Source organism: Mesoplodon mirus (assembly GCF_964341445.2).
Source record: "Mesoplodon mirus genome assembly, chromosome: 5".
Classification (NCBI taxonomy): domain Eukaryota; kingdom Metazoa; phylum Chordata; class Mammalia; order Artiodactyla; family Ziphiidae; genus Mesoplodon; species Mesoplodon mirus.
The window spans coordinates 66,034,862-66,106,950 of NC_138980.1; the positions used below are offsets into that span (position 1 = coordinate 66,034,862).

The following is a 72,089-nucleotide window of genomic DNA, read 5'->3' on the forward strand; positions in this document are numbered from 1 at the left end:
TTAAGATTACCTAAAAAAGGTAATGGTTGATAGGATTATGAAAGTTAGAATTATGTAAAGAAGTGTGGGGCTTCCTTGGTGGCGCAGTGGTGAAGAATCAGCCTGCCAATGCAGGGGACACGGGTTCAAGCCCTGGTCAGGGAAGATCCCACATGCCGCGGAGCAACTAAGCCTGTGTGCCACAACTACTGAGCCTGCGCTCTGGAGTCCGCGATCCACAAGTACTGAAGCCTGTGAGCCCAGAGCCCATGCTTCTCAACGAGAAGCCACCGCAATGAGAAACCCGTGCACCGCAACGAAGAGTAGCCACCGCTCACCACAACTAGAGAAAGCCCGTGTGCAGCAACGAAGGCCCAATGCAGCCAAAAATAAAATAAAAATAAATAAATTAAAAAAAGAAGTGTGTCAACTTTTCCTGAATGTTTTATGGGAATGCATATTATGAAGAGCGAGGGAACACTTCGCCTACCTAGTATTGTAAAATCAAAACCTGTGGATGCTGTACACTACCGAATGTAAAATAGTTGTCTGGTGGGAAGCAGCAGCATAGCACAGGGAGATCGGCTTGGTGCTTTGCAATGACCTAGAGGGGTGGGATAGGGAGGATGGGAGGGAGGCTCAAGAGGGAGGGGATATGGGGACATGTGTATGCATATGGCTGATTCACTTTGTTGTGCAACAGAAACTAACACGGTATTGTGAAGCAATTATACTCCAATAAAGTTCTATTAAAAAAAAACAAGGGTTTCCCTGGTGGCGCAGTGGTTGAGAGTCCGCCTGCTGATGCAGGGGACGCGGGTTCGTGCCCCGGTCTAGGAAGATCCCACGTTCCACGGAGCGGCTGGGCCCGTGAGCCATGGCCGCTGGGCCTGCGTGTCTGGAGCTTGTGCTCCGCAACGGGAGAGGCCACAACAGTGAGAAGCCCGTGACAGCAAAAAAAAAACAAAAAACAAAAAACATTCCTGTGGATGAAGTACTAAGAGAGGCTACAGTTAGGAACAAATGAGTTGTTAGAATTACAGTAAAAGTTTGTAGGAGAATCAGTATGTTTGAACTTACTAGAGAATGGACTTGAGGATATGGGGAGGGGGAAGGGTAAGTTGTGACAAAGTGAGAGAGTGTCATGGACATATATACACTACCAAATGTAAAACATATAGCTAGTGGGAAGCAGCCGCATAGCACAGGGAGATCAGCTCAGTCGTTTGTGACCACCTGGAGGAGTGGGATAGGGAGGGTGGGAGGGAGGGAGACGCAAGAGGGAAGAGATATGGGAATATATGTATATTTATAACTGATTCACTTTGTTATAAAGCAGAAACTAACACACCATTGTGAAGCAATTATTCTCCAATAAAGATGTTTAAAAAAAAAAGAACAGGCTTTATGTGAAGTGTTTGTGTCCTTTTTACCAGATTGTATTTGGGAGATGGACACTGAATCTGACTGCGAACACTTCCCCTACCTAGTATTGTCAAATAGGAGGTAAGTAAATCCACCTTTCAAGCAATATTAACTGGACATGCTAAATGGGAACAGTAAGATTACCTGAGCCATACAGTGTAGAATGGAAGTGGAGTGCTGGTGGGGACAAATTCTCTGTACAATAGCCCTATCTGGGGCATATACTAGGGCTTACAGCTAGAGCCTGTGAATGCTTCCCAGAGATGACTACTGGGACTTTGGACAAGAGAATTTCCACTTGAGGGGTGTTTACTCCCTTCGAGTAAAAAAAGACACAAGCACCTCCCATAAAGCCCCATAAAGAGCCCTTGCCTGGCTGACAGAGCTGCTTGGTTTGTACATTCCAAGGTGAACGGAGAACATCCTGTTTGGAAGGCCATCACTCTGATGCAAGAAGGTAAAAACAAATCAGCTTGGTGGGCTGAATTGCATGCTGTTTACTCACCAGTGATGGAAGAATTGAACAGTGGAAAAAAGCCACTATGTTTGGCTTTTTACTGACTCATGCACAGTGGCCAAAATGATTGGAATCGACAAGAAGATACACCTGTGTGTTTGCTTGAGGTGGCCAACTGGGTCCATGAGGTTGAGGGTTTGAAGCAATACAGAGATGGGCTGAATCTAAACATATTCCTCTTGTACCCTCTGAGGCATAAAATGCCAGTAAGAACTGTTTTATCTGCCAACAAAATACACAGAGAATGCAGATAGCTGTGTGACTAACTTCCTGGCGGGAAAGCCCTTGAACACAGCTGGCTGTTACTGGTAGCCTTATGGGGCTACAAATGGGTCATGATAGGAGTAGACACTGATTCTGGTCTGGACTTTGCTTACCTGGTGGTAAAGGCAAATGCTCAGAATATTGTGAGAGAATTGGAAGAGAAGATATTGCACCAATTTGTATAGCGGACTATCATTTCTTCAGACCAATGACCTCACTTTACAGCCCATAATGTCCAACAATGGGCAGAGAGATATCCTCCTCAGAGTAATATTCTGATAGAGAATTGGAACAGGCAATTAAAACACTGATTGTCTAAAACAGGGGGAGATAAAAGCACGAAAGGCTGGTTTACACACATTCATGAGAATGTGCTTACACTCAACATGAGCAGGGCTAAAGGAGTGTCCTCACTGAACAGATTTCTCTTGTTTTCCTGGTGGATCTGGGGCAGAAGGGTTGGGGAAGGTGCTGGTGTACTTTCTTCTTCATATAACCTCATCTTTTTTTTTTCTCCTACTTGTTGTGTTGGTCATAGGACCAGGCCTGCAATTACAAGGACAGGAAACATAAATGGATTCCTAAGCAAGGAACTATAACTATGTTTTTAACCTTATGTCAGAATTCCCAAGGGCCTAATGTGGCAGGATGTACCTTCACAACATCTGGCAAAATTGGGATTAACAGTGAATGCCACTATATTGCCTGGTGGTAAAGATAGCCCACTAGTTCTGCAACTATGTACCTTACTCTATGGGAACAGAGTGAACAGAGGAAGAGGCACTTGCTAGAGTGTATTGCAGTCTGCAATCTACACCAGCATAGTGGCTGAACCTAATGTCCCTTCCAAAGGTAGAAAAGTTTGGGATAAAATGGAAAGAAGAAAAAATAGTAGCTGTTGGTAAAGGAATGATAAATGGGTTATGTAATGAGGGAAATTCAATATTACATTAACACCTCGGAAGAGGCTCAGAGCAAGAGATGATACCCAGACTTTCTTGTTACCAATCCTCTAATCTTATTCCCTTTTATCCCATGGCATATAGGCTAAACCATTAGCCACCACTCATGAATAAATGCTGTTATGGACTGAATTGTGTCCTTGCTGAAAAAGATATATCGGCATCCTAAACCCCAGTACGTCAGAATGTAACTTCATTTGGAGATAGGGTCTTAACAGAGGTAATCAAGTTAAAACAAGGTCATTAGGATGGGTCTTAATCCAGGATGGTTGATGTCCTTATAAAAAGGGGAAATTTAAACAAAGAGACAGACACACATAGAGGGAAGTCCATGTGAAGAGAAGGAGAAGATAGGGAGAAGATGGCATCCAAGGAAACAGAAATGGAGCAGATTCTCCCTCTCAGCCTTCACAAAGAACCCACCCTACTAACACCTTGATTTCAGACCTCTAGCCTCAAAAACTGTGAGACAATGAATTTCTATTATTTAAGCCACCCAGTTTGTGGTACTCTGTTATGGCAGCCCTAGAAAACTAATACAAATGCAAATACATACCTCGGGCCATCTTTCTTTCCAAGAGAAGTGAACAGTCAGATGTACCACTCAAGGTTCTTTCCTATCAAGGGGAGAGGGGCAAGATAGATGAAGGGGACTAAATAGTACAAACTACTAAATATAAGATAAATAAGATACAAAGATATAATGTACAGTAGAGGGAATTTAGCCAACACTTTATAATAACTTTATATGGAGTATAATCTATAAAAATATTGAATCACTATGTTGTACTTCTGAAAGTAAAATGATATTGTAAGTTAACTATACTTCAATTAAAAAACAAAAAACAAACCCATAATGGTCTTTTCTAGCATGAAGAGTTCCTTTCTCTTCTGCCTTTCCGAGCCAGTCCTGTGGGATGTAATACATTACTAGTCTCCTTATGGTTTGTGTCAGATGTCTGTGAGGAAATATTTTAATATTAGGCTCAAATTTTCCCTCTTTAGTGATCTGATCACAGGGAATGAGCTGATCATTCCCTTCTCTACTATCTATTCTAGGTTTCTTTTCACCTTCACTAGCATGTCTGCTGGTTTTGGTGGCTTATCTGGTGGTATAATACAGACGTTCATCCCCAATAGATATGAGCCCTTGTCATCAAGCCCTTTCAATATGGGGTTGTTGCATATATCCAATTACCAATAAGGCCATAGATGTAGGTTGAAAGAGAGGTGGTAATGCAGGAGCAGTAGGTGTATTGCCAGTATAAACCATCCACTTATGAAACATATTTATGCTCTCCAGACCTGCTCACGTATGATCTTGTATTACTACTTCCACTTGAAGGTGGAGTGCTGCTACACATGCTACAATTTTATGGTTTGATGAATTGGGTAAATTATAGACACCTCAGATCACATGTTCACTTTATGTCCCACAGTCAGGGGTTCAGTCTCTACCGTGGTCCAATAGCAAGCCAGGAGCTGTGTTACTGAGCTGGGATCTCTAAGAAGCAGACTCTGAGATTGAGTTAAAGTAGGATATTTGCTAGGGAGTTCTTTGAGATTAACATCCATGGGGTAGAGGTGACAGAGGCAGGATTCAGCAAAGAGAGAAGTGGGGAACTCTGAAGCTAAAATGTCCCTTTAGAGTTGTGCTGAGCTAGCTGAAATGGCTAGGTCTTTATATTTCCACATTGATCAGTCATTGGATGTGGGCTGCCCTGAAAAGGGTGTGACAGCTGAAGGCTGCCTACTGATAACACTCCTGGCATTCCCAGAATCAAGACTTCCATGGAAAGGGAATTTCAGTGGTGCATGTCCATGTCCTTATAGTCCACCTTCTGTGCCTCTCAGATCCTTTTCTTCACACATATTCAGGGAGCAGCTCCTTCATCGTTCTGCTGGTCTTCTCTTCCTGGGGGAAACTTAGAAGAGAAAGTTTAATGGGATGACCTATAGTCTCTACCACTGAAACTAGTATCAGGGTTAAAACTGATAATCATTGTCTCCCTTCTCTACTATCCATTCTAGGTTTCTTTTCACCTTCACTAGCATGTCTGCTGGTCTTGGTGGTTTATTTGGTGGTATAATCCATACGTTCATCCCCAAGAGATATGAGTCCTTGTCATCACTGCTTGATGCGGTGAGCGGGGGCTACTCTTCGTTGCGGTGCACGGGTTTCTCATTGCGGTGGCTTCTCGTTGAGGAGCACGGACTCTGGGCGCACGGGCTTCAATCCCAATCTCAATGTGGGATTGTTGCATATATCCAATTAGTGTGTACCAGGAGGCACTCAAGTGGGTCAACTATGTGCCAAACATATTTTTCCTTGAACCCTGTGTGTCATAGCAGCCCTACTTCCTCCTGATGATCAGGGTCAGTTTCCCCTGTCAAGTTGGTGGCTCCTCTCTTGTCTGCTGGACCCTGGTCATATGGAACCGAAAGGATTGAGGATATAGCTTTAGCTTACAGTATAGCGGGAATCATGCTATATCCCCTGGTGGAAATGTTTCCCTTTAAGGACAAGGACTTCTAACTCTGCAGAGCCCAGAGTTTCAAAAAAGGGAAGCACAAGTTCCCCAAACAGGTCATTGAGAGCAATGTTAACTGAAGCCATTCCTGCCATATAAACTAAAGGGCTTAGTGTTTGTCTCTATTGCTGGCATATTGGAAATTTGGATATGGAAGCACCTAAATCAACCTTGGTAAGTGAGGTACTTGAATAGCTTTTATCTTTGCCACTGTGGCCTCTTTGTTCATCTGCTCATCATTCCAGCAGTGGCATGACAGGCCATGAGAGGCCAGGAGATCCGACAGGTGCAACAATCAAAATGTCTCCAGACATCACCAAATGTCTCCTTCTCTCCACCATTTTGAAAATCACAGGCTTAGGGTATTCCGCTGTTGACTATAACTGAGCCTGGGATAGGTATATAGTCTAAGTTGGTCCAATCAAATTGAAAGACAGATTTTGTTTGGGAAGAGCCACGCTCTGAACTCACCATGGACAAAGAAGGAAGTTCCCCAGTTACTGCTGGCAGGTTTCTTATGACGACAGACTTTGGAAATTTACAAGGAGGTGAGGGTAAAGCTGAAAGAATAATAAAGTATAAATAAATGTTCATTATCCAAAATTAGCAAGAGTTAAACAATTTATGCCAGACCATAATTTGATCCTGCCTAAAGGCAGCCATACTTCTAGAACTGCACTGTCCGATAGAGTAATCACCTGCCACATGTGGCCACTGGGCACTTGAAATGTGGCTAGTCCAAACTGAGATGTGCTGTAAGTGTACAATAAACACTTGATTTTGAAGATTCAGTACAAAATGAGAATGTAAAATATTGTTAATATTTTATACTATGATTATATGTTGAGCAATATTTTGGTAATTAGGTATAGCAATATTTAGGTAATTAGGTTTAATAAAATGTCATTGAAATTAATTTCACGTGTTTCCTTTTGGCATGTTAATGTGGCTACTAGATAATTTTACATACATATGTGACTTTCACCCGTGGCTCACATTATATTTCTATTGGACAGAGCTGCTCTAGACTACCTGGTTTTCGAGATAACACATTTTCTTATTGTCTAAACCAGTGTATATTAGGTTGGTCTTTTTTTCTATCGAAAGCATCCTATTTGATACAAGAGACTGCTACAATTTAGTTAACCTGCTTTTTACTGATTATATACTGCTGGAACAGTATATAAGTGTATTTTGGGGGCTATCTGCTATTTCCTCACTCTTATAATTTTCAATCTCCAAAATATAAACAAGCCTTCTCCCATCACTAACATTTTTTTTAACCTCCACAGTATAAGGAACTTGAAAGTTTATTAAAGGGAATTTTCAATCATACAGCATTAGCCCACTTGTGATACTCCTTTATCATAAGTAGGAAGCCCTTTGAGGCTTATTACCACACTGGGGAATTTATTGCTCCCCCTCAAATCTTTGGTTCACCAGTATCACAGATATTCTATGGAAAAACCACAGGAGTGTAATTCTTTTATCAACTCAGAGTGTTTCTACATGTCAAGTGGATTTCATTTAAAAAACAACATTTGACAAAATTCAACACACATTTATGATAAAAACCCTCCAGAAAGTAGGTATAGAGGGAACTTACCTCAACGTAATAAAGGCCATATATGACAAACCCACAGCCAAAATCATTCTCAATGGTGAAAAACTGAAACAATTTCCACTAAGATCAGGAACAAGACAAGGTTGTCCACCCTCACCACTATTATTCAACATAGTTTTGGAAGCTTTAGCCACAGCAATCAGAGAAAAAAAAGAAATAAAAGGAATCCAAATCGGAAAAGAAGAAGTAGAGCTGTCACTGTTTGCAGATTACATGATACTATGCATAGAGAATCCTAAAGATGCTACCAGAAAACTACTAGAGCTAATCAATGAACTTGGTAAAGTAGCAGGATACAAAATTAATGCACAGAAATCTCTTGCATTCCTATAAACTAGAGATGAAAAATCTGAAAGAGAAATTAAGGAAACACTCCCATTTACCACTGCAACAAAAAGAATAAAATACCTAGGAATAAACCTACCTAAGGAGACAAAAGACCTATATGCAGAAAACTATAAGGCACTGATGAAAGAAATTAAAGATGATACAAACAGATGGAGAGAGATACCAGGCTCTTGGATAGGAAGAATCAACATTGTGAAAATGACTATACTACCCAAAGCAATCTACAGATTCAGTGCAATCCCTATCAAGCTACCAATGGTAGTTTTCACAGAACTAGAACAAAACATTTCACAATATGTATGGAAACACAAAAGACCCCGAATAGCCAAAGCAATCTTGAGAAAGAAAAATGGAGCTGGAGGAATCAGGCTCCCAGACTCCAGACTATACTACAAAGCTACAGTTATCAAGACAGTATGGTACTGGCACAAAAACAGAAATATAGATCAATGGAACAGGATAGAAAGCCCAGAGATAAACCCACGCACATATGGTCACCTTATTTTTTATAAAGGAGGCAAGAATATACAATGGAGAAAAGACAGCCTCTTCAATAAGTGGTGCCGGGAAAACTGAACAGCCGCATGTAAAAGAATGAAATTAGAACACTCCCTAACACCATACACAAAAATAAACTCAAAATGGATTAAAGACCTAAATGTAAGGCCAGACACTATCAAACTCTTAGAGGAAAACATAGGCAGAACACTCTATGACATAAATCACAGCAAGATCCTTTTTGACACACCTCCTAGAGAAATGGAAATAAAAACAAAAATAAACAAATGGGACCTAATGAAACTTAAAAGCTTTTGCACAACAAAGGAAACCATAAACAAGATGAAAAGACAACCCTCAGAATGGGAGAAAATATTTGCAAATGAAGCAATTGACCAAGGATTAATCTCCAAAATTTACAAGCAGCTCATGCAGCTCAATATCAAGAAAAAAAACAACCCAATCCAAAAATGGGCAGAAGACCTAAACAGACATTTCTCCAAAGAAGATATACAGATTGCCAACAAACACATGAAAGCATGCTCAACATCACTAATCATTAGAGAAATGCAAATCAAAACTACAATGAGGTGTCACCTCACACCAGTCAGATTGGCCATCATCAAAATATCAACAAACAATAAATGCTGGAGAGGGTGTGGAGAAAAGGCAACACTCTTGCACTGTTGGTGGGAATGTAAATTGATACAGCCACTATGGAGAACAGTGTGGAGGTTCCTTAAAAGCTAAAAATAGAAATACCATACAACCCAGCAATCTCACTACTGGGCATATACCCTGAGAAAACCATAATTCAAAGAGTCATGTACCACAATGTTCATTGCAGCTCTATTTATAATAGCCAGGACATGGAAGCAACCTAAGTGTCCATCGACAGATGAACAGATAAAGAAGATGTGGCACATATATACAATGGAATATTACTCAGCCATAAAAAGAAACGAAATTGAGTTATTTGTAGTGAGTTGGATGGACCTAGAGTCTGTCATACAGAGTGAAGTAAGTCAGAAAGAGAAAAATAAACACTGTATGCTAACACATATATATGGAATCTAAAAAAAAAATAAATAAATAAGGTTCTAAAGAACCTGGGGGAAGGACAGGAATAAAGTAGAGAATGGACTTGAGGACACGGGGAGGGGGAAGGGTAAGCTGGGACGAGGTGAGAGAGTGGCATGGACATATATACACTACCAAATGTAAAACAGATAGCTAGTGGGAAGCAGACGCATAGCACAGGGAGATCAGCTTGGTGCTTTGTGACCACCTAGAGGGGTGGGATAGGGAGGGTGGGAGGGAGAAGCGAGAGGGAGGAGATATGGGGATATATGTATATGTATAGCTGATTCACTTTGTTATAAAGCAGAAACTAACACACCACTGTAAAGTAATTATACTCCAATAAAGGTGTTAAAAAAATTAAACAAAATTAAAAATTCAGTTCCCCGGGACTTGCCTGGCAGTGTAGTGGTTAAGAATCGGCCTGCCAATGCAGGGGACACGGGTTTGAGCCCTGGTCTGGGAAGATGCCACATGCCGTGGAGCAACTAAGCCCGTGAGCCACAACTACTGAGCCTGCGTGCTGCAATTACTGAAGCCCGCGCACCTAGAGCCTGTGCTCTGCAACAAGAGAAGCCACGACAATGAGAAGCCCACGCAATGCAATGAAGAGAAGCCCCTGCTCGCTCCAACTAGATAAGGCCCGTGCGCAGCAACAGAGATCCAATGCAGCCAAAAATAAATGAATAAATAAAATTCAGTTCCCCAGTCAAAACAACAACAACAACAACTGGATTTATCAACAGACATTAAGGTAATGGTGATGTGGCAGTGCCCTTAGCTTCAAGATCAATGTAACTACCCCTCAAAAAATAGCATTCAGAAAATGTATTAAACTCAACAACAGAAAATATGTTTCAGGATTGAAGGAGGTAGATACTTTAGGGGAAACTTCAGTTGATCCTTTTCATTATCCCTGACAACCATCCATTTCAAGGTTTAATAACCAAAACACACCATAATTTTGGCAAATCTGAATTGCCTAGAATTTATCTCAAGTTATTTTCTGTGACAAAGATATTTGAGCATCATAAAACTCATAGGAAATTAAAACGCAAAGCAATATTTGGATTATTTTCATGTATAAGCACGGCCTCACATTTTATAGGGTTAAATAAAGCATTATGCAAAGGCTAGCATGCTAAACCCATATCTATTAAGTAAGTAAAATCAGGTACAATTAAGGGACAAGCACATTGGAAAAATTTCTTCAAAAAGAGGAAATAGATCATCCTGGAAATTATATATACATCAGCTAACATTCTTGAACACATTAGAGAACAAAGAACTAAAGTACAGTTATGGAGAAGAGCATAATTTTCCTTCAAACTTAACATAGAAAACCTAACTGGTGCCACACCATTTAAGTTCCACCCCATGACACACAGTAGCACAGTCTACGAAACCAAAGGGGTCACATTCACACACGCTATTTGCAAACTTCTGGCCTCATAACAATTGGCACGGTCCGTGACTGGAGAGGAAATGTATATATAAAGTGGCTCTTTCTCATTTTAAGGCGACATAGAATGTATTTTCTCTGACAAATCATTATAGGATTTAGATTGTATTTATGTTCTTCCTGGATGGATCAATTGTTTCATTCAATTAGCAAATATTTTTTATCTCCCACGTTTTGATACTAGGCACTGGGACCGGATGAACATGATATTAGACTCCTGGTTATCATGGAGCTTCCAATCCTAGGTGAGGGAGACAATAAGTACATAAAGAAATAAAGTGAATTTTTTAAATGTTAATCACATTTTAAGTGAATTCTCTAAAACTTAGATGCAGGTGTTGATATTTTAGAGAATAGAAATTGAAATTTTAATGACCTTGATAGTCTACCAAATTGATCCTATTAATAAATGGAAATGAATAGGAATAAGTGGAAACTGTTACTCAGTTAGACTGAAGTACGATAAGTACATGTTGAAGAATACTTGACCACCTAAAGAGAGGCAAGCAGAAAAGTTATCCAAACAGTAGTGGTGGATTTTTTAAAATTCCAAACTAATTTAAAAATTACTGGCAAATGAGTAGAAAGAAGTAATACTTCAATTATATTCTACTTTAATCAGACTACTCGTCTTTCAGCCAACTGTCCTAAATGAACATGGGCCTCCAGAAGAACACTCCCTTCTGTTTACATTTATATCTACGTCAAACACATTAAAAAGAGGAATCACTACTCAGCCATAAAAAGGAACGAAACTGGGTCATCTGTAGAGACGTGGATAGATCTAGAGACTCACACAGAATGAAGTCAGAAAGAGAAAAACAAATATCGTATATTAACGCATATATGTGGAACCTAGAAAAATGGTACAGATGAACCGGTTTGCAGGGCAGAAATTGAGACACAGATGCAGAGAACAAACGTATGGACACCAAGGCGGGTAAGGGGCGGGGATGAACTGGGAAATTGGGATTGACATGTATACACTAATATGTATAAAATGGATGACTAATAAGAACCTGCTGTATAAAAAAAAATAATATTAAATTAAAAAAGAGGAGTCACCCTTGTTTCCTCAGGGGGTCTTCAAAACAGAAACAGACCGAGTCATGGGCCCCCTACGGCCATCTTCATAATCAACAAACACAGACTTAGCATTATAGTGGTCTACACTTCCTCACTCCACTGATTTGGGTACTTTAAAATCCACGGTATGGTTAGTTATACATTCTTTTATCGGCTCCAGATTGAATATAGGCTGTGGAGATGCCGAGATATTTTCAGAAACAAACACCATTTCCGCACAGACTCCCTATCTCCCGCAATCACCCGGAAGCCTAGCAGGTATCCGGCCCCACAGAGATGCGGTAAAAGCCCTGGCTTAGCGGAGGCGCGCGGGAGGATCTATGTCCTTCTTAGAACCGTTTCCTCTTTTTTTTTTTTTTGGCGGTAAGCGGGCCTCTCGCTGTCGTGGCCTCTCCCATTGCAGAGCATAGGCTCCGGATGCGCAGGCTCAGAGGCCATGGCTCACGGGCCCGCCGCTCCGCGGCATGTGGGATTTTTCCGGACCGGGGCACGAACCCGTGTCCCCTGCATCGGCAGGCGGACTCGCAACCACTGCGCCACCAGGGAAGCCCCCGTTTTCTCCAAATACTTTTAAACCAACAGCTCTTTGCGAAACAGTCTTCATCCCTTTAAGGCCAAGTTCTCGCGAGACGACAAGACGCCGGAAAGCGTAATCGCGCGTTGCGCCTGCGCGCGCTGGGGCAGATCGCACTTCCGCCCGAGGCGTGTTGCGACTCACAGCAGCTGCCGGTCTCGCGTGGTGACGCAGCTGTTTTTTGTCGGCTAGGTCTGCTGTAACGGACGGAGGCCGCCTCAGCTGCGGAGTTGCAGAATCTGGCGTTCGGAGCTGCGGTTCTTGGCGAGATTTCGCGTTGCCCGTCCTCAGCCGTTTCACCGATAATCAGCGGATCGCTTTGCCAAGTGCCGGGAAGAACAAAGGAATTCGGAAGGAGACTCTCGGCTCCCGGCCGCCTTTCTCTGAGTGGCTTCGTTTCCCGCTCGCGCCTGTCCGGAGAAACTGAACTTATAACCGTCACTGGATAGTAAGTACCCGAGGCGAAGAGAGCTCACTACGCCCCGCTTTTTGCGTATCTTTGTTCCGGGAGAGTTTGTGGATTGGGAGTATCTGTTGAGCCTTACTTCCTGTGCCGAAAATCATTCCGTAGGAGCCGCCATTTGCTTTCCCTGCGTTGTCCTGCAGCGGCAGGACAACCTCTATCTAGAGGTTGGAACTTGGCATTGCAGCTAACAGATTTAAATGGACCTGAGTAAGGCAATGCGTCATTAACGACTGGTATTGTCACAGCATATTTAGAAAGACTTGGGACTTAATTCCGAATAGACGCTTAGTTGCTGTTCTACCTAGAACTCTTTGTAATTAAAGACGTCAATTTATAAAGAACTGGTCTTTCTGTTGAAATAGCTGAAATTTTTTAGTGCAACAAGTGGTTATTAGAGAAAAAGTGAGTCACAAAGAAATAAAGATGAGTAAGAGCAAAGATGATGCTCCTCACGAACTAGAGAGCCAGTTTATCTTACGCCTACCTCCGGAGTATGCCTCTACTGTGAGGCGGGCGATACAGTCTGGTCATGTCAACCTGAAGGACAGACTGACAATTGAGTTACACCCTGATGGGCGTCATGGAATTGTCAGAGTGGACCAGGTCCCATTGGCGTCAAAATTGGTAGATCTGCCATGTGTTATGGAAAGTTTGAAAACCATTGATAAAAAAACCTTTTACAAGACAGCTGATATCTCTCAGATGCTTGTCTGTACAGCTGATGGTGATCTCTATCCTCCTGTTGAGGAACCAGTTGCCACTGCTGATCCCAAAGCAAGCAAGAAAAAGGATAAGGACAAAGAGAAAAAGTTTATATGGAACCATGGAATTACTCTGCCTCTAAAAAATGTCAGAAAGAGAAGGTTCCGTAAGACAGCAAAGAAGAAGTATATTGAGTCTCCAGATGTGGAAAAAGAAGTAAAGCGGTTGCTGAGCACAGATGCTGAAGCTGTCAGTACCCGTTGGGAAATAATTGCTGAAGATGAAACAAAAGAAGCAGAAAGTCAAGGCCTTGATATCTCTTCCCCAGGAATGTCTGGCCACAGGCAGGGCCATGACTCATTAGAACATGATGAGCTTCGGGAGATATTCAATGACCTCAGCAGCAGCAGTGAAGATGAAGATGAGACACAGCATCAAGATGAAGAAGATATAAACATCATTGACACTGAGGAAGATCTGGAAAGGCAGCTACAGCACAAGCTAAATGAGTCAGATGAACACCACCAAGAAAACGAGGGAACTAATCAGCTGGTTATGGGAATTCAGAAACAGATTGATAACATGAAAGGCAAGCTCCAAGAGACCCAGGACAGGGCAAAGCGACAGGAGGATCTCATCATGAAAGTGGAGAACCTGGCTCTCAAGAACAGATTTCAGGCTGTGCTGGATGAACTGAAACAAAAGGAAGACCGAGAAAAGGAGCAGCTCAGCTCTTTGCAAGAAGAGCTAGAATCACTCCTAGAGAAGTGAGGAGAGTTTTGATACTTAATTTCATTCCTGACAGTGGTCAGCCTTGAAAGAAAAACTTTGTTTTCATCACCTGGACTAGATAGTAAAACTTTGCAGTAGTTCCCAGTTTCCTCCACTGCCTTCTATTGGATTTGTTTTATAATTGTGAATTTCTGTCTCATTTGTTTTTTGGAACCACTTTGGTGGGTGTTTGTCCTGTAGTAAGTAGGAATGTATAGACAGATAAATGTAGGGAAGTTGTAGGATTAGTGGAGTGAACAGTTCAGTTTGGTAATTAATCACAGCTTCACTGCAGGACTTTGCTGCTGTTTCTCCGTTTACCAGAAGCTGCCATTGCTACTCTGTGATGCCATCTGAGATAAATTAGTAGATTCTAGTTTGGTGGCAGTGAAGTTTGTTTACATATGTTTTCCCATGCTGTAGCTATTTTCCCAGTTATTCAAAGCAGTTTTCCACATTTTGCATTGCAAATCATTTCATAAAGTTGTTTTAACAATAAATAAAAGCAAGTAATTTTCACCTTATGATGTGTCTTGCTCTTTTAGGGGTAGTGGGTATCAGATCCTCTTCTGAAGTGGTTTCTTTATGGGGTTTAATGACTGACCAATTGGATTCTGTTTTGTAGGAAAAGAAGCAGCTATGTTAGAATTTAAGAAAAAGAGGAAGAGCAGAGGCAAAGAAGTGGGGAAATGTCATCTTTGCATTATGTTTCCAATCCACCTGCTCCATTTGGAGGTCAGGAGATACAGAACGTTCCTAAACTATCCTAAATTCTTTTTTTTCAGCCTGATCTCACCACATTCTCTCACTGTTTTTAATCCTGAGCTTATTTACATTTTTTTCAAGGAGTTTAATTACTACTCTTTCTCTATAATAGTCTATTGGGATAAATACTACCATGCATCTATCATACCAAAGTCTAAGTTACGTGTTGCTCATGTCCTCCCTAGGCTGTAAATTCACTGAGATTAGGTACTTTGCCTTGTTAGTCACTGTAAACTTACTAAAGAAGAGTAAAGAGATTAAAATCACAAGGTCAGGAGATGTGGTGCCTGGGTTTGTATCCTAGTTCAGTGACCTAGTTGAGATTGATCTTGGGCAAGTAAATTAATCTGTTGGCTTCAGTTTCCTCATCTCTAAAATGGAGGTGATAATATTACCTACCTCAGGGCCCTTGAGTTGTTGGCTATTGAGTTGATACATATAAGGACTTAGAACAATTCCTAGAATAAAAGCAAACTATTATTGCCTATTTACTAGGGTCTGAACATACAGGGATTAAAAATTTGAATTAAAGACTGATTGAAATGGTAGAAAAGTATATAAAGAAACAGCTGCTTTAAATGGGGTTGACTGATTTCAAATTAAAGAATCATTCTAAGTTTATAAATTACAGCAGAAACAAAGTTTGCTTCAAATACATCTGCAGCATAAGCAAACTGAGTCAGTTTACTACTGTAGCTTTTTTATTTGATTCATTTACAGCGTAGTTTTCCATAAATATTAAAATCTCCATAATGAAGAGTAATTATCTGTTACGTAAACTTCAAAAGAGAAAAACTTAAGAAGATTGGGATCCATTTCTCTTCATGTAAATCCAGAGTTACCAAAAAAGACTCACTTTTCTCACAGCTCCCTTGCCTGATGAGTGGGATGTATAGTTGGGCTACGGTTTTCAATATTTCTGAGTTCATGAATGGAAGTTGAATTTTTTAAATTAGTGTTTTAAAATATTATAAGAGGGCTTCCCTGGTGGCACGGTGGTTGACAGTCCACCTGCCGATGCAGGGGACGCGGGTTCGTGCCCCGGTCTGGGAGGATCCCACATGCCACAGAGCGGCTGGGCCCGTGAGCCATGGCCGCTGAGCCTGCGCATCCGGAGCCTGTGCTCTGCAATGGGAGAGGCCACAACAGTGAGAGGCCTGCGTACCGCAAAAAAAAAAAAAAAAAAAAAAAAAACTCACTGAAAATCTTAAGCAATGCAGAAATTTTACAAATTCTTAATTCACTCCCCTATTGCCGGTCACTTACGTTCCATTTTAAATTTGCTATTACACAGAATGCTGCAATAAGCATGTCAGTGTGGTCTCTGTTTTGCATTATTTCTATAGGTAAATGGGATCTTTATGTTCACATCTAAATGTCATAAAGCCTGACATTTTGAATTTGTAGATCAAATGTTTGAGACAAAAAATGTGGACAAATTGTGACCAATCATGTCTCTGAAGGACTGTCTTGAACCTCTGCTTAAACTTTTATTACCTGGTAAGAATTGTGTGAAAACACAGACTAGGAAGACTGCTCACCACACAGCAGGTATATTGGCCGCCTTTCTGTATTTCAAATGCCCAGCTCTTTCACACTACAGAGCTTTACTTATATTACACTTACATTTCCCTTTTCCTGGAACAGTCTCCAGATATTCTCATGGCTAGCTTTTTGTTCCTCAGCCCTCAGCTCAAACCTTACTTTCTCTGGTAATCCTATCTGGCTACTCAATCTGAGTGCTAGGGAACATGTGATGTGCATCTTGTTAAGGGTGGTGGTCTTCACTGAAAATTTGGAAGTTCCTTTGCCATTATTTTCCATGTATGCATGGGAGTACATGTGCTCCAAGTCCAGCTGTTTAAATATATTTCATGGAACTTGAGATCTGTGTATTATTGCACAACTATGTCTGATAATTCAATGAAATTACAGACCATTTCCCTATTAATGCCCTCATGATCCCTGGCACTGATTACTAACTTGGTTTCTCCAAAACATATACATATATGAATTTAATGCAAAAGCAGTTGATGATTTATTGTAGTATCCTGCATCTCTTGTGTTTGTAAAAACTCGGTATGTGCTTTTAAAAAATAAACAATGAACCATAGGTAATTAATTGACAGTTTTAAAAAACCAAAACATTTTTTAAAAACCCTCAAATGTGAGGGACTTCCCTGGTGGTGCAGTGGTTAATGCACTTGCCAGTGCAGGGGACACAGGTTTGAGCCCTGGTCCGGGAAGATCCCACATGCTGTGGAGCAACTAAGCCCATGTGCCACAACTACTGAGCCTGTTCTCTAGAGCCCGTGAGCCACAACTACTGAGCCTGCGTGCCAGAACTACTGAAGCCCGTGCATCTAGAGCCCATGCTCTGCAACAACAGAAGCCAGCGCAATGAGAAGCCCGTGCACTGCAACGAAGAGTAGCCCCCGCTTGCCGCAACTAGAGAAAGCCCGAGCGCAGCAACAAAGACCCCATGCAGCCAAAAATAAATATATAAATAAAATTTATTTTGAAAAAACATCAAATGTGATATGAAATTTTAAAAATTTAAATTAAAAAAATTTTTTTTTCTAGTTTAAAATGGCACATTGTTCTCATGAATCTTCTCTGTCAAATAGCCTGCTAATATAACATAGTAACCCCCAAGGACAAGGAAAATAGGAGATGAGACAACAGTGGATGAGAGATGTCAGTGTTTTCAGAAGGCCAAAGCAGATGAAGAAACGATAAATTAATTCAGAGATCACAGAAAGTTACATGCTAAATGTCTGCAAGGAGGTATACCAAGGAGAAACAAACACACTTGAAGTAGACACTGAGGCTCAGTTTTTGCAGGCAGTTTCCAAAGAAGAGGGAAGGTGTGAGGCTAGAAACAGGATTCGTTAATGTCTGTGTTCAGGGACTTCCCTGGCAGTCCAGTGGTTAGGACTCTGGGCTTCCACTGCAGGGGGCACAGATTCCACCCTTGGTCTGGGAACTAAGATCCTGCATGCCATGTGGCACAGACAAAAAAAAAAAAAAAAGATAAAATCTGTGCTCAGAGCTGTTGGATGTCCAGGAGCCCTATCTCACTCAAGCCAGATGACTTTTCCTTACCCATCCCACAGACAGAAAGTTTATTTTCTGGGTAAATTGAACCAAAGAAGACACAGATGGAGCCTGGGGGTCCATAGCATTGAACAAGGGAATTGTGTGAAAGTCTGTTTTCTGACTGCAGGCTGTCAACCCTCTTCCCCCACTTGGTGTCATTAAATCAGTACCCAAGGTAAACACCACCCGCAGCCCCCCTCCCCCGCAAACACACACAGACACACACACAGTCAAGACTGGAAGATTATTCTCTGAAGAAACCATACGGTACCAGAGAAAGGAAATCCAGATACATTTGGGCACTCTCCAAAGAAAAGGCCAAGTCACTGTTTACTACAATGAAGTCTACCTGTTGACAAACAGTATCCATGCACAATCTGCTTTTAGGTGCCTCACTTTTAAATATTAACTGATATCCAAAGAATCAGACAAGGAAAGCTTTCTAAATGAAAGAATCATTTTAGCATACTTTCTGCCCCCTCCACCATTTTGTTTTTACCCCCAAAGTAAAATACCGCCTAGGGCTTAAAATGTAAACTTTAAGAGAATTCGTTCCAACGCTGGGATTATAAACATATGGGAGGATAAGTGTGTCCTGACAGCGGTACCCTCACTGATGCCCCAAACTGCATCTTGCCTACTAGGCCTGTAGTCAGTTATATCCAGAACTCCTGCTGCATAAAGCTGCATGGCTCCTCAGCAAGAACCCCGAGGCTTAGCACGCACGGAGCGCTGGAACCACACAGGTCTTTTATGTCAAGTTTTTTAGCTGTATATAAATGTTTTCCAATGCGATTGTACAAGGCCTTGACTTACCTCTAGAAATAACGAGGGCCCTGCGTCCCACCAGCTCGCAGGGCTTCAGGCCAGGATCGTCGGCGATGTTACCACGAAATAGGGGATGTGCCCGCCTCAGGCCTCCCCCGGCGAGCAAAGAGCTACACCTGGAGAGGCGCGGCGGCCGGCACCTTTGTGGAGCCGCCATTCTTCTCCGGAGACGATTAAGGGTTTTCTGATCCGAAGGAGCCACCGATTGTCAGGTAAACCCCCCAAAGTGTTTGTTCGTTTTCCCTATTTTAAACCTTGGTCTCTGTAGATTGACCCTTTGACCCTTTGACCCCAGGCGCGATCAAGCACCTCCCATTTTGTTTTGCCGGGAGGTGGGGGTCTCTGGCCGAACAGGAAGGCAAGTCTGACTCCGCCGCAGCAGCGCGTGGAGTTTCTGGCCGTAATCGCAGGAATTTATGGGACAGCTTTCTACTGCTGTATTGAGATTCATTAGAAGTGTTTCTCTAGTCTGCCCCGGGGCCCGCGGGCGCTGGGACTGCCGGGCGGCGCGGATCGAGCGGGCGGGCGGCTGGCGGGTTTAGGGCCCAGACGCGGCGGCCGCAGGGCGCCAGGAGAGGCGCGCGCGGGCCCGCGGGCCGGGGGTTATTTCAGTGCGTGGGGAGGGCGGCCCGCGGCCTAGTCTGGCGTTAAGCGGCTTCTCCCGCCCCGGAGAGAGCGCCAAGAGCAGGCGGCTGGACACGGGACGCCCTCCTAAGCTCCAGAGAGTTCCCTTCCTCGGAGACCTGCAGAAGAGTGGGCGAACATGAAATCCAATCCTGCCATCCAAGCCGCCATCGACCTCACCGCGGGGGCCCTTGGGGGCACAGCATGCGTCCTGACCGGGCAGCCCTTCGACACAATGAAAGTGAAGATGCAGACGTTCCCTGGCCTGTACAAGGGCCTCGCCGACTGTGGCCTGAAGACGTACTCCCAGGTGGGCTTGCGGGGCTTCTACAAAGGGACCGGCCCCGCGCTGATGGCCTACGTCGCCGAGAACTCAGTCCTCTTCATGTGCTACGGCTTCTGCCAACAGTTCGTGAGGAAAGTGGTTGGATTGGACAAGCAGGCGAAGCTGAATGATCTGCAGACTGCGGCCGCTGGTTCCGTCGCCTCTGCGTTTGCCGCGCTGGCCCTGTGCCCCACTGAGCTCGTGAAGTGCCGGCTGCAGACCATGCACGAACTGGAGATGTCAGGGAGGATAGCAAAAAGCCAAAATACAGTTTGGTCCGTCGTGAAGAGTATCCTTAGAAAGGATGGCCCCTTGGGCTTCTACCACGGACTCACGAGCACTCTATTTCAAGTAGTACCAGGCTATTTCTTCTTCTTCGGTGGCTATGAACTGAGCCGATCGTTTTTTGCCTCGGATGGATCAAAAGATGAACTAGGCCCTGTCCCCTTGATGTTAAGCGGTGGCATTTCTGGAATTTGCCTTTGGCTTGTCATATACCCAGTGGATTGTATCAAATCCAGAATTCAGGTTCTTTCCATGTCTGGAAAACAGGCAGGATTTATCAGAACTCTTTTAAGTGTTGTGAAAAACGAAGGAGCAGCGGCTTTATATTCTGGTCTGCAAGCTACTTTGATTCGAGCGTTCCCTGCCAATGCAGCACTATTTTTGACTTATGAATACAGCAGGAAGATGATGATGAGCCAGTTTGAAGCATGCTGAAGTGTCTTGGTGAATCTGGATCCAAGTACATGCCTTTGAGGACTATAATTTAACTCAGAGTTTGATGGAGCACTGGACCAGTGTGGTATTATTTTTGACTTCATGGGAACTTTGCTTTTGTCTTCCCTGCTTATATGCTAAATCTTAAGCTTTATGGAAGAACCTCTATTTTACATCATATAATTTCTGCCCATACTTGTATTGAAATGGAAAAGTTGCTGCTCTTGTGTTTGGTGAGATAATACAGGGCGAGTGGGTGGCCGTATGTACCTAATCTGAAAAGCTAAATGTAGTTGTATCAGCGGGCTTTTGCATAAATCTACCCATGTACATGCAGCTTGTTTGCTTATATGTTGTGAGTGAAACACAGTTTGGTTTCCATGTTTAACCTCATGTCACCAGAAAAACAGAGTTAAACATGTTTCAAGATGGTTATAAATGATTACTTAACCCACTCAAGATGTAGGGTCTCTTTAAAAGTCTGCTTAACATGTGCACTATATTAGCCAATTAAAGTTTTTTAAAAGTTCTTGGGGCTTGAAAAACGAAAATATCCATCTACATTTTTTTCATCTACAATGATTTATTTTATTTTTTATTGAGGTAATCTTGATTTATGGCATTGTATTTCTATGTCTGTATACCCTACAATGTGCTCACCACCAAAAATTTATTTTTCATCTATCACCATACAGTGGATCCCCTTTATCCACTTTGTTTCCCTCCTTTACCTACCCCCTCTGATAACCACTACTCTGTTCTCTGTAATGACATGTTTGTTTTATTTGGTTTTGGTTTGTTCATTTATTAGGGGTTTTGTTTGTTATAGTTTTTCATATTCCAGATATGAGTGAAATCCTATAGTATTTATCTTTCTCTGTCTGACTTACTTCACTTAGCATAATACCCTCAAGGTCCCTCCATGTTGTCGCAAATGGCAAGATTTCATATTTTTTCTCATCTAGATTTAAAAAAAATATTTATTTATTCATTTGGCTGCACCGGGTCTTAGTTGCGGCATGCAGGATCTTTAGTTGCAGCATGCAGAATCTTTTTTTAGTCGTGGCATGCGGGATCTAGTTCCCTGGCCAGGGTTCCAACCTGGGCTCCCTGCACTGGGAGCGTGGAGCCTTAGTCACTGGACCACCAGGGTGGTCTCTCTCATCTAGATTTTTAAGAGGAGAATATACCTGCATACTGATGTGTCTTCCACAGTCTCGAGTTAAAGTTTCAGAGTAGGCATCCTGGATTTTCCCAAGATGTTCTACTCTTAAAATAGTGCTATTCATCTTCAAAGTGGGATCATATTCCACACTCTTAGTTAGGTGTGGCCTAGAGCATTAGGCCTCTGGGAAGTAGCCTGGCCTTTGTACCAAATTTCCTTCCTCTCCTCTCCCCAAGAGCTTCCCCTCTGCTCTACTTTAGACTGAGGAAGGGGTGAGGGATGGGGCTGTGCTTCTGTGCTTGGATGAAGACCCATGTAGTTGACAACAGTTCTTAGCTTCCAGTCTCAGGGTCCTGGCCTGGGTAGGATTCCAGGATGTACTATTGGCCCATTTAGGGGTTGTTGATCCCCTCTGGATCGTTCACTGTCCTCTCTGCCTCCACCAGTCAGAAACCCTTCCAGGGAACAGAGAGTGCCAAAGCCATGAGAACTTTTTGTTCCCTGATGGTGATCAGGTGACGTTACCAGTGGATGAAGTCCTCTGCTCTCAAACAGAACTAGACAGAACTTAGTGCTTGCAGTCCACAGTGATTAATGTTAGGGCTGACCCATCCTGAAGTTTACCTGAGGGCTGATAACTCCTTGTCATTTTTTTACAGTGTTGGAAACTTGTAAATTTTGTACTGGCCATCTGTGAGTTTTATTGATGACTGTATATATGATGTGACTTTACAAAGCAATGAAACATAAGAAAAGCAACTTTATTAAACTATACCATATGTATGTATATAGGCACTGACAAAAACCAAAAACAAAAAAACAGTTCATCTGATCCCTACACACTTGTGCATCTGTTCTTTGGCCCTATAATGTAAGAGGGTCATTCTTACTAAAGTAAGCCTCATCATTCCATGATGATCCAAGACCAGCAGAGTCTCTCTCAATAAGTGTTCTTAAGCAGCCTGAAAAGCTGAAAACAGGCAGGCTCCCAGTGTTAATGATCGTCCATAGCATGTGTGTCAATCACTGCTGGCGGGATGTACACCTGGTATGGAGTCACCAGTTTCCTTCAGCTTTTTTCTATATATGAAGCCTCTGAGGTAAGTCTAGCCATATTGCCAGAGGCAAGAGGGTCAGGGTGATGGATGTTGACAAATGGGGGTTGGGGCAGACATTTGGGGAGGGGATGCTCAGTGTCATCCCTGGTGTGCTCCAGAGCGATGGCTGGTCTTCCATTTGCTTTTTCTTTAAAAGAAAACCATTTTTTCTACTTTACTTCTAAGTTATTTATACATTTAAGTTATATATTACGTACGTAAGTGGTCAGTAGCTACTTAGTGGGGCTTCATTCAAGCAGGTCTGGATTAAAGCAGAAAAGAGAACAAGAATGGCTTCTGCAGGAAGTGGACCTTTCAAAGTCTGAAGGCCCCCTGCTCAGTACCCATGAGCTCGTCTCAATTAGCCCTATAGTCAACGGACCTTTTCACATGTTGTCCATTAAAGGTTTACCTAAATATCTTCAATAGGAATCATTTGAGGCAAGCAAGAGTGGGAGTAAGGAATTGAAACCTAAGTCAGAAGAATTGTTTTCCACTCTTTTTGCTTAATTCATGGTTCAATATTTAGATACAATTTGTACCACTTCAGATCTGTACTCAGACAAAAATATAGTAACTGGAAATATTGTGTTTAAAGAAATTTGAGTGGTCTATCATTAAATTATTTACCTAAATAAAAATATTTATTGAATTCACACCATTTACAGTATACTATATTGAGCTCTGGGTATTCAGATATTAATGGTCTGGTTTCTGTTCTCAGGGATCTGATGGTCTAGATGTTTGTTTTCAGTCAGAAGAGCAATATTCTAGAATACAATTTAGAACAAAAAAATAGAATCCAAATTATGTGTGTATATGTGTGTGTGTGTATGTAAAATCAGTGATGTGTGTGTGTAAAATCTTTTCCTTAACTGTGTTTTTGTTTTTATATCGTGGTTTCTTTGTAGTCTTTAAATTCGTTTCATGGTATTTCTTTCTTTTTTCTTCCCCAGCTTTATTGAGATATAACTGACAAATAATATTGTGCATGTTTAAGGTGTACAATGTTATTTTATATATGTGTTTATTATGAAATGATTATTATAATAAGGTTAGTTAATGTCCATCACCTCACAGGTTACTATTTATTTATTTATTTATTTAATTAATTTGAGATGAGATGGTATTTATTTCTAAGATTTAAGTTGGTCAAATCCATATTTCTGATGCCTAGCCTTATTTTAAACTTTACTTCCACATAGTATAATTTATCCCTCAACTTTTTAAAAATTATTTTTTCTTGAACTATAGTTAATTTACAATATTCTGTTAGTTTCCAGTGTACAGCAAAGTGATTGTTATACATATGTGTGTGTGTGTGTGTGTGTGTGTGTTTGTGTGTGTGTGTGTATATGTATATATACTCTTTCAGTTTCTTTTCCATTATAGGTAATTACAAGATATTGAGTATAGTTACCTGTGCTAAACAGTAGGTCCTTGTTGTTTACCAATTTTATATATAGTAGTGTGTATATGTTAATCCCAAACTCTTAAGTTATCCCTCCCTCCCCCATTCCCCTTTGGTAGCCATAAGTCTTTGACTCTATTTCTGTTTTGTAAATAAGTTCATTTGTATCATCTTTTTACATTCCACAAATAAATGATATCATATATTTGTCTTTTTCTGTCTGACTTACTTCGCTTAATATGATAAACTCTAAGTCCATCCATGTTGCTGCAAAAGGCATTATTTCATTCTTTTTTATGGCTGCATAATATTCCAGTGTGTGTGTGTGTGTGTGTGTGTACGCTACATCTTCTTATCCATTCATCTGTTGATGGACATTTAGGTTGCTTCCATGTCTTGGCTATTATAAATAGTGCTACTGGGCTTCCCTGGTGGCGCAGTGGTTGAGAGTCCGCCTGCCGGTGCGGGGGACACGGGTTCGTGCCCCTGTCCCGGAGGATCCCACGTGCCGCGCAGCGGCTGGGCCCGCGAGCCATGGCCGCAGAGCCTGTGTGTCCGGAGCCTGTGCTCCGCAACGGGAGAGGCCACAGCAGTGAGAGGCCCGCGTACAGAAAAAAAAAAAAAAAAAAAAAAAAATAGTGCTACTATGAACTTGCATGTATCTTTTAAAATTAGAGTTTTCTCCGCTATCCCTCAATTTTTTTTTTTTTTTTTTTTTGGCCATGGTGCAAAACTTGCAGGATCTTAGTTCCCGACCAGAGATTGAACCCAGGCCATGGCAGTGAAAGCACCAAGTCCTAACCCCTGGACTGCCAGGGAACTCCCTGGTATCCCTCAACTTTGAAAAATCTTATTATACCCCTTGGTCTACTGTCAGGGCCAGATGGTATGCATCTTGCAATGCTATAGTGATACTGTAGCTAGAAATTCATTCTCTGTTCCAGCTTTCATGGGATACCAATACCAAGCTACAGCAGTTAAGTATATGTAATATCTCAGAAGGACCATATCTGGCAGTGGAGTATCAAACCTGATCATTTTCTTGAATTAAACAAGAAAATGTCCCCAAGTTGTTGAACTTGGAAGAAAAGTAGGTTCTTTTCTTCTGGCCCATATCTCTAAGAAGGGGTGATAATTATTATCAGGAAGTTGTTGCGTGCATAAAACAGTCACAGGAGATTTTTTGCTCAAGCCATAAAGTACCCTCTGTTTGGAGCCTGCGTTTCCAACGTAAGCACCCTTTGAGCTTTGAAATTCCTGTTTTCAAAGTCTATGACTTTCTGGTCTCTCTGATCTCTCCAAATTCACGTGGAATGGCCCAGGAATCTCTGAGAGCCTTTTTAGAAAGTAAATTATTTCAGTGTTGGAACTATCATCTAAGTCTGTGGTCCACCCTTTGAGCTCCATGGTCCACCATGTTTTCAGCGCCCTCCTAATGCCAGCACTTTTAAATACAGGCTCCTTTTGAATGGTGTAAACAATGTTTAAAAGGAGGACTAGGATCTTCCTGTGTCCCTATCTCTTGAAGGTTGGTGGAGTATCATCTGTTCTGATGGTCTGTTCATTGCCACAGATATAATGGCTTTTTCAAAACCACTTCAGAAAATTTAGTATTACTGGCTTTAGTCTGCACCTTGAGACAAAAAATTTCACAGGTGGGTAAGTACTTTTGTAGAAAATTGATGTCTGTTAACAATTCTACACATTCTGTGGGGGGAACAATTGTACTCAGAAAGAGTATTATTTCTGTTACAGGGAAGCCAGATAACTGTCTATATAGTGAGAATTTCTACTCCAGCCTAAAGTAGTTTCACTGGGTCCTCCTCAATAACCAGCAGACTTTCATCGGGGCATCCTTCCACTTAATTTCTTTGCTCATTGATTTACAAATGGTTCTTTTGTCCATTCGCAGCAAAGACTCCTTTCTGCCTTTAGATGAATGGCAGAACCTTCAACCCGTGCTCTGAGTTCCCGATCTAGGTTGTTGGAGGTTTTGTCCACAAAAAGCCTTCTCTGTCTCCTTAGCACCAGACGTGGGAATCTACTTGGACTCAGGTGCCCACTTGGTCATGAAGAGGCCGTGCAGCAGGGTAAGTCTTCGGTTCTGAGTCCGGAGGCTGCCGCGGCACCATTACTGTCTTTTGTAATGCATTAAGGATTTTAGGACACACTGCTTTTTATTTTTAATTCTCTGCTTCTATTTTTATGCTTGCCTCTCCACTTCTCTTTGCCATCTGGAGTCAAAGCTGAACCACGTCGATAAGAGCTTTGCACTATATCCAAGAGTTTTTCCTCCAGGTTGATTCTGGTCTGTTACTCCGAAGAACTAGGCAGGAGGTCTCCTGGGTTTCAGGACTTTCACTCCTTGAGAGAAGGTCTAAAGGCTTGGTTGAGCTTAAACATTTTTGGCAAGAATACTTCATTGGTGATTCTGTGTGCTTTATATTCTCTCACATGTGCTATTTTGTTTTATTTTTATACTGTTGGACCTCAAGTTCACAGAATTGGATTATGATAAACTGTCATCATTAGTCCATACCTGACCTGCATTGTGTATTTACTTACCTATCCAATATCATTTAGCTGTATATCTATATATGTAGTTATCTATCGAAATAGTAATAAGAATTTGTGAACACAGTACCTCCCCACAAATGCCAGGACCTTGGTAGTAATATACATCTAATCGTACAAGTGGTTCCTCCTACCAGTCCCTGGCCCCCAGCAAATGAAGGTAATTATCATCCTGAATTCTATGTGCATCATTCTTTGCTCCTTTGAATTTTTTTTTTTGTATTATATGTGACTCCTATATATATTTTTTTCTACTTGTTTTAAATTTCATAGTAAGGGTAAAATACTGTATGTGATACTTTGGTACTTTCTTTCTGCAATATTTATTTTTAAAATCCAATAATCTTGTGTTCCTGTAATTCATTTATTTAGACTACTGTAAAGCATTCCATTTTGTGAGTATGCCGTAGCTTATTCATTCAGTTGATAGGCATATGGTTTGTTTCCTGATTTTTGCTCCTGTTGCCCACTGTCAATATAAACATTCTTACATATACCTCCTGATGCAAATGTGCAAGAATTTCTTTTGGGTATATAACTAGGAATAGAAATTCTGGAACTCGCAAGTATTTATCTAGGAGTAATCGTTATATTTAATAGTTAATATTCAACTATTTTGCAAAGTAGTTGTACGGATTTTTACACGCACTTGCAATATATAGGCCAGAATCTCCTGTATCCACATGCTTTCCAACACTTGGCATTGTCAGGCTTTTAAATTTTTGTCAAACAAAAAAATCTACCTTATCTTGGTTTTGATCTATATTTTTCTAATTACAGCAAAAGAACATCTCTTTGTGCATCTATTGGTTATATGTTTATTCTGTGAAATGTTTGTTCATGTCTTTTACCATTTTTCTATTGTTATTTTTATTTATATTGGTTTGTAGGAGTTCTTTATATATCCTTGATATTAATTCTTTGTCAGAGTGTATATGTGTGTATCCTCTCCTGGTTTGTACCTTTTCCCATCTTTAAGATGTCTCTTGATGAATGAAGTGTCTTGATTTTATTACAAATGTATTAATCTTTTATTCTATGGTCAGTGTCTTTTTTTTTTTTTGGTAAGATGTTGGGGGTAGAAGTTTATTAATTAATTTATTTATTTTTGCTGTGTTGGGTCTTCGTTTCTGTGCGAGGGCTTTCTCTAGTTGTGGCAAGCGGGGGCCACTCTTCATCAAGGTGCACGGGCCTCTCAATATCGCGGCCTCTCTTGTTGTGGAGCATAGGCTCCAGACGCACAGGTTCAGTAGTTGTGGCTCACGGGCCTAGTTGTTCTGCGGCATGTGGGATCCTCCCAGACCAGGGCTCAAACCCGTGTCCCCTGCATTAGCAGACAGATTCTCAACCGCTGGCCACCAGGGAAGCCCTGGTCAGTGTCTTTTTAAAGAAATTATTTCTACCCCAAGGTCTAAAATCCATTTACCTGTATTTTCCACTAAGAGCTTGAACGTTGTTTTGGGTTTTGTTTTTGTTTTTGACATTTGAGTCTTAGAACCATTTGAAGTTGATTTTTAAATTAAGACCCAATTTAATCCTTTTCTGTATGGATAACCATTTTTAATTGAACATTTCATCTTTTCGCACTTATCTGTGTTATGGACTGAATGTTTGTGCCCTACCCCCTACCCTAGTTCATATATTGAAGCCCTAGCCCCCACTGTGATGGTGTTAGGAGGAGGGGCCTTTGGGCACTAATTAGGTTTAGATAAAGTCATGAGGGTGGAGCCCATGATGGGATTAGTGTCTTTATAAGAAGAGGAAGAAATATCAGAAATATCAGAGCTTCTTTCCACCATGTATACATACATGGTGTATGTATACATACATGGTGTATGTATACGTACATGGTGAGGAGACTGCAGCCTACAAGCCAGGAAGAAGGCCATCATTAAGAAACCAACTGCTACATAGAGAATGGATTTGAGGACACAGGGAGGGGGAAGGGTAAGCTGGGACGAAGTGAGAGAGTGGGATAGACATATATACACTACCAAATGTAAAATAGATAGCTAGTGGGAAGCAGCCACATAGCACAGGGAGATCAGCTCAGTGCTTTGTGTCCACCTAGAGGGTGAGATAAGGAGGGTGGGAGGGAGGGAGACGCAAGAGGGAAGAGATATGGGGATATATGTATATGTATAGCTGATTCACTTTGTTATAAAGCAGAAACTAACACACCATTGTAAAGCAATTATACTCCAATAAAGATGTTAAAAAAAACCCAAACAGAAACCAACTGCTGGCACCTTGGTCTTTGACTTCCTAGCCTCCAGAACTATGCGAAATAAATATCTGTTGTTTAAGCCACCAGTCTATGGTATTTTGTTAGAGGAGCCTGAGCAGACTAAGACATTCTGAATTGCCATCTCTGTAATGTTCAAACATTCCATATATACATAAGTCTATTTTTGAGTTCCCTAATCTATTACATTTGCCAAATTTTCTGCCTGTGCACCAATAGCAGACTATCTTGATTAATATAGCTTTATAACAAGTCAATAATAAATCAGGCAAATTTTTAATCCTACTTTTTTTCTTAAGAAGTTTCCTAGCTCTTATTTTATTCTTTCATATGAATTTTAAAGTAATGTTGTAATGTTTAAAGTAATGTTGTCCTGGGGGAGAAGAGAATTGATAACTTTAAAACATTGAATCTTCCAATTCAGGAACATCATATATATATAAATTTCTCCATTTATATAAGTCATCTTAGTGTCTCTTCACAAAGGCATATGGTTTCTCCATAGAGGCCTTATACTTTATTAGTTAGACTTATTCCTAGCTACTTGATTTTTTTTTATTATTATAAATTCTATCTTTATTTAAAATGTCAATTTCTGTTTACTGGTTTATAAAATAAATTGGTTTGATATTGATTTTTCAAATTCGGCAACTTTACTAAACTCATTAATTATAATATTTTATCTGTAGGTACTTTTGGATTTTCTTTGTACTCCTTAATATCGTCTACAAATAATAACAACTTTGCTTTTTACTCTGCAGTCTACATAACTTGTATTTCTTTGCCTTATCATGCTGGCCAAAAGTTCCAGTACGATATCAAATAAATGTAATAGTGGGCATTTGTGTCTTGTTTCTGATCTCAGAGGAAAGCTTTGAACATTTCACAATTAATGTGTTTTGCTGTACATGTTTTCATATCATTTAAAGATTAAGGAAGTTTTATTTCTAATTTAAGGAGTTTTTCCCCCCATTATAAACAGAATTTTATCCAATCCTTTTTCTGTGTCTCTAAAAATTATTGTATGATTTTTTCTCTTTTACTTTATGTCAGTGAGTGATATTGGCTTTTAGTTTTCCTTTCTTTTTTTTTTTTTTTTTTTTTTTCTTTTTGCGGTAGGCGGGCCTCTCACTGTTGTGGCCTCTCCCGTTGCGGAGCACAGGCTCCGGACGCGCAGGCCCAGCGGCCATGGCTCACGGGCCCAGCCGCTCCGCGGCATATGGGATCCTCCCAGACCGGGGCACGAACCCGCATCCCCTGCATCGGCAGGCGGACTCTCAACCACTGCGCCACCAGGGAGGCCCTAGTTTTCCTTTCTTGATATCAGGGTTATGCAAAATATTTTAAGGGCGTGTTCTCCCTTTTTTTCTAATCTATGGTAGTGTTTGTATAAGATTGGAATTATTTCTTCCTTGAATTTTTGGTACTACTCACAGCGCCTTTCTTTCTTCCTTTGTTTTTTAAAGGTTTTTCTAATTAACTTGAAAAGTAGTTTAAGTGGGTAAGCAGCAGGGTACCTTGTATAATGCTAGACAGTTGCAGTATGGGAAGAAATGGACCGGGCCCCTGAGATGAAATTGGGGTGGTCCTCCACATCTGGGGAGTGGGGACAGCAGCTCTCAGTGGAACCCAGGCAGCGCCAGTTGTGACCCGACTGTGCGTTTGGCTTCAACCAGTGTCGTCCGCGAGTCCTGCACTGGGATACTTTACACTAGTGAGAATGTTAACCAGCCATATTGGCTCAATAAATAGCTTCAGTAAGGAGTGAATTTCCTTCTAGAAATCAGTGCCTATTTTTCCTGGAAACTCCATTTTAAATAGTCCGGTTCCATCTGAAGTCAAGCTGTTGTCATTGCTGTCATTCCATGATGTCTTCTCCCGTGACATCTGCAGGTCAGATGAACCACTTTTTTGATTTAGAGATACTTACGTCCTTTGTGTTAAAGTTATTTTGAAGGAGTTGACTTGCTGGATGGCTCTATTCTTTTTCCTCCAGGAAGAAGGGGAGAAATGTACTTGGAAGCAATGTATGTTTATATCAATTTGCAAATTCCTGTACATAGAGATATATTTTTTAAGTGTGAATGTAACAACATACTGTGAATTCCATCTTGGTTACAAATGAGACTCCTTTAGTCAGTTACCCAAATAAAATCAGTTCTTAAAAAAAAACAAAAAGAAAAAAACCTTATGGTTTAGTGGCTCCGATGATACCAAGCCCACGTTAAGCAGCTCTTATGACATGATGATCAACTGATGTCCCATAGTCAGCCACTCAGTCTCTACTAGGGCTCAGGAGCCTGACAGCGTCTACTTACAAGGACACAGAAATTATCTGCTATAGAAGGCATGGATCTGCACTATAAGATTTGCACTATAATCATCCTACTGTGGCTTGCTGGAAACTCCACACAGCATCCTTAGCCACTACTGGCATTTTTAGCAACATCAGATTGACTAGATCACATCAGATTGGCTAGTATTATAGTTTCAACCTGCCACGTATCTTTTTCTTACTCCAGGCCCTGCTCAAACCTGGCAGCATTTTGAGTTCCAAATATGGTATATGCTGCCTCTAAAATCCAGAGAGGTCCCCAAAGACAGTGCCTCTCTTTTAGTGGTAAGAGATGCAAGAGATAACTTGTATTTTACCTTGGGGGGGGGATTTCCTGGCATGCCCCAGACCCCTAGAATCATCACTGATGGGGCAGGCCCCTGAATCTTCATGGGGCTAATCTTTTACTCTTTGACATGCATGTGTCCTGCTAGGCCATCTAGGGTCCTTTTCAGTTACTGCTCATTAGGCCCAATTAGCATGATGTCATCAATATGGTAGTCTAACATTATGTTCTGTAGAATGTTCAATGTTGAGGTCTTTGTGGAGTATGTTACAAAAGTAAGGGAAAGAGTTAACATAGCTCTGGGGCAAGACAGTGAATATATTTTGCTGCCCTGTTATGAGAAGATGAACTGCTTTTGATTTTATTCACTGGTGGAGTTTAAGATGAACGCATTCACCAGAAAAATAGCCACCTACCAAGTGCTAAAGGTTATACTAATCTACTCCAGTAAAGATAACCGCTGGTATGGCAGCTGTAATTGGAGCTGCCAGTTGATTAAGCAAATTGCAGTCCATTGTCATCACTATGATCCATCCAGTTTTTGCAGGGGGTGAACAGGTGAATTAAATGAGGATATGAGGAGACTATCACCTCTGCATACTTTAACTTTTAGAATGTAGTGCTAATCTCTGAAATTAGGATGCAGTGTTACTTATTTACTATCTTGGCTAGGGAAAGGGAAATTTCAGGTTTTCCACTATAATGTTTCTTACCCTACCAGTCAGGGAACAAATGAAAGGATTTGACATTGAAAGTTTCTAAGACCATCCCCAGGTTTGGTGATTTGCTAGAAAGACTCATGAGACTCAGCATATAGTCAGACTCATGGCTGTGAGTATGTAAAATGATACAGTAAAAGGATACAAAGAAAAATCAGCAAAGGGAAAAGGTGCATTGGACAAAATCTGGAGGAAAGTAGATAGAAATTTCTAAGAGTCCTCTTCCCTTGGATTCACACAGAATGTGCTTCATTCTTCTAGCATCAGATTGAAACAACATGTATGAAGTGTTGTCTACCAGCGAAGCTTACCTGAAATCCAGGGGTTTTATTGGGTGCTGGACACATGGGCATTCCCTGCCTAGCATAAACTACATTGTTTGTGTATACAGTTTAGGCACAGTAAATGACCTTTATCAGTTATGAAATGTTGGGGACAGTCTCCAAATCCAAGTCCCAGATGCCAACAAAGGGCCAACCTTGCAAGCAGGCCTTTCTAAGGATAGGAGTCTCAGGCCTGCTATGGTAACTCTTTCCTGCACAGCCCATCCCCTTGGCCCTTGGCCCTTGGCCAAGGTGTCTTTACAACAAGATTATCATCAGTAGGACCCCATGTAGCAGGGTGAGACCAACATACAATATTGGCCTCAGTTATGCCCTCCATGGGTCCTAGATTTGGCCAGTTAAACAAATCCCACTAACCCTAAAGGCCTACTTTAGAAAGCCAGGTATCTTCCTGCTTAAGTTTTTGTTGTAACCTTTTCACCTGACCCAAGGCATCAAGTCAGGCACAGCACAACTCTGGCTAGGAAGTTGAAGCTGACACAAATGCCTTGTAGGGCTGAGGCAGTGTCATGATAGCAGGGTACACATGGAAGAAATACAGTCCCAGAGGGCACATGTAGTACCTCTGGAAACAGAGAGTTTACATTGTTAGGGCACCCCAAGCAGGACATACATTAGTTACGCAGTACTGGTTAACAGAGACTTCAAGATGGCCTCTAACCATGGGGCCTCCTACTCCAGGATTCTCAGTTCAGTCCAAATAATTCAGTTCAGTTTTTGGTTTCAAAGGGGCTTCCCGAGGCAGTCGGTTCCAAACAGTTTTGCTTGTGCATGACATCACTTTATCCACCTCTCAGGTGTGGACAGCATCTGGAAGTGTTCTGCATGGAAAGTGCAAGAGCTGGAGCCATTCTCTGCTGCCTCATAGTCAGCACTGTCAGGTGTGATTGTGGGCTCAGCAGTCCATTTGAATCCAGAATGCTCATAGCAGCTTGGAAAAGCAGCACGGGGAGTTTTCCTTCAAGAAGAGAGGGAAGCTTCCAGGAAGAGTTCTGAAAAACAAACATCGTTAATGTCCTCCCCACTCTCTGTGCCTCCCGGGCTGTTTTCTTCATTGTTAAAAAATCAATGTGTCCCATTCAGCAATTATAACTTTATATTTTTTTAGTCATCCTCTACTCTTACCCAGATCTTTTGTCTCAAAGGGTCGTATGCAAGACAAAAGCATTTTCACAGAAACAATTTTTTATATAATTTTTACCATAAACTCATATCATGTTAAGGAATTTATCATAATGATATCCTGAATTTTCAAAGGTTTTCAAAATGGATTTACACAGATCAGTCTCTTTCTGGGGATAGTTGCATTTAACAGTCAAATTGCCTTAATAAGATGTGTGTACTAGGTAAAAGATGAGGGAAATAGAGTCACACTATCAGTTCATTGATGCAAATTGCAACCAATCTAGGAATCTGAACACAAGTCAATAGCAGTGGAACATACCCCATTGGGGGTCCAGAGCCTGATCTGTCAGGAATGGGTGGAGGGGGTCGTAGTTGCTGTGATGTGCCTTCCCCCAACTTGCAGCTTTCCACAGTACTCACAAGTTAGAAATGCAACCAGTCTCTGTATATCTCTACCAGAAATATAGAGCCAGGGCTTCCCTGGTGGCGCAGTGGTTGAGAGTCCGCCTGCCGATGCAGGGGACACAGGTTCGTGCCCCGGTCTGGGAGGATCCCACATGCCGCAGAGCGGCTGGGCCCATGAGCCTGCGCGTCCGGAGCCTGTGCTCCGCAGTGGGAGAGGCCACAACAGTGAGAGGCCCGCGTACCGCAAAAAAAAAAAAAGAAAGAAAAATATAGAGCCAGTCAGCACCTCAATTACAGATGGCCCCATCAGAAAATAAGCCTTTCTTGTGGGCATCTGTAAGTGGTCCAGATGGTCCAGCCAGCATCCATGTGTTCTCTGTTCAGGGCCCCACAAGGGGGTTTCCTAAATCTGCAACAGGCACAGAATCTGTGTTCCCTTTATTGAGCCTGTGGCTGCTTTCAGTTTAGCACAGCTCATGCTATAACTGAAATGGTGCTTAGAAGACAGTATCAGATTTTCCCTTAGTGTCAGATCTAGGCGATTAGGATCTGTGAGTTCAGAATGCCAAGAAAGCCAGTGGTAAGGGACAGTGGAAATGCTCCCCAAATCCAAGTTCCCAGATAACAGCCAAGGGCCAACCTTGCAAGCAGGGCCTTGTAAGGGTAGAGTATTAAGCCTGCTACATTAATTCTTTTCTGCACAGGCTTCTTCCAGCTGATGAGTATATCTATCCCAATTATACACTGAGGGACCTAGGAAATAATCACATGGTAGGTCTGTGGATACTTTGGACCCACTTTGAGATGGATTTGGGCCTAAATTCCATTCATCTCTTCATCTCTATAAGCCTGTATTATAACTGAAGGACCATTATGGTGTTTTAGGTCACCTCTTATCAGAGTCTGCTCAGGAACTATATTTCACCTTCCTTGAGAAGTCTGGATAATCCACTTTCCCAAGTGCAGTTACCCAGGCAAACAGCTGCAGATCTCTTTAGGAAAGGATAGAAGGAACACTTAGAGTCTTTAGCTGCAGTGGCATTGCCCTTCCTTAAAGAGGGTCATCTTCCCCTTCTAACAGGCTCTGGTATGTGATCTGACACATCTAAAAACAGGGTGAGGGACTGCAATTGTCCATTGCAGTAGCTGTATACCAGCTCTCAAATATCTTTATTAAACAAGTCAAGCAACATTTTATTTGGCTGTCTATCTTTCTCACTCCCAGGAACACCATGGTTTATTAGGCATAGCCACAATCCCTATGTGTAAAAACACCTTGGTTGCCATGATGGTCTCACTGCTGCTGCAGTAGTTAAATCTACTTTGCCACTAATTATGTGAAGCCATTTTGTCTCTGTTATTCTGAAATCTCATTATCCTCATTTGTGCCAGAGAGCTCAGTTCCTTGCCAGCATCAATACCACAAACCCTGGTCTATAGGGGATAGCTACCCACTGAGCTTTACAAAAATGTCAGTATTTTCCTCACTAGAAGCCTCACTTCTGGACCATCTTAGGGAACATAATTGTTGGGTTCTCAGGGGTTATACAGTAAACCCATTCTAACATTCCCACCTCTCCGAGCCTTCTGATATTCTCCTCCATACTAGGTCCAAGGATAGTTCATATCTCTACTACATTTATTAGCCATTAATTGTGTCTAATCTTCAAAAAGCCTTTGACCTTTCTGGCCAAAGTATTAGGATCTGGTCCAGGTATCCTTGCCAGAAGCTTAAATCCCAAGTCATGGGCAAGTTCTCCATGTTATTTAATTCTACCAAATCTAGGCTTATATTCTGTACCCTGGTCCAATACCCTCAAAATCCACTCTCACATTTTCCCCGTATCCTGCTGGTATGTATTGGTCAGGCCTTGCAACTCTTTCTGTGAAAGTTATCTCCCCCCGAATGGAGAGTATACTTTTCCCTAGGTTATAGCCTAAAACGAATGCAGATTAGAGGGACAGATGTGGAGAAGAACAAGTGTCACTTTGTAAAGCACCTGCCTCATAAGTTTGTTGTATGATTTCCAGGAAAGGGGATACTGCTTTCCTCTGGCAAGTAGTAAAAGTCTGCTTATGTTGGCCTGGAGGAGTCAGAGGGTCAAGGGCTTTAAGATTTTCATGTTCATTTACCAGCAAATACTGGTATAGTTGGGGAAAGGGCTATTTATATCTTATGGATAGAACTATGCCTGGCACATAGTAAGCATTATGTAATGTTTTTAAAGTAAAAAGCCACATAATTGACCTTCTTTTCAATTTCAGTATTAATATTCACAACGGCAATGTTGAACATTTAGTGAGCATTCATATGAGGCACATATATCTACATACTCTGTACTCCATTCTGAGAGAGTTCCATAAACATCTCTCTCACCCAGTGTGATATTGTGATTTATAATAGGAAATATATATTTGATCTTTGTCCTCGGTTTCTGATACGGCTCTTAAAACCCTTGGAATTTTCTAAGTGAAGTGAAGAGAGCAATAAAGGTGTCTCTTGTTATGTTATGTTATGTTAATGAGGTGACTTTTGGACCAGCACCTAAGGATGGGATGCTGGTTGCCAGGAGAACCAAACATGTAATTAGAGGGTTAGAACTTTCAGTCCTTCCCCTGACATCTGGGGAGGAGAGAGGGACTGGAGATTAAGTTTAATCACCAATGGCCAATGATTTAATCAACCATGCTTATGTAATGAAGCCTCCAGAAAAACCCAAAAGGACAGGGTTCAGAGAGCTTCTCAGTTGGTGAACACATGGATATTTGGGGAGAGTGGCACATTAGGAGGGCATGGGAGCTCTGTGCCCCTTTCCCCATACCCTGCGCTACGCATCTCTTCCATCTGGCTGTTCCTGAGTTATACCCTTTTATAATAAACTGGTAATTTAGTAAGTAAAATGTTTCTCTGAGTTCTGCGCCACTCTAGCAAATTAATCAAACCCAAGCTTTGTGGGAACCTCTGATTTACAGTCGGTCAGAAGTACAGGTCAGAAGCAACCTGGGCTTGCCACTGGTGTTTGGAGTCTGAGAAGGGAATCTTGGGACCCTCCAACCTGTAGCCAGTTGGTCAGAAGCACTGGTAACAACCTAGGCTCGCAATTGGCATCTGCAGTTGGGGTTGCGGGGGGAGTCTTGTGGGACTGAGTTCTCAACTTGTGGAATCAGATGCCATCTCAGGGGAGATAGTGTGAGAACTGAGTTGAATTGTAGAATACCCAGCTGGTGTCAGAGCATTGCTTGTTGGAGGTTTGGAAGAAAACGCCCTCTCCTCACATTGAAATTCGGTGCTCAGAACACAAAAGAGTTGGCGTCAGTGACGTGGGATTTGCTAGATTAGCCCTGGCTCACAGAAACACGTGGTTTGGGAAGAGAAAGGATGAAAGGGCGGGGGATGAAGAACCTCTGATTCCTGGGCCACATGGTCACCTATGGTATGGAGCAGCAGCTTGCTGTAGTCAGTTACTAAAAGTTACCAGTGGAATCCAAATCCTGGGGAATGGAATCACTGGGTGTATAAGGAAGTGCAAAATAATAAGAAGGATGTTAAACATACAATCCCTTGGTTATTCTTATCTGTAATAGCTAAACTAAAAGAGAATGCTGGGTTAGACCTTGATGCTGGTCCAAACTCAGATTTCAGTGAGTCTGAGCTTGGGCTACTAGCCTCAAAGATGCACCCAGGGTAAAAAATGTGCAGGGACAACAGAAAGTCCTGTAAGATCTCTGGTCACAAAGAAGGTAATCAACATGGGGTGGGTGGGAGGCGGAGAGGACAAAACCAAGAAACTCCTGAAGCCAGGGGTTGTAGTGTGAAGGAATTGTTTCATTTTGTAGATCAGTATCATCAGCTTCCTGAAGAACCTTTACTGAAATGACTCATAACTAATGTGAGGGCTGTGTCTTTGGTTTTGAGTGCTGCAGAGTGGAAGAGCATGTTTGGGTTGATACAGGGCCCACAGCTCACTATGGAAAGATCACAGATGACTATATGTGATTCAGATACACAAGAGATTATTCCTGAGGGAACAGCCAGCCTGATGGACTAGATAAAAGCCCCTGCAAGTTCTGTTTACCCTGCAGTGTTTGTCTTCCCCTATGAATGCCAAGTGGAAAACTTCAGATGAAATAGCTGATACGCTTCATATGCAAACCCTGTGGTACTGGCTTTATGATGAGTAGGATATTCACCCGCTGAATATACCTGTTACCAATGTCACGGTAAATTCTGAGGTTAAAAGGGCCCTTTCACATGGGCATCCCATATAATCCTATTGTTGCCAAATCAAAAAAGCATTCAGGGCTTCCCTGGTGGTGCAGTGGTTAAGAATCTGCCTGCTAATGCAGGGAACACGGGTTCGAGCCCTGGTTTGGGAAGATCCCACATGCCGTGGAGCAACTAAGCCTGTGCACCACAACTACTAAGCCTGGGCTCTAGAGCCCATGAGCCACCACTACTGAAGCCCACATGCCTAGAGCCCGTGCTCCACAACAAAAGAAGCCACCGCGATGAGAAGCCCGTGCACCCCAACGAAGAGTAGCCCCGACACGCCACAACTAGAGTCCATGCGCAGTAACAAAGACCCAATGCAGCCAAAAATAAATTAAAAAAAAACAAGGTTCAGGAAGCATCAAATTTGCTATCTTAGCTTCCCCTCACTGCGTCTTACAGATGTTAATAAAAACATTAAGTTAATTAACTAGAGAATGGAGAGAGGCCAAGGGAGCAGTCACAGGACTCTTCCCAAGGAGGTAGAAATTTTTAAACGGTTATTAAGTAATAAGATGAGGGACTTCCCTGGTGATCCACTGGTTAAGAGCACGCGCTCTGAATGCAGGGTGCCCGGGTTCGATCTCTGGTCAGGGAACTAGATCCCGTATGCCACAACGAAGATCCCACCTGCTGCACCTAAGACCTGGTGCGGCTAAATAAATAAATAAATTATAAATAGGTAAATAAATAAATATTTTTTAAAAAGCAATAAGATGAATGAAGTGAATATCGATAGGAGCAAAACAAAGAGAAAACAGAAAGGGGAGTCACAGGACTCATTCCACAGGAGTAGAAATCCTTAGATGGTTATTTAAAAAATGGAGTGAATAAAATGGACATTGATTGGGTTAAAACAAAGTTTTAATACAGCACTACCTAAGGTTGGGTGGGCCAAAGGAACCCGTCCCCCCGCCTTTGATCTCTCAACATTAAAGGACGCCAAACAGGTCCACTCTATTTACCCCTGTTTGGAGAAATTTTAAAAGTCAGAAGGCAGACATTACAATGAGAAACCTGACTGGAAATTGCATGGGAGAGTGGGCAGGCAGATTTATAAGGTAAAGATTGAAAAAAGGGCCAAGGTCACTTGGCTCAACTCCTCACTGGGTAGCCAAAGACTTTTGCACTGGAGTGGGTAAAATGGTCAGGGGCTGGAGAAGAGAAGTTTCCAGGACTCAACTGTGGTACCAAAGCCCACTGGTGAAACCCAATTAGATTAAGATTAGATTAGATTAAGATTACCTAAAAAAGGTAATGGTTGATAGGATTATGAAAGTTAGAATTATGTAAAGAAGTGTGGGGCTTCCTTGGTGGCGCAGTGGTTAAGAATCGGCCTGCCAATGCAGGGGACACGGGTTCAAGCCCTGGTCAGGGAAGATCCCACATGTCGCGGAGCAACTAATCCCGTGCACCGCAACTACTGAGCCTGCGCTCTGGAGCCCGCGATCCACAAGTACTGAAAGTGAGCCCAGAGCCTGGGCTGCTCAACGAGAAGCCACCGCAATGAGAAACCCGTGCACCGCAACGAAGAGTAGCCCCCGCTCACCGCAACTAGAGAAAGCCCGCGTGCAGCAACGAAGGCCCAATGCAGCCAAAAATAAAATAAAAAATAAATAAATTAAAAAAAAAGAAGTGTGTCAACTTTTCCTGAATGTTATATGGGAATGCATATTATGTAGGGCGAGGGAACACTTCACCTACCTAGTATTGTAAAATCAAAACCTGTGGATGCTGTACACTACCGAATGTAAAATAGTTGTCTGCTGGGAAGGAGCAGTATAGCACAGGGAGATTGGCTTGGTGCTTTGCAATGACCTAGAGGGGTGGGATAGGGAGGATGGGAGGGAGGCTCAAGAGGGAGGGGATATGGGGACATGTGTATGCATATGGCTGATTCACTTTGTTGTGCAACAGAAACTAACACGGTATTGTGAAGCAATTATACTCCAATAAAGTTCTATTAAAAAAAAAACCTGTGGATGAAGTCCTAATAGAGGCTACAGTTAGGAACATATGAGTTGTTAGACTTACAGTAAACGTTTGTAGGAGAATCGGTATGTTTGAACTTACTAGAGAATGGACTTGAGGATATGGGGAGGGGGAAGGGTAAGCTGTGACAAAGTGAGAGAGCGGCGTGGACATATATACACTACCAAATGTAAAACATATAACTAGTGGGAAGCAGCCGCATAGCACAGGGAGATCAGCTCGGTGCTTTGTGACCACCTAGAGGGGTGGGATAGGGAGGGTGGGAGGGAGGGAGACGCAAGAGGGAAGAGATATGGGAATATATGTATATTTATAACTGATTCACTTTGTTATAAAGCAGAAACTAACACACCAATGGTAAAGCAATTATTCTCCAATAAAGATGTTAAAAAAAAAAGAACAGGCTTTATGTGAAGTGTTTGTGTCTTTTTTACCAGATTGTATTTGGGAGATGGACACTGAATCTGACTGCGAACACTTCCCCTACCTAGTATTGTCAAATAGGAGGTAAGTAAATCCACCTTTCAAGCAATATTAACTGGACATGCTAAATGGGAATCAGTAAGATTGCCTGAGCCATACAGTGTAGAATGGAAGTGGAGTGCTGGTGGGGACAAAGTCTCTGTACAATAGACCTATGTGAGGCATATACTAGGGCTTAGGGCTAGAGCCTGTGAGTGCTTCCCAGAGATGACTACTGGGACTTTGGACAAGAGAATTTCCACTTGAGGGGTGTTTACTCCCTTGGTGTAAAAAAAGACACAAGCACTTCCCATAAAGCCCCATAAAGAGCCCTTGCCTGGCTGACAGAGCTGCTTGGTTTGTACATTCCGAGGTGAACGGAGAACATCCTGTTTGGAAGGCCATCACTCTGATGCAAGAAGGTAAAAACAAATCAGCTTGGTGGGCTGAATTGCATGCTGTTTACTCACCAGTGATGGAAGGATTGAACAACAGAAAAAAGCCACTATGTTTGGCTTTTTACTGACTCATGCACAGTGGCCAAAATGATTGGAATCAACAAGAAGATACACCTGTGTGTTTGCTTGAGGTGGCCAACTGGGTCCATGAGGTTGAGGGTTTGCAGCAATGCAGAGATGGGCTGAACCTAAACATATTCCTCTTGTACCCTCTGAGGCACAAAATGCCAGTAAGAACTGTTTTATCTGCCAACAAAATACACAGAGAATGCAGATAGCTGTGTGACTAACTTCCTGGCGGGAAAGCCCTTGAACACAGCTGGCTGTTACTGGTAGCCTTATGGGGCTACAAATGGGTCATGATAGGAGTAGACACTGATTCTGGTCTGGACTTCGCTTACCTGGTGGTAAATGCAAATGCTCAGAATATTGTGAGAGAATTGGAAGAGAAGATATTGCACCAATTTGTATAGCGGACTATCATTTCTTCAGACCAATGACCTCACTTTACAGCCCATAATGTCCAACAGTGGGCAGAGATATATCCCCCTCAGAGTAATATTCTGATAGAGAATTGGAACAGGCAATTAAAACACTGATTGTCTAAAACAGGGGGAGATAAAAGCACGAAGGGCTGGTTTACACACATTCATGAGAATGTGCTCACACTCAACATGAGCAGGGCTAAAGGAGTGTCCTCACTGAATAGATTTCTCTTGTTTTCCTGGTGGATCTGGGGCAGAAGGGTTGGGGAAGGTGCTGGTGTACTTTCTTCTTCATATAACCTCATCTTTTTTTTTTCTCCTACTTGTTGTGTTGGTCATAGGACCAGGGCTGCAATTACAAGGACAGGAAACATAAATGGATTCCTAAGCAAGGAACTATAACTATGTTTTTAACCTTATGTCAGAATTCCCAAGGGCCTAATGCGGCAGGATGTACCTTCACACCATCTGGCAAAATTGGGATTAACAGTGAATGCCACTATATTGCCTGGTGGTAAAGATAGCCCAGTAGTTCTGCAACTATGTACCTTACTCTATGGGAACAGAGTGAACAGAGGAAGAGGCACTTGCTAGAGTGTATTGCAGTCTGCAATCTACACCAGCATAGTGGCTGAACCTAATGTCCCTTCCAAAGGTAGAAAAGTTTGGGATAAAATGGAAAGAAGAAAAAATAGTAGCTGTTGGTAAAGGAATGATAAATGGGTTATGTAATGAGGGAAATTCAATATTACATTAACACCTCGGAAGAGGCTCAGAGCAAGAGATGATACCCAGACTTTCTTGTTACCAATCCTCTAATCTTATTCCCTTTTATCCCATGGCATATAGGCTAAACCATTAGCCACCACTCATGAATAAATGCTGTTATGGACTGAATTGTGTCCTTGCTGAAAAAGATATATCGGCATCCTAAACCCCAGTACGTCAGAATGTAACTTCATTTGGAGATAGGGTCTTAACAGAGGTAATCAAGTTAAAACAAGGTCATTAGGATGGGTCTTAATCCAGGATGGTTGATGTCCTTATAAAAAGGGGAAATTTAAACAAAGAGACAGACACACATAGAGGGAAGTCCATGTGAAGAGAAGGAGAAGATAGGGAGAAGATGGCATCCAAGGAAACAGAAATGGAGCAGATTCTCCCTCTCAGCCTTCACAAAGAACCCACCCTACTAACACCTTGATTTCAGACCTCTAGCCTCAAAAACTGTGAGACAATGAATTTCTATTATTTAAGCCACCCAGTTTATGGTACTCTGTTATGGCAGCCCTAGAAAACTAATACAAATGCAAATACATACCTCGGGCCATCTTTCTTTCCAAGAGAAGTGAACAGTCAGATGTACCACTCAAGGTTCTTTCCTATCAAGGGGAGAGGGGCAAGATAGATGAAGGGGATTAAATAGTACAAACTACTAAATATAAGATAAATAAGATACAAAGATATAATGTACAGTAGAGGGAATTTAGCCAACACTTTATAATAACTTTATATGGAGTATAATCTATAAAAATATTGAATCACTATGTTGTACTTCTGAAAGTAAAATGATATTGTAAGTTAACTATACTTCAATTAAAAAACAAAAAACAAACCCATAATGGTCTTTTCTAGCATGAAGAGTTCCTTTCTCTTCTGCCTTTCCGAGCCAGTCCTGTGGGATGTAATACATTACTAGTCTCCTTATGGTTTGTGTCAGATGTCTGTGAGGAAATATTTTAATATTAGGCTCAAATTTTCCCTCTTTAGTGATCTGATCACAGGGAATGAGCTGATCATTCCCTTCTCTACTATCTATTCTAGGTTTCTTTTCACCTTCACTAGCATGTCTGCTGGTTTTGGTGGCTTATCTGGTGGTATAATACAGACGTTCATCCCCAATAGATATGAGCCCTTGTCATCAAGCCCTTTCAATATGGGATTGTTGCATATATCCAATTACCAATAAGGCCATAGATGTAGGTTGAAAGAGAGGTGGTAATGCAGGAGCAGTAGGTGTATTGCCAGTATAAACCGTCCACTTATGAAACATAGTTATGCTCTTCAGACCTGCTCACGTATGATCTTGTATTACTACTTCCACTTGAAGGTGGAGTGCTGCTACACATGCTACAATTTTATGGTTTGATGAATCGGGTAAATTATAGACACCTCAGATCACATGTTCACTTTATGTCCCACAGTCAGGGGTTCAGTCTCTACCGTGGTCCAATAGCAAGCCAGGAGCTGTGTTACTGAGCTGGGATCTCTAAGAAGCAGACTCTGAGATTGAGTTAAAGTAGGATATTTGCTAGGGAGTTCTTTGAGATTAACATCCATGGGGTAGAGGTGACAGAGGCAGGATTCAGCAAAGAGAGAAGTGGGGAACTCTGAAGCTAAAATGTCCCTTTAGAGTTGTGCTGAGCTAGCTGAAATGGCTAGGTCTTTATATTTCCACATTGATCAGTCATTGGATGTGGGCTGCCCTGAAAAGGGTGTGACAGCTGAAGGCTGCCTACTGATAACACTCCTGGCATTCCCAGAATCAAGACTTCCATGGAAAGGGAATTTCAGTGGTGCATGTCCATGTCCTTATAGTCCACCTTCTGTGCCTCTCAGATCCTTTTCTTCACAAATATTCAGGGAGCAGCTCCTTCATCGTTCTGCTGGTCTTCTCTTCCTGGGGGAAACTTAGAAGAGAAAGTTTAATGGGATGACCTATAGTCTCTACCACTGAAACTGGTTTCAGGGTTAGAACTGATAATCATTGTCTCCCTTCTCTACTATCCATTCTAGGTTTCTTTTCACCTTCACTAGCATGTCTGCTGGTCTTGGTGGTTTATTTGGTGGTATAATCCATACGTTCATCCCCAAGAGATATGAGTCCTTGTCATCACTGCTTGATGCGGTGAGCGGGGGCTACTCTTCGTTGCGATGCACGGGTTTCTCATTGCGGTGGCTTCTCGTTGAGGAGCACGGACTCTGGGCGCACGGGCTTCAATCCCAATCTCAATGTGGGATTGTTGCATATATCCAATTAGTGTGTACCAGGAGGCACTCAAGTGGGTCAACTATGTGCCAAACATATTTTTCCTTGAACCCTGTGTGTCATAGCAGCCCTACTTCCTCCTGATGATCAGGGTCAGTTTCCCCTGTCAAGTTGGTGGCTCCTCTCTTGTCTGCTGGACCCTGGTCATATGGAACCGAAAGGATTGAGGATATAGCTTTAGCTTACAGTATAGCGGGAATCATGCTATATCCCCTGGTGGAAATGTTTCCCTTTAAGGACAAGGACTTCTAACTCTGCAGAGCCCAGAGTTTCAGAAAAGGGAAGCACAAATTCCCCAAGCAGGTCATTGAGAGCAATGTTAACTGAAGCCATTCCTGCCATATAAAGTAAAGGGCTTAGTGTTTGTCTCTATTGCTGGCATATTGGAAATTTGGATGTGGAAGCGCCTAGATCAACCTTGGTAAGTGAGGTACTTGAATAGCTTTTATCTTTGCCACTGTGGCCTCTTTGTTCATCTGCTCATCATGCCAGCAGTGGCCTGGCTGATGAAAGAGTCTGTCTGATGTCAAAAGGATCAATAATTTTGTCTGTTCCAATGTTTAGTGACTGTTTCTTGGTGGAATGCCCTCTGGTGGCCATTAACTTATTAACATATACTTATCACATTAACTTATTAACATATACTTATCACATATAGGTCTTCACACTTTGTGTTTACTCCCATATATTCATCATGCTTCTAACCCATTACTCCTTGTACCCAATCTTCCAACTTTCCAGGATCCCAAGATTTTATTCTCTAACACCTTTATTCAATGGGAAAAAAACCAAAGCTCTTTGTAAGAATAGTTGTATACATGTCTGGATCAGCAGAATATAGAATAATTTTGTGACCTCTTGCTATTTCCAGAAAGCAAGGACGCTTTCAAAATCATAGGTTGGGTCAAAAGTCCACAGGAGCCTGTTTGGTGAGTCTCCTGCTGGCTAAGTTGTGACAAGTTACTTGCAAAAATGGACCAAAAATGTATACTTGATTAAAACAAGTTAAGTCCATAGATGCTATGAATATGTAATGATACTAAAAAGAAAAAAAACTTGATTATTTTCTCTTTATCTAGTTTATTTATTGATCCTTTTGCCAATACTTCACTGTCTTGATTACTGCAACTATACAAGGTGTCTTGATATATATATATATATATATATATATATATATATATATATATATATATATATATATATATATATATATATATATTTGCTTGTCACTTGCCAATTTCCACAAAACAGCCTACTTGGATTTCCATTTCTCTAGAGATCATTTTGGTAATTGTGAACATCTTAAAAGTTTTGAGTCTTCAATCCATGAACATGGTATGTTTCTCCATTTATTTAAATCTTCTCAATTTTTGTTTGCAATGTTTTATAATTTTCAGTGTGGAAGTCTTGCACATCTTTAGTTAAATCTATTCTTAATGTATCTTTTTGATGCTACTGTAAATGGTAGCATTAAACTTTTATTTTCCATTTGTTACTTGTGATTATATAGAAACAATTTATTTTTATATATTAGTCTTATATTCTGCAACCTTGCTAAATCTACTCATTAGTCATAGTGGTTTTCTTGTAGGTTCTTTAGGATTTTCAACATATACAATTAGGTCATCTGTAAATAAAGACAAATATTTTAAATATCTGTGCCTTTTATTTATTTTCCTGGCTTTTTACATTGACTAGATCTTCCATTATAATGTTGAACAGAAGGAGTGAGAACTTTCTGGCTTTGTCTCTAATATTATGGGGAAGCATTCAATATTTTACCAGTAAGTATGATGTTAGCTTTAGGATTTTAGTAGTTTTTTTTAAAACCACAATGAGGATTTTCCCATCCTCTAGTGTGTTGAAAGTTTTCACAAAATGCATTTTGAATTTTTCAAAGACTTTCTATGCATTTTTTGAGATGATCATATATATGTTCTTTATTTTGTTAATATGGTGAATTACATCGATAGTTTTAATTTAACAATACTATGTTTATCATTTAGGAATTTCATTCCGTTTTGACTAACATAAAATTCCCACAAATCAGCAAGGGGCTTATTTCTCTCCTGGGAGAGTCTAGAAATAGGCAACACAAGGATAGTATAGCCACTCAACAATTGCAATAGGGGAGCAAACTTACTCATTTGTTTGTTTTCTTTTGCTGCAACATTTTATGACTCAGGAAAAACAGAGTCACTGGAAGTATTAGGAGAACTATGTGCTCACTATAGAAATTAGACCTTTCACAAATGTGGAGAAGAGGTAATCAGAGGATTGGAGAAAGTCTTTAAACACAATATTCTGTAACAGTGGTATAGATGGACAGTTTTGAGTTTGCAAGGAAATTCAAACAGCTGTGCACATCTATCCACCAAAGTAGGACCATGAAGGGTGAGCTCATGGAGATGTTTGTGGAAACTGCTACCTCTGAGGCGACTGAAGTGCTTGTGATTGGCTCAGGGTTGATGTTATTCTTCAAAGACAGTAGTCAGGAAGATAAGCTTGAAGTCTGGAACTTCTGAACAGTTCAGGATCTGTCTGTCAATCTGCTACTTCCACATCATTTTGAGATTAATGGCTTCTTCATTTTTGCATTTCAAATCTCCTGTATGTTCCTCTTTTGTCTAATTCTAACCATACAGCAAGAGGATTCTAGAAAATGTAATTCTAAGCCTCATATAACATAATCCAGCACAACCATCATTACCCCTAGCTTTCACCCTCATGGTTCCAAGTTCTCTCTTTTCAACTTGAATTGTTGTGTCCAACTTAAAGGAGGAGAAAAGTACAAAAGGTTAAATTACTGAGTCTGATGAAACCATATTTTTTTGATAATTTTGAACATTTTAAATTTATATCAACTACTTATTAACCAAAACAATTGTTATATACTACACTAGCCACAAAAATGCTGAAGATACATCTCTCAACAGTTAAGGTCAATAACCTGAAAATTTCTAAGTTTTCATAGTAAGGAAGAAGGGTAGAATAACTACCAGGTAGGCAAATCCCAGGGTCTGGCACAGTAGGCCAGAAAGAAAATCCCAACAAGTACCAAAATCAATATCACGAGGACCACATGCATTGCATATAGTGGAAATCAATTAGAAACATAACAAAGCTAATTTCAAATACACTTACTTGCATATTAAAAAATACACTTTACTTCAGTCTGAGATTTCACAATGCAAATGAGACAATATACATAGGTGAACCACAATGAAAATAATACATATTGAAAGTTGTGTGAAATAGCTGAAAGAGTACTGGGAGCAAGTTATTACCATAGAGGTTTATATTAGAAAATGAAAACTATAAATTATGAGCTAGGGGATCACTTCAAAGATGAGAGAGACACTAATAAAGCAATTCCGTATTTATAACATTTAAAACATTTCTCCTCTGGTATTGCTTTCCTTATGCATAACAAAGAAGAGATGCGCCTGAAGGTTCTCCTACATTGATTGTATTCATTGGGTTTCTCTCCAATGTGAGTTTTCATATGTTTTTGGAGTATTAGGGAAAACTAAAGGATTTTCCACATTCTTCAAATTCCTATCTCCCAGTATGAGTTCTCACTTGCTGACTAAAGAATGAGAAAGACCTGAAGGTTTTCCCACATTCTTTACATTTATATGGTCTCTCTTCAGTGTGTGTCCTCATATATGCCCTAAAGTGTTAGGAATTATACTTTCCCACACTTATTACACTTATATGGTTTCTCTCTAATGTGAATTTTCACATGGCTTTGAAAGAAATAGATACAAGTTAAGATTGTCCTACACTTCAAATACCAATAGGATTTCTTTTCAGTGTGAGTTCTTACAAATTTCCTAAGTGATGAGGAACAGCCAAAGGCATTCCTGCATTTCATATATTCACAGTGTTTCTCTCCAATTTGTGTTATCACATGTACAGTAAAATGTGAAGAAGGAAGGATTTGTCACATTGTTTACAATTATAGGGCCTCTCTCCAATATTTGTACTCATGTGGTTAGTAAAAGAGGAAGGGAACTGTGCATTCCTTACATGTGTAGAGCTCATATCTGGTGTTTTCTCATTTGTAGAGTAATCTTTGAAGAATAAGTGAAGGTTTTCTCACATTCCTTATATTCATAATGCTTCTCTCCAATTCGAGTTCTTACAGGTACTTTAAGGGATGTAGAAGAAATAAAAACTTTCTCACATTCTTTTACATTCATTGGGTATATTTTCAATATGAGTTCTCACATTTGCAACTAAAGGATGAGGGACAATTGAAGATTTTTCCACATTTTTTACCTTCATAGCTTTTTTCTCCAATGAGAGTTTTCACATTTTCTTAGAGATGAAAGAAATGGAACGCCTTTTCACATTATATAAATATAAAGCCTAACTCTACTGTGAGTTCTTACACATATAGCAATGCATGAAGAATGAACAGAAGCGTTCCTACATTTTATATATTCATAGTATTCTTCTCCAGTGTGAATTTCACATGAGTCCTAAGATACAAAGAACAGCTGAAGAGCTCTCTACATTTATTACATTGTTAGGGTTGTGTCCAGTGTGTCTTAACAAGTGAATGATTAATGAAGGCTGTCACATAGCTAGTGAGTTCACAGGATTTCTCTTCAGTATGAGTTCTCTTATGCACATTTAAGTTTGGAAACAGGCTGAAGGCTTTTCCATATTGATTACTCTCATTATAGTTCTCTCCAGTATGAAATACCTTCCACATAGTAGATTTTAAGGTCTTTCTAAAATATTTTCCAATTCGATTTTATTCACAGAGATTCTCCATCATAAGAATTCTTAAATATCTCTCCTGTGTCTGAAACTGATCTGTGCCATGGCAAAAAGGATGATAATTATGTAATAGGAAGCTTTTCACATTGTAGATGAAGTAGTATAATACTAAGTTAAGGTAGACCATGATAAGTAAAGGCTGTATATTCTTATTCTTAGAGGAAATACCCCCCAAAATGTTACAGGTAAAAAGTCAATTTAGGACATAAAATGGAATACCAAAAAATACAGAATTAAGCCAAAAGAAAACAGAAAACAAAAAACAAAGGAGTGAAAACAGAGAGTGTGAATTAAAAAATTCAATAGCCACAATTATATAAATAAATATATTAAATATAAATAGAATGCACTCTCCCATTACAAGGCAGAAATGATAATACTGGAGATAAAAAAGCAAGATCCAACTCTATGTAGTTTACCAACGATGAACTTAAAATATAAAGACAGGATGAAAGCAAAAGGATGAAAATAGATATATTATACAAACCCCAAGCATAAGAAATATGGATGACTCTAGTAATATCGGATTTGAAGTATTACTAGAAACTAAAAGGGATGTTTCATAGTGCTTAATGTCAATTCAACAAGAAGATAAAATAATCCTACTGATGTGCACATCTAACAACAGAGCTTCACAATACATGAGGTTTAAAAAAATGCTAGAACTGGAAGAAGAAACAGACAAATACACAGTTATAGTTGAAGAATTAATATTTTTCTCTCAGTAATTGATAGAACATGTAGGAAAATGTGGTAAGGATAAAGAATATTTAAACAACATTATCAAAGCAATTTGGCTTAATTGATATTTACAGAACACTACGCACAACTGTAGAATATGCATTTCTTTCAAGTACACATGCAAAACTTATCAAGATAACCCATATGTTAGATAACAACAACAAAACAGCAAAACTCAATAAATTTCAAAGGATTGAAATTGTACAGAGTAAGTTCTCAGATCAAAACAGAATTATTTTGGATATCAAAAATAATATCCCTGGATATTTGGAAATTAAGCAATACTTCTAGTTAAGCAATAGATCAAAGAAGAAATCAACAGGGAAACTGTAGATAAATTCAAACTTAATGGTAATAAAATAACAATGTATCAAAATTCATGAAATGCAGCTTAATTAATGCATAGAAAGAAATTTATAACTTTAAATTATATATTTATATATTTTAATCTGTATTAGAAAAGAGTCAACAATCTAAGCTTTCAGAGAAACTAGAAAAAGAATAGAAAACTAAACCCAAAGTAGGTATAAGAAAAGAAATTAAAACGTATGAGTGGAAATCAATGAACCAGAAAACAGAAAGTAATAGGAAAATAACAAAGACAAGGTTGGTTTAAAAAAAGAAAGATTAATAAAACTGATATACTCACTGCAATACTGATAAAGGCAAAAGGAGAGAAAACATGTTTACCAATAACTAGAAGGAAAGAGGGGTACCACTATAGATCCTAACTATATTGAAAAGATAATAAAGGAATATTATCAATAACTTCATGCCAGTGTATTAACATCTTGGGTAAAGTGGACAAATTGTTTAAAAAACACAAGTTACCAACTGACACAAGAGGAAATAGAAAATTGGAATTGCAGCATATCTAATTAAGAAGTTCAATTTGCAATTCAAATTTTCCCCACAAAGAGAACGGTAGCCACACATGGCTTCTGGTAAATTCTATCAAATACATAAAGAAGAAATAATAAATATCTTACACAACCTCTTTCATAAAAGAGAGGTGGAATAAACAATCGTCAACTCATTTTATGAGACCAGTATAATCCTGAAACTAAACCTGACAAGGGGATAACATGAAAAAAACATAGAGAGACAAATATCCCTCATGAACATAGATGCAAAAACTCTCAACAATGAAGTGGCAAATGTTATCCCCCAATAGATAACATTTTTCACACTGCTGCATGCCACCTGGAAGAAAAACATAAACAGTTTGCCTGATGAATCACAGCCATACAGGTACTCTTCTGTTCCCAGTCTGCAGGACTCCAGTTTGTCAGATCTCCTTGGATCTTTGTATTCTTCTACTGTTGCTGCTGCTAGCTCATATTCAGAATGGAGATGGACTTGATTCAGATCTCACCACTCAGATTTCAGCTGTGACTACTGAAACTACTGCTATGATGGCCATTTGAACTGGCAAGAGGGAAACTACCAAAAGGACCAGGACTAGGGTAAGGCAAGCGTATCAGAAGCAAAATTAATGGGTCACCCAAAAACTTAGTAGTAAAGATAGATACTACTTAATGCAATATTCTAAAAAGTCAAACTTAATGGAATAATTCATGATGAACAAAATATTAATATTTTAAATAAAGACAGGATCCAACCCTACACTTGCACAACTTGGCCTCACCCTAATTCCAGCCCTGACACATCCTGACATCAATTTTATTGTTTCCTGAGCCCACTGGGGAAAAAAGGACCAAGTCTGGTCTACACTTCCTTCCCCTGGGATGCTCCTTCAAGACCAAGAGGGCTACTACACTTCTAGATCCAATAATGCTGGCACTGTTAAATTTACAAAGAGGAACATCCTTCAGTTTGCAAATATAATCTATTTTAGGATATGTTAGTAATGGCAGTTTTATTTTTTAATTTTTTAAATCACATTTCCTTTTTCCATGCAAATTTTTATTTTTTAAAATTTTATTATTTTTTATTTTTTTGGCTGCGCTGGGTCTTCATTGCTACGCACGGGCTTTCTATAGTTGTGGTGAGTGGGGGCTGCTCTTTGTTGCTGTGTGTGGGCTTCTGATTGCGGTGGCTTCTCTCTTGTGGAGCATGGGCTCCAGGCATGCAGGCTTCAGTAGTTGCAGCACACGGGCCCTAGAGCACAAGCTCAGTAGTTGCGGCACGTGAGCCCTGGAGCGCAGGCTCAGTAGTTGTGGCACATGGGCTTAGTTGCTCTGTGGCATGTGGTATCTTCCCAGATGAGGGATTGAACCCGTGTCCCCTGCATTGGCAGGCGGATTCTTAACCACTGCGCCACCAGGGAAGTCCCAGTAATGGCAATTTTATGACATACATTTATGCACTAAAGGGAAAATGTCTTTACAGTGTGGAAAAGCTATGGAAAAGCATTGTTACTCTGGTATATATCTCTGCATATATACCAGAGATGCACCTCTACCATCTGCTAAAGCTACTCCCCTAGACACACACATACACACACACTCAAATGTACACATAAACAAACATACACAAATACACAAACACTCTGGATGAAGCTAAGGAGTTCTAAAGCTTCTTGAGGCAATTCCATCATGTATCATGATAGATTTTTATTGATTTTTCATGATTATGCTGATAAACTGGAAGGAATGTTCTTTTCAAGATATTCCAGATCAGTCCAAGAAAGACATAAGTAGGAAGCCTTTGGAGATGCCTTTAAATTCTACACCTTATCAATATTTGTAAAGTAAGACAGGAAAGGAGTAATGGCTCCTGACACACTGAGGCCTCAAAACGCACATCTCTGTGTACTGAAAATGTTGTTAGGAATTTCTGATCCTTCCATCAGGCATATTCTACCAAAACATGTAGACTGCTGATCTGCTTATGAAGATTTTCAGGACTCATATTTAGTCAATTTATTTTACTAAGTAAAATTTTTGGCTGTGCCACTTCCCTGCCAGAGAGGGAAACAAGTGTTCTAAACTTCCAGTCATCTTGTAAGGACACCACTGATGCAGGTTAATAGTATAGCTGGCATTTATCAGGTCACTTTCTCATTCTGTTTTCCAAAACTCAACTTTTTGGGTTGCTACCAACTAGGAAGATTCCTTTGAAAATTCAATTATCTGTGTATGTTTACATTAGTCAAATTGAGAAATGACTGAATAAAGATATAAAGTCAGTCAGAGTACTGTCCCTTGATAACACCTAAGGGAAGGTAAAACTATTTTTCTGACAAGCATCTCATACATCTTAAACAGACAACATAGGACCTAGTCAGACAACTGTGTAAATCAACCTTACTCACGAGGAGGAGAGATGTGTCAGCTTGGAATGCATTTGTCTGTAATCAACAGAAAACCTGACTACAGTTGTTTAATCACATAGGGGTTTATTTATAAAGTGCAAAATAAAGCCTGGGAGAAGGTAGCATAGAGGTGTTGCAGCATCTTGACAATGCTGTAAGAAATTCAGGGGCTTTCCATCTTATCATACTTAGTATATAACCTTTGTTCTATGGTATTCATCTCATGGTTGCAAGTTGGCTGCTTCAACTCAAGGCTTACTCATCAGTACCCATGCCAGTTAAGAAAAAGGAAAATGGGCAAAGTCCTAAGGAACATGCCACCTCAGATTAGCCTTTCAAAAATATTTCCCTTAAGCCCAATTCCCAATTATACTTTTACATCAGTAGCAATAACAGAGTTATATGACACTCCTACCTGCAAGAGATTATGGGAATATGAATACTTTGGCCTAGAGTAGGGGAAGGAAAAGAAAAATGGGCTTGGAAATGGCTTTGTTGGTAGCCATTTGTATTCATGTCCTATAGCTGCTGTAACAAATTACCATAAACTTAGTGGCTTAACAACACAAAATTATCTTACCGTTCTGGAGGTCAGAAGTTAAACTGGGCTAAAGTTAAGGTAGAACTATATTCCTTTCTGGAGGCTTTAAGGGAGAATACATTTTCTTGCCTTTTCTAGCTTCTAGAGGCTGTCTGCATTCCCTCATTTGTGGCTCCCGTCTATCTTCAAACTCAGTAATGGCTGGTTCAGTCTTTTTCGCAGAACATCACTCTGATACTGACTTTTCTGTTTCTCACTTCCACTTCTTATTAAAGGCTCTTGTGACTACACTGGACCCATCTGGATAATCTAGGGTAATCTCCTTATAAGGTTAGCTGATTATCAACCTTAATTCCATCTGCAACTTTAATTCCCCTTTGCCACATAACATAAGATATTCACAGGTTCCAGAGATTAGGACATAGATACTTTGTGGGGCCATTATTCCCCCTACCACAGTCCACCCTCTGGGCCCCAAAGATTCACATCCATCCCACATAAAAAAAATATATTTAAGGTCCTCAAAGATCACATCTCATTACAGTATCATCTCAATGTGTATGCCTAGTACAAATAGTGTACACCTGTGACATCCTTGGCTTTCTCTCCAGAACACACTTTCCTAATTTTAGCATCTTTTACAATCTGAATAGGCTGAGAATTTCTCAAATCATCATATTATGGTTCCTTTTTTTTTTTTTTTTTTTTTTTGTGGTACACGGGCCTCTCACTGTTGTGGCCTCTCCCGTTGTGGAGCACAGGCTCCGGACGCGCAGGCTCAGTGGCCATGGCTCACGGGCCCAGCCGCTCCGCGGCATGTGGGATCTTCCCGGACCCGGGCACGAACCCGTGTCCCCTACATCGGTAGGCAGACTCTCAACCACTGCGCCACCAGGGAAGCCCTATTCTGGTTCCTTTTTGCTTAACAGTCCTTCCCTCAATCTATTTCGTTCTTCTCACATTTTACTATAAGCAGCAAGAAGAAACCACGCTGCACTTTCAACCCATGCCTTCTCAGCCCAAATCTCCTCAGCTAAATATGCAAGTTCATTGCTTACAAGTCCTTTTCCTCCCACATTTCCACTGCAGGACACAATTCAGCTAAGTTTTCAGCCACTATGTAGCAAGGAGTCTATTTCCTCCAGTTTCCAATAACATTTTCCTCATTTCTTTCTGAGCCCTCATCAGCAGTGACTTTAAACATTTTTTTAAATTTATTTATTTATTTATTTATTTATGGCTGTGTTGGGTCTTTGTTGCTGTGCCCGGGCTTTCTCTAGTTACGGTGAGCAGGGACTATTCTTTGTTGTGGTGCACAGAGTGCGTGGGCTTCTCGCTGCAGTGGCTTCTCTTGTTGCAGAGCATGGGCTCTAGGTGCACAGGCTTCAGTAGTTGTGGCACACAGGCTTAGTTGCTCTGCAGCATGTAGGATCTTTCTCGACCAGGGCTCGAACCCCTGTCCCCTGCATTGGCAGGTGGAGTCTTAACCACTGTGCCACCAGGGAACATCCATATTACTACCATATTACTACCAAGTAACATCCATATTACTACCAAGTCTCCTAAGGTTTTGATTTAGGTAATCTATAAGGCAATATATGTTTTCTCCACCATACTCCTTACTTCCCTCTGAGTCTTCGCTAGCAAAGTTATTAACATCTGTATTTCACCTAACAGTCTGTCCAAAGCAATCTAGGCTTTTTCCATCATGCACTTCAAAATTCTTCCAGCCTATGCCTGCCGCTCAATTCCAAAGCAATTTCCATATTTTTAGTTATTTGTTACAGCAGCACTCCACTTCCAGGTACCAAAATCTGTATCAGTCAGGGTTCAACCAGAGAAACAGAACCAGCAGGAGATATATATTAAGATATTTATTGCAAGGAAGTGACTTACTTGGTTGGGTGAGCTGGCTAGGCAAGTCCAAAATCTGTAGAGCAGGCAATTAGAAAGAGCAGGTTGGAAGTCTGGGGCATGAGAAGCTGCTGCCCACAGTCAGAATTTCTTCATCTCAGGGAAGACTCAGCTCTGCTCTAAGGCCTTTCAACTGACTGAATCAGGCCCATCCAGATCATCTAGATATTCTCCCTATTTTAAGACTAACTGACTAGCAACCTTAATTCCTCTGAACCTTAATTTCCTTCTGCAATACAACACAGAATATTCACAGGTTCCAGGGATTAGGATGTGGATATCTTTAGGGGGCCATTACTCTGCCAACCACGCCATTCTATAGTATCCACTTATGAGGCTCCTGGAGATAGAGGAGTCCTGACAACAGAGCTGATTATTTCTTCAAATCATTCAACTCCCTCACCAACATATCCTTTACTAAGTTTTCTTTGCTTAAGTAATATTAGTTCTACAATGCATTTTCTTTCAAATTCCCTATTAACCAGAACAATGTCGTAATCCAAAGGCAAGCAGATATTGGAATGCTGTGTCATCAAAAGCTCCTCTAGGCAGAATTTGGAGGTCACTTGAGAATTAGTCTCCAACAGCAAGGGACAATTGCAGGCAATGCATTACTTGGTCACGTCTAAAGAACTCCTTAAACATAGTCAACCTGGTATCAGTAAACTCTTTAACAGGATCACAACTTCAGTTAGATATAAGGAAGAACTTACAAATATTTTCAACATTAATTTAGATGAGAAAGAATAGATGATAAATATATACATGCATGAGATAACATATGCAATATTTCAGAGTGAAAGTCTAATGATTACAAGTGTGATTTTCTAAATAAATAGCATGAAATTATACATGTTGCTGCCTATTGGTAAAACAAAAATCCAAACAAAGCTTGGAAGAAATTGGACATAAGTAAATATAAATTGATTCCACTCCAAACAGAAGAAGGGTTATAGACAAGTCTAACTGTGTAAATAATAAAAACTTTAAAAACTTCCAGTAATTAAAAAATGAAGTATGATAAAAAGGGATCAGACATTTTTATGTAGTGTCATATAGTGAGAAATGTACTTTTAAACTTAGAATTACTTTTATTCTGAGGCTTTCATATTATCATTTAGAAATAAATACTAAAAGTTTAATCAGAAATATGAAATTTCCTGATATAAAATTTTTACTAACAATAATTGTAAAAATAATTATAGGACAAACAGACCAACAAAACAATGAGTAGTATTACTAAGAAAAACTAGAAAAGAAGAAAAACAAGAAGCATTAAAGATTACTACTAGGTCAAAAAAGGGAAAGGTGTAGGAGACAAAACTAATGTTCGCAGTGGGGAAGTTTCAGATACTTAACTATTCTGTAAGGTTGAACTTCTTTCTGACTTCCTCCCAAGGTCCGATTCTAGAATATTGGGGAAGACAGGCTTCAAGAATTTGAACTCATTACTCCCAGAGCCTCCCGTCAGACACACCTCGTACTGGTAGCTATGGGACAGGGTCCCCGTGCCGCTGACGTCCACCAGGTGGCCCGGAAAGGGGCCCCCGGGCACCGAGCAGCGACCCACCGAGGCCGCCCCGCCCCTCCTGCACAGCCGCACCGCGACGAACACCAGAACCGAGAAGAGGAAGAGCGACGACACAGACGCCAAGGCGACCACCAGGTAGACGGTGAGTGGGGCGGCCAGGGCCGCGTCCGCCGCTTCCGCTTCCGGGGCCGGCAGGTAGGGCTGCGAGAAGCCGTCCACCAGCAGCACGTGCAGCGTGACGCTTGCTGACAGCGGCGGCTCGCCGTTGTCCTTGACCAGCACCACCAGCCTGTGCTTGGCCGCGTCGCGCTCGCTCAGCAGCCGGGCCGTGCGCACCTCGCCGTTGTGCGCCCACACGCGGAAGAGCCCGGGCTCCGTGGCCTTGAGCAGCTGGTACGACAGCCAGGCGTTCTGGCCCGAGTCGCCGTCCACCGCCACCACCTTGGTCACCAGGTAGCCCGCCTCGGCCGCCCTGGGCACCAGCTCGGTGCAGGGCGCCGAGGCGTTCTGCAGCGGGTACAGCACAAAGGGCGCGTTGTCGTTGTCGTCCTCCACGAGCACGCGCACCAGCGCCTGGCTGCTGAGCGCGGGCGAGCCGTGGTCGGCGGCGCCCACGCGGAACTCGAACGCCCGCAGGGCCTCGTAGTCCAGGGACCTCAGGGCGAACAGGTGGCCGTTGTCCGGGTTGATGGACACCAGGGAAGCCAGGGGCACGTGCGGGTCGAGGGGCGGCAGCAGCGAGTAGGTGACCTGGGCGTTGGCGCCCGCGTCTCTGTCTGTGGCGCGGACGGTGCCGATGTGCAGGGCGGGGCTGTTGTTCTCGCGGACGGACAGGGTGTAGGAGGTCTGGGTGAAGGCGGGGGCGTTGTCGTTGACGTCGGCCACCAGCACGGTTATGTTGTGCTGGGTTTCCAGTCTCGGTGTCCCCATATCTGTGACGGTGATGGTGATATTATATTGGGCTTTACTCTCTCTGTCCAGCGCCCCATTTGTTACTAGGGTGTAGAACTTCTCTGCAGATGGTTTCAGGAGGAAGGGGAGATCATCCTGGATGGAGCAAGTCACCCTTCCGTTGTCCCCTGAGTCTCGGTCTCGAATCCTAAACAGGGCCACTTCTGTCTCGGGGGAATTTTCAGGAATGGGGCTGGTAAGTGATGAAATAGTTAGTTCTGGGGAGTTATCGTTAACATCCATCACCTCAATGGAGACAGAGCATTTTCCAGAAAGCCCCCCACCATCAGACGCATCTATATACAGCTCATATGAGGATATTGTCTCAAAATCTAGTTTTTTAATTAGTCGAACTTCTCCTGAAATGCTGCTTAGCTCAAAAGTTGTGCTTATCTCTTGAGAACTATAAAAAAGGGAATATGATATCTCTCCGTTTGTTCCAGTGTCCAAATCCCTGGCTGAGACCGTGACAACTAGGGTGCCTACAGGGCTGTTCTCTGGGACCTGCACCTGGTAGTGCGTCTGTGCAAACTCAGGGGCGTTGTCATTAACGTCCAAGACCGAGATTCGGACTTGGGTGGTGCCAGACCTGGGCGGAGAGCCGCCATCCAGCGCTGTGAGGGTTAATCTGAGCTCGGCCTGCTCTTCTCGATCCAGCTCTTTGTCCAGCACCAGCTCTGGGTATTTCCTGCCGTCCCCCCAGTTTCGGGTGGAAACATGGAAGTAAGAGTTGTGACTGATATTGTAGTTTTGGATGTTGTTGTTGCCCACGTCCAAATCCTGGGCTGTTTTCAGAGGAAACACTGTCCCAGGAGGGCTAGTCTCTAGGATTTTCAGCGTCATTTCTCTTTCAGGAAACTCAGGAGAATGATCGTTTATGTCTCTCACCAGTAGCTCAGCTCGAAATACTCCCAGTGGTTTTTTCAGTAACACTTGGAAATGCATTACACATGGATCTGTGGGGCCGCACATCTCCTCCCGGTCCAGCTTCTCACTTAATATCAACTCCCCAGTCTGTAGATCAAGCTGCAACCAGGGTTCGTTGTCCTCGGAGACCACCCGGGCTTCTCGCGCAGCTAGCTCCCCCACTCCCAGCCCCAGGTCCTTAGCAAGGTTGGCCACAAAGGAGCCGCTCTCAGTTTCCTCCATCACGAAATAGCGACGGGATTCCCAGCCTGCCAGAGCCACTCCCAGCAAGAGAAAGAGAATCAGGACTTGCCTTTGTTTAGGAAAGCGCTCCCCTCCGGCCTCCATCTTTACTCCCACAAACGCCTTTCCAGGAACAGGGGCCAGCTCTATCTTAGGTAGAAATGGGACTGAGACAGTGGTGGATCTCCCAGTGGGTAACCTGTCCAGAAATGTCGGCGAGCAGCATTCCCTGGAGTTTTTGGTGCTGAGCTTTGCTTACAGGTTTTTCTCTTCCGCTGGAGATCTGAGGTAGAATTCGTCGCATTTCCTGGGCTTTTTTTTTTTTTTTTTTTGACGTCTTAGCCTGCAGCGCCATCATGCGTTGTCTTCGAAAAGAATTGCTGCAATTTAATTCTCTCTGTATATAATAATCTAGATGGCTATTGGGAGTTTGGAAATGGTTTGGGGGAGATGATGTAATCAGAAAACCATGCAAGTATAACTATTCATTCCTTCATTCAAAGGAGTGTGACTGATATCTATGTACTAGGCTCTGAAATACATCAGTAAGCAATCCAGACATTGTCCCTATCTTCTAGAACCTGTCGTCTGGGTGGGGTATTCTGAGGAGAACTGAGAAGTGAAAGAAGACTGAAAAGTGATCAGTCATCTTGTAAAAATAACAGTACATACCTATGTGATTTCTTAAAGTTCTCCAGCAAAAAGTTTGAATTCCTCTAGATTTCCTTTCAAATTCTAGGCACCCTATATGCCAGAATTGTGGTTTCCATTGGTTGAATCATATCAAGGAAAAAGCTATTAGTTCATTCCAATTTATAATACCCTTTCTACATAAGGTCAGAGATTTTATGATTTTATGAAACTTTCAAACTGTGGAAAAATGCATATGAGGGCACTTCCCATATCTCCTCCTGCTTTTTCTCCCTAGCATTGGTCACCATCTTATACAGCATATATGTACACATTTAATTGTTTCTTTTCTGTGTCACTCTTGAGTTTAAGAACTTTGTTTTGTTCACTTCTACATCCATCAACATCTACAATAGTTCCTGGCACCTAGTAGATACTCAACAAATATTTGTTAAATAGATCAATGAATAAATTAATTTTACAATTCTGATAGATGGATTCTCCTCCTAATGTAGAAGCACCCTGTTTTGCTAACATCCTAGTTCATTGTATGAGCTAAATAAACAAGACAGCATGTTCTCAAGTGACTTTTTTTCTATGCTCCTTTGAATAGTAATTTGAAATAATTCAAAATGATCTAAAATGTTTTTTCACTGTATGACAAAATACCGTGGTTCCCCTAAGCAAAGGAATATATTATAAAAAAGAAAGAACATAATAACAAGGCTATACTGAGCCTACAAATAAGGCATACATCTCTTAGAACACATTTTACATTATCAGTGTTATTTTGCAGTAAAGCTGTTACGACACTAATGATATTCAAAAACTTGTAGAATTTTCTAAGAATTTCTAATTTCTATTAAACACTCCAAAGACTGTACAGTTTGGATATATCCATCAATTATTCTCAAAATTGTATATTCTAACAAACGCTTTTTCTTGTCCCTTACAGACTACTAATATTCCACAACCTTTTGATCCTAAATATTACATTAATATGAAAACCACAATTTTAACATCTCAAATTAATAGTAAGGTCCTATCCATGCAAGCATATCTAAAAGTGCTTTTGATAAGAGAACAAATCCACTTAGCTATCTTATTTAGAGGGAAATTTATTTTAAAATTTCATATTTCCAAAAGCTCAAGAGAGAAAGCACATTTGGGAGCGATTGGAAAATCCACAGTGAGGCATCTCCTTCCTTTTTGTCTCTAAGTAGATTGGCTTTCTGTGCTTCTTTCATGTATTTAGCCAACATGGTATCACTTTCTTGTTAAGTTTCTAACAGAGATACTATAACCAGTTTCTAAAGTCATTTTTTAAAGCATAGATAATGAGATTGGGTCAGCTTGGATCAGTAATGTCTATCACCTTGTCTTGTTGTTTGAAATCACAGAGGGAGGTGGGTCATATAAAATAAACATGGCTGCAACAGTACATTTTTACTGAAGAGAGAAGTTTCCAGAAACAGATGGGGTGGGCTAGACAGACACCACAAAAGGAATCTATTATTTAAATATCCTAAAATAACCTAATAATCTTTCAATACTGCTCATATATTATATACTGCATGTTGATAAAAAAAGAGAAAACACCGTTAACTATAGGATAAATTGTAGTCTTTTCTATTTAATAGTACTGTGAAACAAAAACATGCCATTTTTCAGATATTTCTACATTTAAAAGTTTAAGACAAGGAGGCATCAGATTAAACAGAAGATTTACTAATAATTCATTATATTTGTATCATGCTCATCTCCTAAGTAACCACAACATCAAAAATTTAGAAAAAATTTCTGGACAACAATCAGAGAATGGGTTTGGGGTCATCTTCAAATCAATAGTGCTTGATGATGAAAAGTTGAAAAACTAACAAATATTCATGACTTTTCAGTAATGAAGTAAAATTGAAAGTTCTTTGTCTCAATCAAAATAGAAATAATAGTAAGTATGAGTATATTCTCAAATAAAATTTCTAATCTCCTTAACTAGCAAAATGAAATCAGAAAAAAAAAATCAAGAAATTCTATACGGCCAAAAAGCTGATGGAAACAGTATATTTAGAGAAAACTAACTTTCATCCCGAATGCTCTGAAAAACCAAAAAATTCCTAATTGAATCCAAAACCATTTATAAACTTTGAGTTTTCCTCTACATCATTTACAGACTCCTGATGATTGGAGGCAACAGACTTCAGAAACTTGAACTCGCTGGTCCCAGAGCCCCGCTTCAGACACACCTCGTACTGGTAGCTCTGGGACAAGGTCCCCGTGCCGCTGACGTCCACCAGGTGGCCCGGAAAGTGGCCTTCGGGCACCGAGCAGCGACCCACCGAGGCCGCCCCGCCCCTCCTGCACAGCCGCACCGCGATGAACACCAGCACCGAGAATAGGAAGAGCGACGACACCGACACCAAGGCCACCACCAGGTAGACGGTGAGCTGGGCGGCCGGGGCCGCGTCCGCCGCTTCCGCTTCCGGGGCCGGCAGGTAGGGCTGCGAGAAGCCGTCCACCAGCAGCACGTGCAGCGTGACGCTGGCCGACAGCGGCGGCTCGCCGTTGTCCTTGACCAGCACCACCAGCCTGTGCTTGGCCGCGTCGCGCTCGCTCAGCAGCCGGGCCGTGCGCACCTCGCCGTTGTGCGCCCACACGCGGAAGAGCCCGGGCTCCGTGGCCTTGAGCAGCTGGTACGACAGCCAGGCGTTCTGGCCCGAGTCACCGTCCACCGCCACCACCTTGGTCACCAGGTAGCCCGCCTCGGCCGCCCTGGGCACCAGCTCGGTGCAGGGCGCCGAGGCGTTCTGCAGCGGGTACAGCACAAAGGGCGCGTTGTCGTTGTCGTCCTCCACGAGCACGCGCACCAGCGCCTGGCTGCTGAGCGCGGGCGAGCCGCGGTCGGCGGCGCCCACGCGGAACTCGAACGCTCTTAGGGCCTCGTAGTCCAGGGACCTCAGGGCGAACAGGTGGCCGTTGTCCGGGTTGATGGACACCAGGGAAGCCAGGGGCACGTGCGGGTCGAGGGGCGGCAGCAGCGAGTAGGTGACCTGGGCGTTGGCGCCCGCGTCTCTGTCTGTGGCGCGGACGGTGCCGATGTGCAGGGCGGGGCTGTTGTTCTCGCGGACGGACAGGGTGTAGGAGGTCTGGGTGAAGGCGGGGGCGTTGTCGTTGACGTCGGCCACCAGCACGGTTATGTTGTGCTCGGTTTTCAGCCTGGGGGTTCCCATATCTGTGACGGAGATGGTGACGTTGTACTGGGCTCTGCTCTCTCTGTCCAGAGGGCTCTCTGTTACCAGGGTGTAGAAATTTTTGAAGGTAGGCTTCAAGAGAAAGGGGAGATTGTCCTGAATTGAGCAAACCATCCTCCCGTTGTCCCCAGAGTCTTGGTCTCGTAGGCTAAAGACAGCGACTACCATTTCAGGTGACGAATTTTCCGGTATGGGGCTGGTAAGAGATGTTATGACTATTTCTGGTGGGTTGTCATTCACATCTACAACACTAACTAAAATTGCCGATTTTCCTGAAAGGCTCCCACCGTCAATGGCCTGAATATTTATTGTATAAGACTTAATTAACTCGAAATCCAGAAGTGCTTTTAAACGGACTTCGCCAGAAATGGGATGGATTTCAAATGTTTTCCGTATGTCTCTGGAGACGTGGGGAAATGAATAAGATAGTTCTCCATTTATTCCTGCATCTAAATCTGTAGCAGACACCTTGACGACCAAGGAGTCCAGAGGGCTGTTTTCTGGTACCAAAACCTCATAGACGGACCTCTCAAACTCTGGGGCATTGTCATTGATATCTGAGACCAACACACGCACCAGTGCAGTTGCAGACCTGGGCGGAGACCCACCATCCAGGGCTGTTAGTGTTAATCTAAGTTCAGGCTCCTTTTCTCGATCCAGAGGTTGGTCCAGCAACAGCTCTGCGTATTTTCTACCCTCCTCACTGTCTTGCAGTTTAAGGTGGAAATGAGGATTGGGGCTTAGTGTGTAGTTTTGAACAGCATTCTTTCCTACATCCAAGTCCTGAGCACTATCCATTTGGAATGAGGTTCCTGGAGTAGCACTTTCTGAGATTTTCAGAAGTATATGTTTGTCTAGAAACGTGGGAGTGTGATCATTTATGTCTTTGACCCTAAGCTCAGCTCGAAAAAATTGCAAAGGATTTTCAACTAATATCTGGAAATTTAATATGCATGGCTCGGTGAGATCGCAAAGCGCCTCCCGGTCCAGTTTCTCATTTAAGATCAAGTTGCCAGTCTGCCGATCCAACTGCAAGTATGGTTTATAGTCATCAAAGATGACTCTGGCCCCCCGCGCAGCCAGGTCTTCCACGCCCAAACCTATGTCTTTCACCACGTTGCCTATAAAAGAGCCGATCTCCGTTTCCTCTGCCACAGAATAGCGCCAGGTCTCTGAATACACCAAAGACCCTCCCAGGAAAACAAAGAAAAGCAGCGCTTGCCTTATCTGCTGAGGGCTTCCTTCTCCCGGCTCCATGGCTCCCTGGCTCCCTAGCCAAACGTCTTTCCGCGGAAATATTTCAATTCAGTCTCAAACTGCTCCTCTCAGCTATTAGCCTGGACCATTGAGAATCTATAGACTTGCAATTCGGTGGCAAGGGCGTTGTTGGCTCCCTAGCTTTCTCTTGAAAGCCTCTTTTTTATCACCACTGCTTCTCTGGAGCTCTCAGTTCCAGTGGTTCACAGTAACCAGAGCATCTGATAGTACAAAAAGTTCCCCATCTTATCCTGCAGCGCCACCACGCGACTCTGAGGAGTCTCAGGTTTTAAACAAAGCCAAATAAGTTTGAGACAAAATATTAATTTATCTTGCGTGTTTGTTGATGACTCTGAATTATACTTTCTCCTATATTCCTATTTTCTTTTCTCAGTTTTGTTCTTGTGATGCTGTTACTGTTCAGTCTTTAACACAATAAACCACAATCTCTAGAGCTGTGGTGGCTATAAAAAGCATAATTAAGATATAGTCCCAACCTCAAATAAGTTATGCTATCTCTGTGAAGACAACACAACTAAACAACCTAAACAACTAAAAATAGTTAAGAGAACTTTTTAATGTAATTGACTTAGTGAGCAAGAGGTTTCCAGGAAAATTGGAAACGGGAACCAAAGATCTTAGTCTTCTTTAGATATCAGCAAATGTGCTTTGAAAAGACAATAAAGATAATGTCATGTATTTAAAACTGAACTGGTATGTACAAATAATTGTTTGGGGGAGGCTGGACATTTCAGGCTGAGTAAATGGTACTGTTTATTTAGGGATACTCCATAAGTGTAGTCAAAAGTAAGTGCTCAACAATAGTGAATAATGTAAGACATATCCAGTTTCTGGTAACATTTTTAAAAAGTTGAACAAACTAGAACCCAGTTTAGTTGTGGAACTGAATTCTGTTTTGTAGACCCAGGACTTCCAGAGACATAATTCTAAATATATTATCATCCATTCATTAATTTTTTCAGCAAATATTTATTGAGCATACACTTTGTGTTAGGGATAGAGTGGTAAACAGACAAACATAGTTTCTGTCCTGAAAGATGGAGGCAGAAAAGTGGTCACACATTTAAAATAGAGCATAATGAATGCCATGATAGCAAAAGTTCATGTTAATATAAGAGCATAGATGAGGGTCATCTAACCAGGATTTGAAGTAGAGGAAAGACTTTTCCAGAAAAAGTTTTTTCTAATTTGATACATGAAAAACGAGTTTGAGTAATCCAAACAAAAATTGGGTGTGGGGTAAAATTTCCAGCAAGCTAAAAACATGATTGTGCAAATCCAAAAATGAAAGAAGTATTTTGGAAGAACTGAAATAGGATCAGTATGGCTGAGCCATAGAGTAAGAGGAGAGAATTGGTGAGAGTTGAGATTGGAAAGATCAGCAAGTATTTTGTAAGCCATGCCAAGTCATTTGGAATCTACATCAATAGAAATGCAAGATTATTAAAGTGTTTTAAATAGAAAAGTGACATGACCGTGTTCTTATTTTTCAAGATCATCCTGTTTCAGAGTTGAAGATAAATCACAGAGGAGTTAAGACTAGAGGCAAGGGATGGATTAGAAGTTGTTCCATTAATACAGGTAAGAGATAATATTGCTGTCACCTAGAAATGCAGTTATAGAGTTGTATTAGAATGATAAAGATAAAATATACAGGATATGGTGATTAGACACAGAGTAGAATAAGAAGGAGTAAAAGTCAATGTACTTTTTTTCAGGCTTAGGGAACTGGGAGAGTGTTAGTGCTAGTAACTGATAGAGTAAACACAGGAAGAGGAGAAATAGGAACATGTTTAGAGCTGGAGAAGACATTTAGTTTTGAGGGATAGAAAGTTTTAATTTACTGCTTTTTTTTTTTTTTTTTTTTTTTTTGCGGTATGCGGGCCTCTCACTGTTGTGGCCTCTCCCGTCGCGGAGCACAGGCTCCGGACGCGCAGGCTCAGCGGCCATGGCTCACGGGCCCAGCCACTCCGCGGCACGTGGGATCTTCCTGGACCAGGGCACAAACCCGTGTCCCCTGCATCGGCAGGTGGACTCTCAACCACTGCGCCACCAGGGAAGCCCGAAAGTTTTAATTTAAAACACGTTGAGTTTGAGGTGTCCATAGAGTATCCATATAAATTGTTACATAAATGATCTTACATTATATAAATTAAGTTGAGGAAAGAGGTTTGGGCTGCAGAGACAAATGTGGGATTTATTGGTATGACTGGTGATTGAAGCCCTTTGAGAAAGAATGTAAGTTGTAGATTAAGAGAAGTACGTTTGAATTTGTGATTTCAGAGGCGCAGCTCTAAAAGACTACCATTTTCAGAAATTGGCCATGGTCATATAGATCTACTAGATTAGGGTAGAATTAGATGTCACCAGGGATGACGAAGGCTAGAAACAGAGTAGGTCAAACTCCTGGACTCAGAACTGTGGCAAGGGAGGGACAGAGTAAAACTATAAAGTTATATTTGAAAAATAGCTTTATACCACTTCTTTCCCATGATCTTGATTAATTTAAAACCAACTGACATCCAGTTGATTTGATTCTCTCATTTGATGACTCATATGCAGAGACTATTTAGGCAGGAAGGTTTACTGATTTCTTTCAGCACTTGGAAGGTATCTTTCTTTTAGTTTCCATTAATACTGTTGAGAAATTGTCAACATGGAACATAGCTTTCAGTCTGTCATGTGTTTAAAGATAAAATGTCTTTTTCCTATGACTTTTCTTTAAAAAGAAAAGTCTTTTGAAATTTGTCTTGTCTTTCTGAAATTTCACAATGATGTTTCCAGGTATGGTTATCTTTCATTTATCCTGTTAGGTTTATTTGGGTGTATTGAATCTGTGCATTAAGGTTTTCATCAATTCTGGACAATTCCCAGCCATTATTCTTTCTCATCTCTCCTGAAATTCTGGTTAAATATATGTTAAACTTTTTTACTCTGTTCTGCATTTCTAACCACCTCCTCCATATTTTCCACCTTATTAACACTGAGCTATATGTGGGGTAAGTTATAGTCTGACCTATCTTTCACTCCACAAATTCTTTATTTCACTGCATCTAGTTTTCTATTAAATCTTTTATTCAGTTTAAAATTTTGATTATCATATTTTTCAGTTCTAGGAGCTCTATTTGGTTCTTTCTTAATCTTTCACATTTTATTGTTTCTTGTTCCCTGTACATTTTCAGGTGTAACTTTTATTTCAGTTAAAGTTGTTAGCTTCTTGTAGACTGTTTCTGATAATCAAAATATTTGAAGTGTTTGCAAGTTTATGTGTGTTTGCAAGTGTTTTATGTTTTCTGCTGGCCCTCACTCATGGTGTCATGTTTCCCTGTGCATGCAGTTATCTTTATATTCAAGTTAAGAACATAAAAATTATTTATATGAATAGTTCTAGGATTAAGATGAATAAACCTTCTTTCGTAGAAGGTCTGCATTTGGTTCTATCAGGATCTGGGAGCACTATTTGTCAATGACCACCTTAAATCAAGTTCAACGCTAAAACTCAAGTTCAAGGCTGAAATTGCATACAAGGGCTCATCCATTTCCAGTTTAATACTGCCATAAAGATGTCATTCTTAGGATTCCATATTTATTAAAGTGAGGTTCTTCTATCAGCTTCTCAGTTTGTCAGGCTTTGATTTCCTCCCCCGTATACACCATCAAAATAGAGGTTCACATATCCCAGAATTCCAATTGTTCCCAAGGAAAAAAGTGGACTTGGGGCTGATTTTCTCTCTCTGAGTTACCTTTAAACATTAACTGTGACCTGACAATATATTAGTGTTTTATTAGCTATTTTTTTTCAGTGGAAGTGTTGGTGTACGTAATGTATACCACCCTTATTAAAAAGGTAAATTCTCAAGGATATTGTTATGTCTTAAAATGACAAGCAAATTTTTAGCTTTCATGGAGTATGGGAAATTGATCTTATTGAGAGGATAGAGAAATAATGTGTTTTTTTAAACCAACTTCATCTGATCAATACTAAATCAACTCTATAATGCTGCAATCAATTTAAACAATGTCTTATCATTGACATTGGTATAGCTCACACTTCTGTCTGCACTCCTATGTAGAAACACGCATCTTCTTTCCTACATTTGTTCCTTCTTCTCTTCTTCCAATGTTTATATATTTGTATATTTCTATAAGTTTAAGATATTATGTATTATATGGATATATATGGTATGTACAATAAATCTCAGGCTCTTTCTTCCTTTTGAAACATTTGGAATTTATTCATGTGGTTGTCTGTACACCTAGTTCACTCCTTTTGAGTGCAGTGGCATAATAATCCTTCACAAACATGTTCCACATTTTATTTATCAATTGCTTTACTGATGGATATGTAGATAGACTCCTATTCTTTGCTTTCCCAAGATGAACGTTAGCATGCACTTCATTTTGTAAAGCTGTGTAAGAATTTTCTGGCTTATATGCCCCAAAGTAGAATTGCTGCATCATAAAGTATGTACATACTAAATTTCATTAAATACTATTGAAACTCCTTCAAAATGGGGTGTATATGCAATTTCCTATGGTTCCACTTGATGGAAATTTGTCATCTTTACTAATGCTGTGGGTATAAACTGCTATTTTATCATGTGTATCAGCAACTAATGAGGTTGAGTATCACTTCATGTTCTTCTCAGACTTTCTGTTTTCCCCTCTTTTGAATTTCCTTTCCCTTTTGTCCTTTTAAAAATATTCTATTGGCTCTCCCGACTTTCTGACTTTTGCTATCTGTAAAACTTATCTGAATTATCTAAATATTAATCCTTTTCAGTGAAAATGCTGCAAGTAGCTTCTCCCTGTCTGTCATCTGCTAGCTTGTCTGGGCTATCCTCTAGTTTTGAGGTAGTAATATTTGTCAATTTTTATCCTTATTGTTTGTACTTTTAAAACCTTGTTTAAGAAATTGAAATCAATAATAAGGTCATAAAGATATTTTTACTTGGACTTGTTACATTTTTTCCAGTTAAATATTTCAAATTCACCTCTTAGATCCACATGAAGTTTATTTTTATATCACATGAGATAAGGATTTTGTTTCTTTATATAGTGAGCCAGTTTTCCCAATAACATTGCTAAGTAATCAGTCTCTTCCCCCCCACCCCAGGTGATTTTGTCACCTCTTCAATCATCACCAAATTTTCTTATATAAAATATCTGACCTTGAATTCCATTCTATCTGGTAGTGTACAAGTTTGTTTCTGTATCATTCAAATAGGATATTTTGTTATCTACTCTTACTCTTATGCATAAGAAGCATAAGCTTTGCTTCTTATGACTCTGAGAGATAAAGAGGGCCCAAACATTCTTTTTCAGGATTGTACTGCTTAAATATCTATTTAATAAAATTCTCACAACTAGTAAATATCTGTTGCAACACAAAATAAGACCAGTAAAAACTGCATGAAGCAAAGAAAAAAATTCCTAAGAAAACTGGAATTTATTTTACCCATTTCACTATGTCAAGCAAAATTGCATTTTACTACATCATCTAGTCTATAATATTTAATTTTATGAGAGAAATCACAGAAATGTATATGCACAGTAGCTCTATATCCACACTACATTCTAGTTACCAAAGTGTCCACTGAACTGTACACTTATAGATTGGAGACATTATAATTTGGAACACCATGAGACATCTATAAACCATTAATATAGACCCATTCCTTCTTTGTGAACATCTGAGAGAGGCCACAAAGTATTAAGGATGTTTTTATATATACTTTTAAAAATCAATAGAAAAGTGAACCTAATTTATTTCTCTACCAGTTTGAATTTTCATTTTAATTTCTTAAGAAGTTTTTATCTGTACTCTTCTGATGGAGGAGTATTTACTCAAGATGATACCATGAACATATGAGTTACATAATGAACAATATAAAATAATACAAATTTAAACCAGCAACTGTGGTATATTGAAAGAAAACAAAATAGCAACATAAAATCCCGGAACATTATAAGACTCCTCCCCCCAAACAGCATCAACGACAACAGTAAAAAAAAGGAAAATTACTTAAGAAATCAATAATTTTCAGTGTGGTCACTTTTATCTTGTCATAAAGTGAATTCTTGAAAAACACTATATAACAAAAAACAAACAAACAAATAAGATACCCTACTACTGAATACTGGAGAGGTGGCACTTTTACCCTTTGTGATCAAAATTTTCAAAGGGAATAGTGCAGTAAAATCCAATATACTTTCCACCCAGCTTCAACAGCACTTTTAATTTTTGCTGTATCTATGCTTTGATGAAATGTCTAGAAGTAAATTACATACATTGTGGCATTTGCTCTTAATACTTGAGTTTGCACCTCCAAATAATAACATCGTCTTGCATAACAATGCCATTATCAGAACAAAAAATTAGCAATAACTCCATTACTATGACATTTTGACCAAATGTATGAAAAAGCAGAACACAGATTATTCTTCCATGTCATTATAGCCACAAATAAAGATTTTTAAAGCAACTGTGAGGAGAACATGAGAAATGATAATGCATGCAACTACCGTCCAAGGTAAAATCTATTACAGATTGGCAAAATGGATCCACAGTTTGCCAAGAATGACAAAAGATTAGAAGTTTAAAGTAAATTATTTTATTGAATGTTGAATCCAAAGCTATTCCTAAAGTTCTCATTTTCCCCTATATGCCTACCGGTGTCTTGGACTGGAAGATTAGGGATAATCGGCTTCAGAAATTTAAACTCATTCGTCCCAGTACCTCCCATGAGACACACCTCGTACTGGTAGCTCTGGGACAGGGTCCCCGTGCCGCTGACGTCCACCAGGTGGCCCGGAAAGGGGCCCTCGGGCACCGAGCAGCGACCCACCGAGGCCGCCCCGCCCCTCCTGCACAGCCGCACCGCGACAAACACCAGCACCGAGAAGAGGAAGAGCGACGACACCGACACCAAGGCGACCACCAGGTAGACGGTGAGCGGGGCGGCC

General features: G+C 41.0%; 4 protein-coding genes across 4 annotated transcripts in view; 2 read left to right on the forward strand and 2 right to left on the reverse strand.

The window, feature by feature from the left end:
- Positions 1-12,483: 12,483 nt before the first annotated feature.
- Positions 12,484-14,828, forward strand: LOC309804752 (transcription initiation factor TFIID subunit 7-like). The gene has a single exon (XM_082622309.1). It carries the CDS (start codon positions 13,240-13,242, stop codon positions 14,287-14,289), a length of 1,050 nt encoding a protein of 349 aa, XP_082478435.1. The 5' UTR covers positions 12,484-13,239; the 3' UTR covers positions 14,290-14,828.
- Positions 14,829-19,744: 4,916 nt separating this feature from the next.
- On the forward strand, positions 19,745-20,650 carry LOC309804755 (mitochondrial ornithine transporter 2-like; the record flags this gene model as incomplete). Its single annotated transcript, XM_082622312.1, has 1 exon — positions 19,745-20,650. The coding sequence occupies one exon, from the start codon at positions 19,745-19,747 to the stop codon at positions 20,648-20,650; it is 906 nt and encodes a 301-aa protein (XP_082478438.1).
- A 36,800-nt stretch (positions 20,651-57,450) lies between these two features.
- The window catches only part of LOC309805360 (uncharacterized protein), a 16,852-nt gene continuing 2,213 nt past the window's right edge, over positions 57,451-72,089 (reverse strand). The window contains 3 exon segments of the mRNA XM_082623285.1: positions 57,451-60,205; positions 60,207-60,448; positions 71,744-72,089. The exon segment at positions 71,744-72,089 is cut by the window's right edge and continues 2,213 nt beyond it. Of these exon segments, the coding sequence (XP_082479411.1) occupies positions 57,691-60,205; positions 60,207-60,448; positions 71,744-72,089 (3,103 nt within the window). The 3' untranslated portion in view covers positions 57,451-57,690.
- On the reverse strand, positions 62,638-65,303 carry LOC309804747 (protocadherin beta-18-like). The gene has a single exon (XM_082622305.1). The coding sequence runs from the start codon at positions 65,100-65,102 to the stop codon at positions 62,712-62,714; it is 2,391 nt and encodes a 796-aa protein (XP_082478431.1). The 5' UTR covers positions 65,103-65,303; the 3' UTR covers positions 62,638-62,711.

What these genes read in the sequence shown, in the direction of transcription:
- LOC309804752 (XM_082622309.1), top strand. Translation starts at nt 13,240, where the DNA reads ATGAGTAAGAGCAAAGATGATGCTCCTCACGAACTAGAGAGCCAGTTT.
- LOC309804747 (XM_082622305.1), bottom strand. Translation starts at nt 65,102, where the DNA reads ATGGAGCCGGGAGAAGGAAGCCCTCAGCAGATAAGGCAAGCGCTGCTT.